Below are 60,948 nucleotides of genomic sequence, written 5' to 3' on the forward strand. Positions count from 1 at the left end.
TTTTCCTGCTTCTAGCCCCATTATTCCCTGAAACTGGCAGGATAGAGGAGAACACCATTTTCGCTCCAGATCCTTCAATCTGGCTGTGAGGTCACTCTTGATTGACCTCAGAATTCTTGCTGGGACTTCATCACTGCTCACCAGAAAAGACAGTAGTGGATAATATCCAGAGGGCTGTAACAGGCTGGAGAGTTTCTTGGTACTACTTGGTATGTCAGCTCATGGGCACTCAGGCCCAGTGACAAAACATGCAAAGCTAAAATGAGCTCCCATTAATGTGATCAGCCTCATGCAGAGCTCATGCGCATCCTCCGTGAACACACACACACCCCACACACCCCAAATTGTGAGAAGCTGCTGGAAAATCTGTAACAAAACTCCCAGATGCACCATCACTGACAGCCTCGGGTTTAAACAATATAGCTCTCAAGCTGAGAAACGTGAGATTAAAATATAAACATGAATGAGAAATGGTGCCAAACTTGGGGGGATTAAGGGAGTCAGTGAAAGACGAAACTTCAGAAAGTGTTTGAACCTGTTTCAAAATCCTTGAAACTCAAAGACACAGAAAAGTAACCTCTTAGCTGCTACACAAACCTGAGTATGCCTTTGCCACTGCCTGCAAAGGCAGCTTATATGCTTTATGGTGGGTGTCTACATAAGTAGGCCTCTTTCCATTGGAAGACTTTCTTCTTCCTAAAGTAGTACACCATTAACACTGCACACTACCTCCTTGGGAGAAAGTGTAGCCCTTCCAAACTATGTTCAGGAAGTTCAGAGGGATGTGTGTTTTGTTCAGAACACAGAGAAGGACAACTCCAAGTACAGCCCAGGGACCCTGAGAGCAGCCAGCAACCAGGACAGTGGTGCCTGCCTTCCTGTCTTGCCACGCATTTCTTTGTAGAAATGCACACGTTTGACCTTTTCCTTCGGTTTAATCTGAAAATTGGGGTAGCAGTAATTTGTTCTGTAAAGAAGCATAGTGGGAGTCCATGACTATTTGGAAATGTCACTTAAGGCTGTTCTTCTGTTTAATTTTGTTGAATTTCTCCATGAAATGACCTTGAAAGCTACTAGTGCAGCAGTCAGTTGAAACTAACCCTTCACTAGACAGCTTCCAGAAAGAAATGAACATTTCTGTGTCTGCTGTTCCTCAGGAATGTTGAGCAGTACAGAAATCTTAATGCTGCCGATGCTCCTGGCTCAAACAATGCTTTTGACATTTTAGGAATAGAGTATGAAGGATTAACAGATAAATGCACATTGTTATGCAGGAGCAACAACTCTTAACCCTTCACACATCCCAAAGAACATTTTCATGGTCTGGGCAGTGAAGAGGCACTGGGGAAGGGGCATTCGGCTTTCGTTTTGCATTCACAAGGGATTCACATCTGAACTTCCTCATTTGCCTCACATTCTGAAAGGATCAGAAAGCAAGAGTATGTGACTAGAGCTCTGCAAAAACTTGACAGAAGATAGAATGACAGCTAGGGTAGGATAAATTATGCTTGTTAAAAGAAAGCTAAATGTCATCATTTTACTCTTGAGGATTGGGCTATAGTGATTTAAGGCTATGTGAGAGCACTGAATTGGAGGTTTAACTTCCTTTAAGATATACATAACAACTTCACACACTTAACTAATTCATGTCCACCTTCCCGAATAGACAGATGACAGACAGTGGTCAGCCAGAAAGCCAGGGAGTGGAACTGGGAGCTAGCAATACAATGTTAGTTTCTGCAACAGTTGCTATGTTTTTCTTTTTTTTATGAACTCACCGAGGATTATACATGCTATACTACTCCTATTACCATGCATTGTCAGAGACATTTCTTTTATGAAAAATCCTCTCTTAGGATTTTCCTGCTGGAGCTGAGAAGTTCAGCAGACAATCTATTGTTTACATCTTGTGGCTGAACTTCTCGGCTCCAGCAGGAAAATCCTAAGAGAGGATTTTTCATAAAAGAAATGTCTGTGACAATGCATTAATTTTCTGTGACGCTGGCTTGCAGATCTCTCCCAAACCAGCTTTCAGTGAAGTTTAGGAGGCATGCCCTCACTGCACATTGAATTCCTTTTGCAACACTGAAATACTGTCAGGTCTTAACATGCTTAGGCTGTACCAAGGCCAAGTCAGATAGTAATCAGTTGTCATGCTTGGAGAACATTTGCTCTAATATGTGTCTGTACATTTCTGTAAGGGAAGAGCTGCCAGGGAGGTGCCCTGGAAGGGCAGAGGCAGGGAGCAATGGGGAGCTGCCACTCTACATATGTGCCAAACCCCTAGAAAATGAGGAAAGTCTGTTTTTACATTTTTACTGTTGGGGTCTGCAATGGTATTTTCAAACCTTCAGTTTTCCCTTTGGGATAACCAAGAGTCTGCATTACAACAGCATCAGCTGTCACACATGGGAGTGGGATACAGTTGCTATCAGATAGTGCTTCTGCAATGTTTGACAGTGTAAACTTTACAGCCACAAGGACCACTCGTCCTTCTTGCTTCAGTTTTTAGCCCCCAGTTAATATTATTATTTGCATTTTTTTTGCCCTGTGAAACTGTGAACATTACCTTTTGGAAGGAATCTCTAGCATTTAATGGGCTTTTAACAGGCATTTCAGTTTTCAAATAAGAACAATCCCTTTATTTTTAAATTGTGCCTGGAAAAAGTCTTCAGTACCTAGTGTGGCTGCAGTCCCTCCTCATTTAGACGCATGATGAGGTACATTTTAGAGTGTCATTGCCATTAAGGTAAATCAACTCCTTTAAGAAACATGCATTATTAAGTATTGAAAGGTAGGTTTCATCTAAGTGATTTGCCTGCCATTTCAATATTTTTCTTGAAAGAAATACAGTAACCATCCATAACCCAGAATTTTCAGAGGGGAATATATTTGTAAACCTCAACAGAAAGCAGATTTGGATACCTCAAATTGCTTAAAGTCCTGTTTATGACTGCCTATAGAACAAGGATAAAATATGAAGAATTGTCAATGGCAAAGGCTTCTTTCTGCTCATTCAGGATGCTGCTAAGTGTTCTGGAGCTCCAAGGGTTTGAATACCCTTACATTCAAAATTTGGTCATCTATCTATCTATCATCTATCTATCTATCTGCCAATGCATGTAACTACTTCACAAAATGGAACTCTGACCTGAATCTTCTCATGCATCTTAGTCAATTAAGCTACAAATGGCTTCAACTGACTGTCTGCAGTAGCTTTATATGAAACCTTTAGACTCATTTTGCAACCATCCCTCTTATTAGCTCATTACAGAAAAAAAATCCCAAACAACAAACAGAATAATAAGAGTGTGGTCAAGGAAAGAATTATATATCTTGTGGCAATGAGAAACCTCAAACTCAATTTGGATAGAGAATTTTCAATAAAGAACACAATAAGCAAGCAGTCTGTGTTCATTGAGATCATAACATAATTACATACAAATCTTGAAGCCTGAAGTTTTAAACCAATATGTACATATCTTAAACTTATGAAGCTTTTGTGTTTAACTGCAGAGTGGGAAAAGGTAGCTCCTTGTTTAAATTCCATTTCCATTTAAAAATAAAAATAATAAAAGAAGTGAATGTCTCTCGGAGGACACATACATGTTCTTGAACCCACAATTACCTGCAAAAAAGCAAGATGACTACATTAAACACACCCAGGCAGGCATGGGTCTCAGACAGGGAGCAGGACTGATCAAATACTTTCAGCAAGTGAGTCAAATTCTTACTTCTCTTAGACTGGCTCCAGGTCTGACTTCACTATTACCTCTGTTACCTCTGGAAATTTCTCCTTGGAATATGCAGTTGCTGCTTGGCAGATGCAGTATACGCTACATGGGCAAGTGTAGGAGGCGTGTATCACGCCTTCCCAAGCAGGTCAGTGTGTCATTGAGGAATGCAGCTCATGGGTTAACCACCTTCTTTATGACTCCTTGGTGAGATGAAAGATCCAAGTTCCTATGAAGAGGTTAGGAATTTTTTTTTAGATACTCACTGCATTTTTTTGTAAGTACTTAAATGCAGTGCTGGTGAGGAATCTGCCAGGGCAGCATTTTTTCCACCAGAAAATTACCTTTTGACAAAATTTGCACTATTTTGTGAAAATATATCAACTTCAAAAGAATATTACATTAAATTACATTCTTGGTCAAAACAGACGGTGAATTCTACCTGATTCAAATATGTGAAGCTAAGTGGTAACAGCAGGATGGGCAAACAGCTTCTTAGAGCAGATGATGTCCAAAATGATAATCCAGGTAAGAGAATACTTCATCAATTGAACTGTGATTTTCCAGCTAAGAAACAACCAAAAAAAAGGTCTTGTTTCTCTAGTGAAGGAATACACAAGTGCAAAAAGAAACATCCCCAAACCAAATTAGAGGGTGGATTTTAAAGGAATGCATACGTCTGTTGTTAGAACTGTGAAAACACAGAAGTGCTTATTTCCTTGTGCAATTGTTACTATTGTGTAAGTGGTTCCCAGCACGGTAAACAGCAAAGGTACGACAGTGAGATTTGGTCAGGTTCCATATTGTACATCATGTTCACACATAAATCCACAAAAAGATGAAGGAAGGGGGACAGTGTTCAGAGTTACAGTGTTTGTCTTCCCAAGTAGCTGTTACACAGCCCTGTTTTCTTGGGAAGGGCCAAGCACCTGCCTGTGAATGGGAAGTGGTGAATGAATTCCTTGTTTTATTTTGCTTGCGTGCGCAGCTTTTGCTTTACCTAATAAACTGAGTTTATTGCAGTCAATGAGTTTTCTCACTTTTCCCACCAACAGGGAATAAGCAAGTGGCTGGACAGAGTACAGATAAAGAGAGCTAAATGCAGTTAAAATCAAAGTGAGGAAAAGAAACTGACCCTAATTGAGAGAACAGTTTAAGAAACTTGATACAGCCTGCTTCTAAGGTAATTTGCAAAGCTGCTGATTCTGAAGTTTCTTTCCAGGTGACCCTTGGATCTTTACTACTGTAGAAACTTCAAATGGTGTTTTTTCAATATTAAACTCTGAAACTACTGCTAGATGTTTCCTTTTTACAAATTACAGACTCAGTGGAATTGACTTGACTTCTAACTCATTCCCTTAATTTTAATGAATGTTGCGCTTAGTTCTTCTGAGTTGTATACCAAATATCTGCTTGATATCCTTTTGCTGCTATGTTAAATACTCCTGCAGAAATACTCTGCAATCAATAGACTGAGATCCATTAATTGCAAAAAAGAGGGTGAACTAATGGCTCACATTTGTCTTCTTCTGTTTGGACTCGTTTCCCGAGAAAGGTAGTGTGTGTCTAAGTTCACGTGCATCTTTTCTGTTTGCCTCCTTGGAACTTTTTTAGCTATTGACCAGTTTTAACTTTATTTGACACATGAGTAGGAGTTCCAAGGACACCACAGGTTCAGTGGAAATAGTCAGGTGAGAAAAGAGGAGACTTTTTTTAGAAAAAGAAAACCAAACATGTCATACCTGGATCTGATTCTGCTTAAGAATTCAGATCAAAATAGTCCTAAAACTTGAAGTCTCCCTAGGCTCAGAGACTCGTTTTTATGTCATGTGATGAGCTGCACAGATTACATACATTGAGACAGATCTGATATTCTGTGAAGAGTAAATCAGGGGTTCCCAGAGCTGTACAAAGTGAGTTAGAGGTGATAGTAATTCTGTTGTTCTTTGCCAGGTGATGAAGAAAAGATCAGGAGAATCACTGCTTTTAATTTCGACCTGTTTTCCACCAGATGGTGCTCATTCCCTTGTCCTGAAGTTGCTCTTTCTATGAGTAATACCTGTCCATATCAGACCCTCTGCATCTGTCTCTACCCACCCTGTACACCTGGATGCATTGCTCTGGATGTCTCCCTCTGGCCAACACTGCTTTCCCAGCTCTGACCTGCAGCTGTTCTTCACAGGCTGTTTGGGGTCTGTTTGGTTCTTCAAAGCCTTCTGCATTATGAAACTGTGATATTGCAGCTGAGCCCAATCACGTTGCGTCAGCACAACCCAATGCTTTGTTACCACCATTCACATTCACCTTTGTGGTACTGTCTGAGACAAGCAAAGCAAGAAATGGGTGCAATTCCACACACTGGCATGACTGTTATAGGCCATGATGGATCAATCAAGCGTGGGATTATGACCCGTGATGGAATGGGTTAGCTGTTTGGAAATCACGGATTGGTTTATCCAGACTGGGTCTGTATCAGTGTAAACAAGTGGATGACAATACCAAATTAAAAACAAAGGCTGAGTCAAGCAGTAAACAGCCCTGATTCTACAGTGTCTGCAGCCTGTGTTTTCCAGTGCACTTGCTGCTCTTACCTTGACACTGCTCCCTGCAGAGGGTTTGATCTTGGCCAGAGCCAAGGCACTTCGGCCCACCCAGAGCAGATCACCAAAGTACTCTTGTAACTTCCACTTTTATCTAGGACCAGGAGGACAGCCAGAAAAGGATGTTGTAAAAGCTTCTTTATCTCTACTAAAAGTATGAAAAGTTTAGACCATGTCCCATTACTTTTTCTCTGCCATTTTAGATGTATGGATCGACATTGCACAGAACAGTAAAGGCAGTGACCCACAAGTAATGCTCCTGGGACCTGACAAGCCTCCACTGGATGCTTACTAGGCACAGCAGAGCCAGCTGCAGCCCCATTCTTCAGCTGTCAACCTGTTCACAGCCCTCCCCTCTGCCTTTTTCATGGACCTGCTATTAAGAAAACTCCTGAAATAACTGAACATACACTTTGCTGTAAGGCTTTCCCTTAATTTCTTTCTCCCTCTCAGTATATTTATCCTATCATCAGTCCCCGCCCTACCTCCCACTCCCCCACCATGGCGCGTTATTGGCCTTGTGGAGGAGATACACTTACCAGATGTGTCAGGAAGGGATGGGTGGGGGTTCCAACACCTGACATAAACAGACGCTGAGCAGGAGGAATTAGTTTTCTGCAGGGCTTTTGTCCTTTGCTCTTCCTTTGTTACTTGGCTAGAAAGGAAGCAGGTAAGAGACTGTAGTGACAGAGCTACTCCTTTTCACAGGAAGTTCTTGAAGTGTTTTATGAGACTGAGAACTACTACTGCCCCATTCACCTCTTCCTGAACTGAGACAGACACTTGCCCAGGCTGCACAGTGAGTCACTGTTGAGTGGGTATGCCTTGGCTTTAGCTTGCAATTCCATAATGCATTTTGGGACTCTGAAACAACAGATGATTTAAAAGAGAATTAAAATGAGTAAAGAAAACCTCAGTGAAACTAGATGACTATAACAAACCTAAGCATTGTAACTGCAATGTCCTATTCTCTCTTGCTGGATATCGCTAATTCACTTAAGTCCTTACATCCATAGATCAAGAGCCAGCTTAAAAACAGTTGAGGCTTCTGCTAAAAGCTGAACTAAAATTCCATTCTACTTCTTTCTCTTCTTTTCCCTGCAGTGGTGTCCTAGAAACAGCTTCTTCACTATCTGCCCATGTGCAGGTAGGGTGACTGATTGCACAGACCTTGAAACTCATCCTAAGCTTAATTTTCCTTGATGTCTTGGTGATGCATCAGATCATGTCATCTGTTGTGAGGTTTGTATGTCCCATGTTTTCAAATGCCTGGATGTTCTAACCTTCACAGTCAGATCCACTGTTTTAAGCTAACAGGAGCAAAGATACACTCCCACAGTTCTGATTAGTGACACAGCCATTGCATGTCTTTGTGCCAAATATTTCATGGATTAATGACAGTAAATGTTATGGCTCAAGATCAGTGTGTTAGTACAGACTGGAAAGCCCATTTCACTTTGATCTTTTTCTACCTAGACATTTGCTTCCTTTCAGAAAGAATTCATTGGAGTGTTCTCATCTTCACTCTCGAGCTGCCTTAATAGTATGATGCATTTATAGGAGAAGGAAAATTACTGGAAGAATTTATGCTCTCATCTGGTTCACTACCCAAGAGAAAAAAAAAAAAACCAAGAACCCTTTAGACTATTTGTGGCTAAAGGTATTCCTTCTTTCCTATTCAGAATGGCTTGATTCACATGTCTTTGGGAATGATTTTTGCCAGAGGACAAACTGAGCATTGAATGGTTGGTGTGAAAATTGGTTTGGAAACAGCCAGAATTCTGATGAGGATGGGACAATAGGACTGCAGGAAATACTAGTTTGTGATGCAAGAATGCAAATTGTGCAGTGTGTGTGCAGAAGAGTTAATCCAACAAAAAGGGGTTTTATCTCAAGGTGCAGTTTAAGACTGTAATGCCCTTCCTTGGACATTTTAATTGCAGGCGGAGAGAGATAAACTAGCACTCAAAGTGACAGCAGGCTAATACAATGCTTTGTATTGAGAGCAAAGGAATGAATAGCTTTCTCATTACCAATTTCAGGCATGGGCAGGCAGAAGAAAAGGCAATGTTAAGATCTGGAACAGGTCTAGAAATCTGCTTCCTCCCTGCACCAGCCAAACAGGGACAAGGGAAGCATAACTCCATTGCTGGGCTGGAGCAATTTGGACTCTTGATGCTTCCTGATAATTAATGGGCTAAAAGTTACAGAGAGAAACAGTTTTTGAAGTTTCACAGACTCACATAATATAATGAAGATAGTCCTGCACTGACAAAGGGAGTGGCAGGTTAACCTAACACCTTAGCTCTATCTCAACACTGAAATGAGCAGGCTACAGAAGCTAGTGCTGGAGGGGGGTGAAGCAGGACCTTCTGAGGAAGCAGAGGACTCTGCCTCCAAAAGATTACCAAGGAACAGCTGTGATTCAGAGCTGGTGAGGAAAAAAGGATGTGTTTTCCAGGAAGCCTCCAGCTATGCAGCTCAGATGGGCAGTGTTCCTGGCATGGAGCCATGGTATCGATTGCTGGTGTCCTTGAAGCTGATGGCACACATCTTCTGACTTTGCTCCCTGCATTTAGATTTGGCTGTTAGGTGTTAGGAGGCTCTTTTCTTGCTTGTTTTCTTTTTTTTTTTTTATTTTTTTCCCATAGACACTATAGTCAACATTCGGTTTGTGCAACAAAAAGAGCTCAGTGTCTAGACCAAGTTCTTGTTCATCACTAAAATCCTTACAAAAGACTTGCAAAGGCAGTGTAGAAGGCACTCTGCAGCACTGGCAGTGACAGCACCCACTGGGACATTAAAGTTCCTATGGGTGAAGCATCATTTACAGGCTGTGAGCATTTCCTGGGGAGCTACATCTAGCTGAAGGTCTCTCAACCACATCCCTTTTTCTCTCGAGGACATGAGAAGAGCACACCAAAACTGTACTGTACAGGTTTTACACATTAGTGAAGCAATGATGAGTTTCTCCATGTCTTTCTCAAGGGAACTTTGAAGTCATTCAAAGAGCTTTGGGAATGTATATTTTAATAACAACCCAGGACCGTACTTGCTGGGCTTTGCATTTGGCTTTGCCATTTTGTTTACTACAGAGTTTGTGAAATAGGGACAAGCCATAAACATCCACCTAGCCACACTTCTGCAATGACATGCTCTGACATGCTTGAGTATTTTCGGTGGAAGTGTTCCTGCAGCCTTCTTCTTTGTGGGTTTTCAAGTCATCCAGTTAGGGAGAAAAACAACCATAACATGTTACTGAGGTCACAGATGAATAAGACATTATGAATAGTCCTGCTGGAAACAAAAGCTTTGGTGAATACTTGGTGAGAACTGTGGGGGTTGACAAAAGTTTGATGAGCAATTCAAAATGAAGCACCTGAAAAAATGTTACCTTGTGGATAATTTCCAGGAGAAGTGAGTTTTTGAATAAACTGTTCGATGTTGGGATTCACTCGCCCTTATTCTCATCTGAGTTGTGAATCATCCGATCATCGGCTTGAAGGTAAATCATTAAGTAAAAAATTTAGGGGGCAGAGGGGGAGGAGGGGGTGGCAATCAATGTGTCAGGTTTACCCCATGTCCCAGATCAGTGAATAATTGCTGTTACTGTAGCAACTGATGGCTTAATGCCTAAGCCTAAACTTCTCCCCAGCAGTGTCAGATCTTCTGAGCGGGTCATAAATAAATGTGAATCTATATATATATATCATTTTTGCATCAGAAACTTTGCCAACAGATAAAATACTTTTCTTTCTTATGCCATTTTAAAGGAGAGCATATACTAACATGCCCACATAATAATAACTTGCCCATTTGTGACAAAGTTTTTCTCCATATCACATCTTATTGCCAACAGTAACAGCCAGCAACTTCCTTCATGAACTGCTGTGATTTTATCTGGAAGTTTCAATTAGATGTGGGCATGTAAACTTTTCTCAACTATAGATTGTGAACATTTATACATTTATTCTCCCAGCTGTGTAAAATGATACAGTGCTTTACAGCTCTGGACCTGAAAGATAAATATCATATAACCTGTCTTCAATGTTGCAGAAAGTCTACAGTAGAAAAACATTCCAGATTTCCTAAGATCAACTCCAGAGCCTTACATACATAATTTTCCAAGCTAAACATCAACTCTGTGGTCATGGGTCCAGACATAACTGTCCCTAATATGTTAAATAGCAGAAACATGCTGGAACAAAAAGATAGGGTGAAGTTGAGTGTTAGAACATTTACTTTTTTAAATCTTACATAATCTTAGCATGTTAATCTGTTTTTCCTACCTCTGAGGTAGATTTTATAGATTTTTCTCAAGTGATGCAACATACTTCAAGTTCACTTCGGTCATTCAGTCACTTATTTCCCCTTTCTTCCACAAAATAAAGAGAAGGTTTGCCACCTGTCAGGAAATTTCCAGTGAAAGGACAAAAGTGGTAGCAGCAATCGGCTGAAAGTAAGAATGTGCTTATTACATGAAAGTGCGTGCTTAGCGATTAAAATTTTCTAAAGCAACATTGTAGTTGTTTTTGTGCTTTATGTACAGTATTAAAAATAAAATAGTCTACCACATGTAATTTATGAAAGCAGCCAATAACGAGTTCATTATTGCATAGCAAGACAATGTTGCAGTCGTGGTTACAGGCCTAGCCGAAGTCTTTGATCTTCTGGTTCATTAATGTAAAAATGAAAAGACCTTAGCTAATTATCTCAGTAACTGGTCTCACTCAGGTCTCAGTCAGTTCTTATTCAAGGCTTACTCTTTCATTTTCTGTCCTCTATGCAGGGAGTGAGTCACCTGAGTCATGATTTATTGTCCTTTCGTTCAGGAGATTTGTTATTTTCATACCTATGTCCAAGGGACTCATCTGTCTGTAAAATTTGCAGTTAAAACCATTTGAAAAATGCCAGGTGATGTAGCTATTTGCAGTGACACCACTGGGTATTAGTAAAGAGGAGCTGATTTTAAATAGCCAAATGCAGCACCCAAGAGTTGAGCCAGCCCCAGGGCTGAAATGAGTATCATCAGAGCATCGCTGCGCTCTTTGGGCTCCTTCCTCTGCTCCCAGGCCACCAGGCTGTGAAACCCATGACTGAGAATGAGAGTCCATGTTAACAGGGCATTTAAAAAATCCAGTGAAGGTGAATTTTTGAATATGCTAGCCTGGCTACTAACAGTGCAGCCGTCAGAAGTGAACAGCAAATAATTCTTTCTATCAGCTCTCACCTGTCTATACAAAAAACATGGTATAGTTCAAAGCTTTTGTTCACTTTCAAATATTACAAATGGTCACTTCTATTCAGACAAATTTCAGTCAAAATTATATGTATATATATAATATGTATATTTATAAAATAGAAATTCATTCTGAATTTTAAATTATTGAAATCTGATCTTGATGGTGATTCTAAAACATGGTCTTCATTTTACACATAGGTTTTCAAATTGCATCTCAAAGAGTAGTAATAGTTACCAAATTGTGCTTCATAGATCATTGCCAGTCTCTCTCCCCTTCTTTCCCCATCTTTTTCATTATTTTAATAATGACAGTTCAGTGACAGCAAATAGAAACATTATGTTCCTGCCTTAGAAGTTGCATACCAAATTATTTTACGCCAGGATTTCATGACACATTCTATATTTCTTATTATTATAAACAAATCACATTCCATGAAGAATTATGTCATTAGAAACTCACATCAAATTCATATGCTACAGTATTTATATGATGAATGTTTGGGAATAGTAAAATGACAGATATGCCTTCAAGTTCTAGTATAATTTCTTTTTGTTGTATCTTTCAATGAAACAATGTATGAACACATAATGGCTTACCTGCCTCCACTGCCATTGATTTTCCAGGGATGAGACCTGGTGCTGGGAATGGAATCTGTTTTATGCAACTATGCTATGTGGAGAAAAATGCTGAAGGTAGTATTTAACAGTGGTTGGACTCACATATAATTCGCCACTATTTTCAGGGGAATTTGCTTCTGTTATGTTTTTACTGCACACAATTGCACACGAACAGATGGCTCCTTTCTTTCAACTTGTACCCTTATGGACAATGGATTTTATGGTGCCTTGGTGCCTCTACCTACCAGTAATATTGGAGATGTGAAAAGAGATATGGGGTAGAGTTTAGGAGATGAAATGACATGGTGAGAGGAGTATGACAGTGGATTATAACTGGAATATATTTTTCAACATGATCAGGGCAAAACTGAGGTGGATAAACTTCTGGCCAGAATGTGATAAATCTCTGAAGAGTCTGTAAAGGAAGGGGTAGGAGCACCATTCTGAGGAATGTTTAAAACTAGTCTAGATGATAGACTGGTTACAATGATAATTATAACTGTAGTTTCAATTCATGAAATACATTTGATTGACCAAGAAACTGCTTTAAGGGGACAAAAAAACCCTAAAGCCTATAGCAACCTGCTTTGATCACTTACCTGGCTTGGTTTGAACAGGAGGCTAAACTAGACACATTCTGAGGTCCCTGAGAGCCTCAAGTGTCCTACGAAATCACAGAGTGGTTAAGGTCAGAAAGGACCACTGCAGGCCATCTATAAATATAAAAAGCAAATAAAACATACAATCAAATGTATGGTGGAGAAAAAAGGTATGGAAAGTGACCATACCATTTCCTATGAAGTTGAAACTTCTCTTTGTATTTTCTCCCTTTTTTCAGCCTGTTCCCTTTTCTTCTCCACTCCATTTCTTATTTTGCAAATTTTGGGAATACTAAATTATTTTCCTGTGTTTCCTGTGTTGTGATCTGAGAACATGCTTCTTGTGCTCTTTCTGTCCATATGCAAGAATGCTCAGATCTACAGATCTAGTGCCCATCCCCCATTTAGATTAGACCATCAAGACCTTTAACTAAATTATGTACTTGGCAGAAAGAACAGAATATCCAACTCATTTTAGTAGCAGTGGTGCAATCTCCTAGCACAGAAATTGACCGAAAGTCTGTGTCTCTTCTTTCCTCCAGATCTGGCAGCCTCAGTAGGTGTTTCCCTCAGGTGTGCTCTGGAGAGGCATTTCTGTAGTGTGTGTATGTGTGGGGGGTGCATGATAAAGCCACCTGTCTCCTTAATCAGTGGGGGACTGATTCCCACCAGTGGGGTGATTGCAAGAGGCATTGCTGCCTCTTAATATGTCTGCATGTAAGTAGAAGCATCTCCTGCAGGGCATGAGACCAGTGATGAAGTTTCCTGGAGATCACAACTCCAGCTCCAAGGCTTTCACTGTCTTAGGGAGCAGCTCAAGGAGAGACTCACTCCTTTGAAATTCAGGGCTGTTTTGCTGTGGGTCACTGAGCCCAGTTTGCAAGCCACAGAATAAATCCTATTAAAGTCGCTACAATTCTTCTCATTCTTTCCTCCCACAGATGCAGAATGCCAACTGCTAAAAGCCATTTCAGAAAGGGCATGGGAGAAACCCAGGAGAAGGTTTTTCTTTCTAAATAAATCAAGTCATTAATTCTGACTAATGCAATGTTGTGTAGTAACTCTATACAGGTATGATGAGGTGCCAGCTTCATGTCAGTGTGCCTGTGATACTGTTCACATGGTCACCTCCCAGATTGAATAGTCTGGTTTGTAAGAGACAGATGAAGCTCCTCAGTGCAAACACCCACAGGACCAAATTACATTGGCCCCTTGTCCTGTAAAAAGTGATGTACATGTGCTATAATCTGGGAACAATGTGCCAGATGTAAGGATAAGAAACATGAAATCTTTGCTGAATAAAAGGCATCTGGAAAATATTAGGAGTATCAGACATGAACAGCTCACCTCAAATACTAATGCAACAGAACTCCAAGGATAAACCTCAACACTAATGCAACAGAACTCCAAGGATAAAGGCTGAACTTCTGTCCCCCTCAAGTTTAATTAGCATAAGTGCTTGTGCAATAGCCTGGTACACAGTCTGGTATACCCAAGATCCTCCTTTATGGCATCTCTAATAAACTCTGCAGAGTCTTCATCTCTAGACATAACCACTGGAACTTGGAATGCCTCATGAACAGGAATGTGCTCATCTTTGTATTGTTACGTCTCTATAGGGTTTCAAGAAGTGTAGCCTCCTTAGCATTGTGACTGAAAAACCCTGAGAGGCAAATTGCTGAAAGATTCTGACAGAACCTAGAGGAATAACCCAGGCCTCTGAAGTCCTCTCTCTCCTGCTTAGAAAGTCTCTCTCCACAGTGCAAGTTTTGTAGCGGGAACCAGCTGACTTCCAATGGGGTCAGTGTTAAATATTTGCTTCTTCTATCCCCCATCTTCCTTAGAATGATATTTCTGGTCACACATGCATCAGACATGCATACTCCCTGGCAGATAGTGTGCTAACTAATTCCCCTTCCAACTAAAGGATGCGAAGAAAACTCTGCGGAAATAAAAGGATATAGCACATGCATCCAGTGAAAGATTTTCTCTTAAATGTTATTCAAGTGAAAGCCTAGTAAGGAAAGGGTGCATTGTCTCAATTTCTTTATACAAACAAATAAAAGTCCTTGCAGTTCCATGGAATTTAACACAGTTAATCATAAACTTGATATTTGCATCTCACAGGCACTGAACATTGTGCAGTTACTGGAACTGGGATAAACTAGTTTCGAAAGATTTGCCTGCTATAGCTATGTTCAAGGGTTAACCCTCACTCCCCTGCTCAGATGTTGGCAAAGGAAATCCTCTCATAATCACAAAGATTGGAAGTTAGCCTATGAATTGTTCACATCTCTGTCTTGCAGGTAGGTGCTTGCTTTGAGATGCCCTCAAAAGATCTGTTCTGGTATGACTCCTAAGGCTAACTTGAACCATGAAGGGTTGGGTTTTTATTGTCCTTTGTACCTATATAGTTCTTAGACCCCCCTCCATTCATTTCTGTGAAGCTATTCCAACTTAACCTAATGGCAGATATATCCATTGCCTGACTCTAAATGCTGAAATCTTGGAGTCTTCTTTAATATCCTTTCCCAAATGCACGAATGCACTCTTTTAAATTCATTCAGCTCACATTTATACACCAAGGCAGAAATGTGCATAAGAAGTTTCTCAGTTTATCCCCTCTGCAGTCATTCAGTCATGCAATGCTCACTCACATGCATACAGACATGCATGAAAATGCACTCATCCAGAATCCTGCTCTTCAGTATCATGAAGAGTGAGAAGCTCACACTGAAGATCACATTCATGCTGTCCTGGGTCTCTGCTGGGCATATTCCTATTTGAGCAATCCAGGGGAGTAGCAGGGCTACCATAGATCCCTCCTAACTAATCAAATCTGTCATTTCTCAGTCAGTTGCTCTGCATCTCAATTTGTCTGTCTCTGTATTCTTTGTTAGGACATGTGTTGTGCCATCCTGTCCTTACACTGCTTTTGATCTAAATCTGGACATGGGTAATTTTGTCCAGGGTAGTCCTTGACTCCTCATCTCTGTTTCATTATCCCATGCTGTATGGATTACAAGGGCGACTGCCTTGCAAGTAGCTGATTACAGTGTGAACAATTCCCATTTTTTCATGTAACTGGTCCTGCCATTCCTTTTCAATCTGATTTTATTGGCTCCTAATGTGTTCTCGTAGCATCTTGTTGTCCTTATTTTTTAATTTTCTGCTTTCCCAGCACATAACAGAAATTATGCATGCTCCTTGTAGGTCTCTTCTAGAGATTAGAGATCTACTACCCAAATAAACTAATCTAGAAATTAGCTCAACCTAAATTCTCTTCCCTGAACAGTTTTTAAGTTTGAGAAAGTTCCAACTATTTAGATTTTAAATTACCCCATAGGGCTCTTAGGGAATCCAACACTCTTAAACCGGGAAAAGTTTAATCTGGTAAAACACACTGCATCATAAGAATCAGCACTCTGTGTCTGGGAGCCACTTACGCACTTGCAGGTTTCCTAAACTGTTTGATATATTCTGTATATAGTGAAATACAGTCACTACTTTCAGTGCTTACTCCTTCTTTCCTTACAATTGTACTACAATTTCAAAGTATCTACATGACACAAGACCTCTTCTAAGTTCTATAGCTGTGCTCCAGTTCCTATCTCTGTGGTCCTAGTACAAACTTATAATTTCTATATTCACCAAATTTTGGGAGTGAGAGGTACAACACCCATGAATGGTTATGCTTCTCCTGATTCCTTGTGGTTTTAGCATGTCCTGGTTTATTAATGGAACAGCAGAAGTATTTGAGGCCTACTAAAAGTTTATCTCATCATATCTGTGCTCCTTTATTTTTTAATCTTTGTGCATTACTTTGTGTTTGCCTTCTTTATGTTCTCATGATTTTGCTTTGGTTCTGTCAGCTTCAAAGTGTTTGCTACGAGATTCAAACCACAACAGATAGAAAAGACCCATTAGGTCATTTTGCCCTGCTTGTTGTCGAACACCTCCTGTTGCATAGTTATGAAGTTTTCCTCTGAGACAGCACTGCACAGTCAGTATTGTCTCATAATAAATTAAATCCTTTGGAGTCCTGAAAAGGCAATATACACAGCTATATAAAGATACTGTTAGATATACATTGTCAAAATCTCACAGAAATCCAGGGGATTGTGTCAGTTTATACGGGCAAAAGATAGTCTTATATATAGTTTCTTACCAATTGATAGTGTGGACTCCTTACAAATTTTTAATATTTTTCCTTCAAATCAGAAGCAAAGCATAACTGATGCTGTCCTACATTTAATGGCCTCCTCATTGCTAAACATATTTTTGTCACAGATATAATTTATTAATATTAATCTTTGTCTCCCTATTTCTCATGCAAGTTTATTCCCAATGGTTTGTCCAACAATGGTGCATTGAATTGGTTTGACCAGTACAAAGAAGAGACTAAAACAAATAAATAATTAATTATAAGCCTATATTATCTCTAGGATTTGCATTTCTTTCTTTCAGTGTTTGCACAAGCAATTTGTGTATGCCCTGACAGTTCATTCTGGCCATTTATTACCCTTATCTTTTCCATGGAAAACTTAATATGCTATTTATATTGTTTTTTTCTTTCTACTCTATCCCCATTCTATTTCTCAGTGCAGATGTCTATGGCTTTTTTTTCTCTCTCTCTCAGAGCACAGTTTTGCAGTGATCCTTGCAAAGTTTCTCACATAACTTTTTAATGCAAGTTCTCCAATTCACAGATACACACTTGATTTTGCCTTTTCTGTACCTTTAGACTGACATGATGAGAGAAACCACTGCAATGTTTTCAAGAAATGATCTGTGTGGCAAGGAGACCAAAGGGTGGTGGGGGTCCTCACCAAGAATAGAAGTGGTGCTTAAATGGTATTTTCCAGTTGGCAGATGTATTTGTGGGAAAGGAATTTGAGGGTGTTTTTTTATCCTTTTGTTTATCAGGTTATCCAGTACCACTTTTGAGGCATATCTAGATTTTCAGGATACATCCTTCTCCTGGAAAGAACATACAGACCCAAGGAACTTTGTTACACAAAGATTTTCAATTTATCAGATCAACTAACAGAAAGTTGGGGTCTTCTTGATGACTATTATTTGTGTGAAGAATCTGTAGAAATACTATGTACCTGTACTGGTTTAAAATTTGAATCTTTACAAAATTGTCTGCAAAGCTCATATTCTGCTGTGACCATTGCCAACCTTCTCATCATTACTTTCTTTACTTATAATTTGTCTAGTCAGTGACTGGCAGAACTGTAATGGATTTTTCTTGAGATTGATTACGTTTGGAAAAATGCAGACAAAATGCTTAGGCTGTTTTCTAGACTCGGGCCAATATTTGGTAATATTAAAAAAACCCAAATTTTTTCCTTCTTTTCTATGTCAAAAGGAGTCTTGATTTACAGAACTGCTAAGTACTAAAATCTGAAATGAGAATGAATAGTAGATGTGCTTTCTGTACTTTACATAACTACAGAATACTAAGTGTTTTAAATACATGGTGCTCAGGCAGCTCAAAATGGATACCTTGAATTAATAAACACCTTTGTCTTGATCTTTTTAGGATTCTCCATTAAAATAGGGACAATAAAGTATTACTTTCTCACCCCACTAGGGATTCATAAAGATCAATAAATGTTTTTGTGCTAATACTGTAATGTTAGTGCTAACGCATTAGTACAATGTAATGCACTAATCTACATATATTAAATGTTTATTTACATTATAAGTACATGTGTAACTATAATACCTAAAATACCATGAGGATGAACAGCATAAGAAAACTCATGAGGAAATGAACAGAAGTTTTCAGCACAAGTTTGATTCATGTGCAGCAAATACAGCTCAGGGCCACTCCCTGTATGCATAGTATTAGGTAGCTTCCCTTTGCATGAGTACCCCGTGGTCTGTGCCCTAAGTACTGTGCCTCCCAACCTGTCCCAAGGTTAATAATGTTCTCTTAGTTCTGTTCCCTGTACAGTTCCTAGGTTTTGAATAAGCGGCGTGCAGAGATGGCTGTTTCGGCATTGAGTAGCCTCTGGGTTGATCCCATGAACGAGGCCTTTAGCTCCCCCCTGCAGACCTCTGCCAGATGTACTGAGAGTAGCTGCTGGAGCAAATGGACGACTCATTGGAAAATTTGCTTTTTCAAGTTGGTGGATGTACAGGAATAGCCTTTTTTATCTGCTAGGAAAGCCTTGTGAAGCCAGGAAGTGGAGAACACTTGCTGCAAAAGAAAGCTGAGGGAATGAGGCTCTGCCTCATGAATCCATGACGTGGATTACGACTTGAGGGGAGAGCAGGGGATACTGTCTGCCTGGACTTCAGCAAGGCTTTCAACACTGTCTCCCACAACATCCTCATGGACAAACTCAGGAAGTGTGGACTGGCTGAGTGAACAATGAGGTGCATTCAGAACTGTCTGAGTGGCAGATCCCTGAAGGTCATGATCAGCTCACAGGGTCTGGTTGGGGCCCTGTAACTGGTGGTGTCCCCCAGGGTTCAATACTGGGCCCAGTCTGGTTTACCTAATTCATCAGTGACTTGGAGGAAGGGGCAGAGGCCTCCTCAGCAAATTCCTGCAGACACAAAGCCAGGAGGAGTGGCCCATACACCAGAGAGCTGTGCAACCCTTCAGAAGGGCCTGGATGGGCTGGAGAGATGGGCAGAGAGGGACCTTCTGAAATTGAACAAAGGCAGGTGCAGGTCCTGCTCCTGGGGAGGAACAACCAGCTGCAGCAGCACAGGCTGGGGCTGAGCTCTTGGAAAGCAGCTCTGTGGAGAAGGTCCTGGTGGAACACAAGCTGTCCATGGCCAGCAGAGGCCAAGAAGGCCAATGGGATCCTGAGGTGCATTTGGAGCAGCATTGCCAGCAGGCTGAGGGAAATGATCCTGCCCCTCTGCTCAGCCCTGGTGAGGCACATCTGGAGTGCTGTGTCCAGTTCTGGGCTCCTCAGGACAAGAGAGATTTGGAGCTCCTGGAGCAGGTCCGGCAGGGCTACAGAGATTATTAAGGAGCTGGAGCATCTCACTTATGAGGAAAGGCTGAGGCAGTCTGGCCTGTTCAGCCTCGAGAAGAGATGAATGAGACCTTATCAATGTCTGTAGGTGTGTGACAGGAGGGTGCCAGAGGATGGAGCCAGGCCTTTCTCAGTGGTGCCAAGCAATAGGAAAAGAGGCAGTGGGCAGAAACTGATGCACAGGAGTTCCACCTGAACATGAGAAAGAACATCTTTGCTGTACAGGTGACCAAGCACTGGAAGAGATTGCCCAGAGAGAGTGTGGAGTCACCCTCACTGGCGATATTCAGGATCTATCTGGACACAATCCTGTGCCATATGCTCTGGGATGCCCCTGAAGGTTGAACCAGAAGACCCACTGTGACCCCTTCCAAGTTTGCCCATTTCATGATTCTGTGATTTGTCACTAAGCTTTAAACTGGCTAACTTTGGTTGGATTTTATTTGGAATGGTAAATAGTACGCTAGTAATTTGACAGCCTGTTGTAATCAATCTGTGCTTCAAATGTAAATGTTCCTGAGCTGTCCAAAGAAAAGGCAGTAATATAAATATAAACTATAAATAGAAAGTACAGCACTTTCCTTACCCTTTTTTGAATTTGTCAGAAAAACATATACTAGTATATTCATACTAGTAATTTTGGCAATTACTCAAAATTTTGTTGCAAAGCAAATGCCCATGATGGAAAATTTCAATTTAGCCAAAGAGTTAAAGGCTAAAATTTAGCAAACTGCGAAGAAAAAATTACAAGGTCTTGCAAGCCTAAATAATGGGCAATCTTAGTAATAGGCAGCATTTGCCTATAACATAGAATACAGCTTGGAAATAGTATCTCCTATTTCTTCTGGCTTCTCTAGTGATGTTTTTACAGACAGTGTATTATTTTCCAAAGTTTATGAATCCATTCTGATTTTGTTGCAGCAGAATGAAGTCAGGAATCTCATATTATTTGAGAATACTGTGTATTCTCAAACTGTTTGGCATGTCTAACCTACATATCAGCTTTATACCCACCTTTTGATATTCCACTGGAATTTAACAAATGAAGCAGAGATTAATATTAATGAAAAAACAGATATTTCCATACATTTGTTGTCTGTTTTCATCAGGTGTCAGACATTACAGTGAGAGACGCCAATTTAACAATCTAGACAGATTTAGGTAATTTCCTTGATGCTTGATGGCTATAATTAAATTAATTCTGGGAATCTGCACTGACACTTCTGCCATACTGTGATTGTGGCCTCCAAGTTCCTAGTTATAAAGTTTTTAATGTTTTCTCTGCCACCTAGAACTGTGTGGGGACCAAATTCATGTTAATTTTGTGGCTGCAGTGCTAAAGAGGGATATGCAGAGGGAAAGGCCTGGCTGTCTCTGAAAGCCACCCGTAATCCTCTCTGTGCTGAACCACATGTAAGTGTCAATAAGCATTCTTGAAAGCATGGGGGCAGCATAGTTGGCCAGGTAGGGCAGTAAATTTAGGGAGCCACCACCCTGTGTGGCACCCTGCCTTTGAAAATAGCACAGTAATAAATAATGCATGCTGGTGCGCCGACCAAGCTAGCTTCACCCTGTCCAGACCTGTTGGTACAATGTGCTTTTTTGTCTGTCTGGAAGTATTCTGCGTCTTAGCCACCAAAGCTGTCTCTGCCCTTAGGAGCTGAAACAGAAAAGGCCAACAGTCACACAAACAGAAAGTGACATTCCAGTCTCAGTACCACACTGGAACCATTTATCTTCTGCTTTTGCTGATGCCCTTTCTAGCAACAGGAAAATTCTGCTTTCCCTGTCTATGTTGAGATCCAGTGATCACACCCTCCTGTGGTGCTTCTGCAGCATATAGATGAATTTCAGTGTGATTCTTTAATCTCCCATGTTTTACTCAGTAGCACAGTGTAAGACTTGGGTTTCCTCCCAAAGGTACCCTTCCTGGGAAGGAAAGTGCTCTTTACTGCTTGCTAGTTCTTTGCTTCTTAGCTTTTCCTGCTCTGGACTAATTGTTCATGCTGATATCATGCTAAGGCATTATTTTGATGATGAAAGCTATAAATACTCATGAAGACATGACTTGGTATGCAAATACTTGGACTCAGTGACATGAACACTGAGAGAAATCTTCTAAGTGCTAGGCCTATCAAAATAGTTGCCTAGCTGTGTGCAGGGACAACTTCAGTCCTTGGTGTTGTAAATGCAAGACAATGAAGCTCTCCAAGATGGGCATTTACAGTCTTCCTTCTTCCTCAGGGACAACTTTCTTTGATAGGTGAAACTCAATGGAAGCCATGGAACTTGACCTAACCTGGGTGAGAAATAACTGAATCTTCCCAAGCAACACTTGTACACAGGTGCACCTTATCTATGTGAACAAAAGGAACTTAGTTTTTAATTGGTGTTAGTGTGGATGATAGCAACAAAGGTGACATTCCTTGAGTCTGAGACCCATTATTTATCTTGAAATCAGGTTTAGCATAAATAGTATTTGTGAAATATTTCCCCTACATTGACAATGAGCCTTGATTAATAATTAATAGTATCTCTGGATGTTGAAGGACAATTCATTTCCTGTGCTTGGTAAATCTAGCACTGAGAACTCCTGTCAGCATCTGTCAGGGGAAGATTTATGATGAGACTTGGGACCAAAAATGAGCAAAGACTAGAAAATTCACTTCACACAGACCACTGAACAGTCACTGAATAATAATTTTTAGCATTTCTTGGTTTATACATACAAATTAATGAAACCTCAGAACCTACCCACATTTTAGTGCATTTTTAACTGTTTCCATGTTGGTGCCTTGTTTGACTAGTGAAATAATGAGAAACAGATGAGGTTTCCTATTTTCATTTGAGCACCTGGTTTCCTGCTCAGGTTCATGGTTGCAGGCTGGAGGAGTAACTCACACGTGGTCAAGGAAAACTTTGGACTAAGCACATCTACTGGTTCTCTGTCCTGCTGACCTGCATATAGCTGAACTTTCATACTCAACCCCATATACCCACACACTGATTATTTTTTCCCTCATTTTGTTTCTTACCTACTCTCAAATACCTAGAGAAGCTGAAAGACCAATAGACCGCCCTTTCATGCATTTTTCAGGATTCTCAATGTATAAAAGAAAGGACTGAGCTCATCACATCGGCTCAGCCAGTCTACCTCCCTGTCAGTACAGGGTTATTCCACACCATCCATCTCCTAATGTTATTTCCAGAATAATTTTAATTTAGGACATTCCTGCTTTTCACTTCTCCCCATTCTAATTATGATCTCCCTATCTACCTGAAATAACCTCCATTTAAAAAAATAAAATAAAAATGAAGGGATGGTCTTAAAAAAAACAACTACAAAGAAATCAATCCCTCATCCATTACCAGGTTTTTCTTTTGTTCTGGAGCCACGCGTGTAACCTGGTTAGACCTGTTCTCTTTGAATGCCGAGGACTGAGCTGGCCTTATGCAAACGCTCTCAACCTCATCTTGGTTGTTGTCGTTGCAGATCCAATCAAATGAACAGGAAGTGACCTAAGGAATTCCCCTATTGGCTGCTTGAGTGTTCAGCAAAATGTTTTAAAATTAGTATCACATCCATTTATCTTCACTCCTGGGAGTCTTTAGTTGACATAACCTAGTACCTGTGCTTACCCAACCTACTGTTCTGTAGACAGTTTTCCCATAGCCTCAGTTCAGGATTTCCACTCCAGAATCTTCAGCTAAATGAGGTAAGGTGTTTGGGGTATTTTTTTTTTTCTTAAATGCACTTCCTTTAAAATAACACCAGTGACAATAATTAAAAAAAGAAAAAAAAATTGTCTGCTGGACTCCTGGCCACTATACCAAGCCTCTCTCTTCGCATTTTGGAACAGCAGCTAAAGTCATTTATTCAAAAGGCTTTTTAATGTTGCAATAAAGATTTCTGCTTTCCTGGTTTGAACTTGTATCTTCTATTTAAGTATTTCTGTTGTGTTTATGTTTGAATGGGGCCAGATCCTGAGAATCTTTTCTCTTATGATGAATCTAATAATATTCCCGGTCCTAAATATGCTACTTTTGTCAACAGAGTTGTCATCTGTTCAGTAAGACAAGGGGTGAAAAAGTGGACTTTCTCAATGCTATGGAGAGTCCTTGTGTCACAGAACTGGGATACACTCCAAAATGACCGTGGTTCAGTTCATTTTAGTGATGAAGATGTTGATGGACATGGGGTTTGTAACAAAAAACCCTAAAGTACATTTATAATTTGGCTTGGTTTCAGCTTCAAGGCAGTTTCTTGGCAGTTGTGTGGTGAAGGAGGTTCTGCTGATCTTAGTTCTGTCTAAGCAAAAACTGCACAGAACCCTGCTCAGGCACTGGGTAGGTAAATATAGTGTGAGGCCCGCAGTGTTTTTGCTTGTTTAATTTGTTTCTGTTCCAATGGTAATTTTATTTTAATAGAACCAGAACTGGCCCCTTAAGGTATAGACACAATTGTTAAAGTAGTTGTAGAAGAGAATGTGAAGAAAAAGTTGCTACAAATCTGTGTTGATTTTGTGAAATATGTGTAATGGACTTAGTGACAAATGTTTGCATTTCACCCCGCAAGACATTTTAGGTACCAACTTGTGTGTATATTGTTATAGAGTTATTCAATTATATCAGTAACGTGCTTTTTGATTACTATCTAAAGGCATATGTTGTGTTTGCTTCTAAAGTACATTCACCTATCCTTTCTTTCCTACCTTTGCCATTTTTAGAACCAAACAACTGTTAGAATTAAATAAGCTCATAATGACAGAAATGTACCTTGAGGTAAAAGTTTCATTTAGTCATTTTATTTATACTTGTCTCACTTGATACCGTGTTAAACAGATCTAAAATACAGCAGTATTTTCTGCAATTTGTGAAAACTTCAGTAATACTAAATAATGTGCTCCTTTAAGTTTTGCTTTGATGGGAAATTTGCAGGGTGTAGTTTAAGCCAGTTGTGTGACATCTATTTTGCACTGTAGAAAACATCAGAGCTGGAAAATATAGCAGTTTTATATTTAATGCAAATGCAGAAATCAAAGAAAAAGGCTGCAATTAAAACTAGAAAAACAACAGGATTAAGGTGTTCCACTTACAAATATCACAATAACAGTTTAATTCCTGCCCCATACAATTTTCAAAACCAAGTGATTGCTGCAATAGCAACATAAGACTTGCCAGAATTTTTCAGAGATAATTGCGTGAGTTCAAGTATAGCATATATTTTAGAAAACTTCTGATCTTGAAAAAAAGTCCAGAAGTCCAGTAATGGGAAATTCCCCAGAATGTTTTCAAGTGCCCCAGCAATTAAATACCATTCTTCTAAAAATATTTTATCTCATTTTCAGTCTGACATTTGTCTCATTTATCTCATTTTCAGTCTTGCTTTAACATTCAGCCCCCTGATTTTGTTGTCTTTTGATGGTTATTGGGAAGTTCCCCTGGGTAGGAAATTTCTGTTCCTTATGTAGTTAGCTGGGGACAAGTCTTTTCTTAGTCTAGTCTCTGATAATTGTGGTAGTCTGAGCTCCAAAGCCTGTTCCTTTTCTTGGATAAACTTGCAGTACAGTGAAGGATCTTAACCTGTTTCACTGTAAGCTTTTCCATCCTTTAATCACTTCAATCCTCTCCTCTAATTTTTCAACATTAGCTGTGAAATTTGGATGTCAGGATGGATCAGAGTCTGTAGAGTGCCAAACAGAGATATTATGAGTCAATATACTGGGAATTCCAGTTCAGGGGTTTATGAAGTGTGCCCAAGGCTTTCTTAGAGCAGCCATCCTCCAGACACCCTTCTCCCCCTTGAGCACTGGTCCTGTATGCAGACACTAGGTTATCATTAGCAGAGTCACTGTTCCTTTGCATTTAGCATTTCTATTTTTTTTCTACTCCAAGTGTCACTTGTAAAGCCTAAAACAATGGTAAAAATACACATTTTCCCCAAGTCCTGATAATAAAGGCTCTCAGATCAGAATATCTCTTTGCTTGCCCCAGCACAAGTTAGGTCGCGCTTCACAGCTACCTAGAGAATGAGAACCATATATTTACCCTAGTTGTGGTGAGATCAGGTAGTAGAATGTGGTCTGCTTTACACGGGATATTATTACCTTCTTGTCACCTGAAAGAATATGCTGTGGTATTGACACAGTAATTTCTTATTACTGTCAATGTTCTCGGGGTGTTGTGGGTTATCAGCAGTGGTGGAAACACTGCTGTGGAATGGGATGGGATGGGACAGCTGGACAGGTGAAAAATCAAATCATTTGGCCCCACTCAACTTCCTTAATTTTTTTTTCATTCTCAATGAATTTTCTTGTTAACATCTGTACTTGTTCTGTCTGGGAAGTGCAAGGTAGCAAGCTGCAGTGGAAAGAGATCAAACTAAAAAAAATAATAATCCAGAAACACAAATGGAAAGAGATTAGAGGGAAAAAGAAGGATTTCTGTATGTGCGTCTGTGTTCGGGTAGCAGGGATATGTTAGTCTGTTGCGTGTCCCACAGCAATTTGCGCCAAACTCCCCAGTGAGGATGCAATTCTACACCTGCTGAAGAAGTGTATATTTATGTACAATTCTCACAGAAAAGGATTAATGATTTTATTGACTCAGCAAACTCAGAGAGCTGCCCACGAGCCATGACACCTTTCCAGAATCAGCGCTTAGCTTTCCTTCCTTGTTCACCCCTTCCATGCTTTTTATAAACATGTTTCACTTAGTGACAAGACCAAGTCAGGAAAGCTTCTCGCTAACCGTAATGTAGCCTGGATCTGTTCTGTGGAGTCTACAGCCACATGCTTTCTGTTCCTATTAACTTGTTCAGATTCAATCCTCACAAAATTGTCTGACCTCTTTCTGCAATACTATGAATACCATCTCTGTGAACTGGGGCAATGACCTACTGGTTGGAAAGTGGGTGCTCCAGGACAGACCTGTCTGGCTTAAAAATTCGTCAGTGTGCTGAGATCAAGATACAGATAGAGATGAATGACCCTTTCTTAATCTGAGGGCAAGATGCCTACCCTTTGTAAGATTTTCTGGTCTTACAGAACTCTCTTTCTCATCAGCCTTCCTACAGCTGTAAAGTAGGTATTCTTGCTGAGGTATAGGCATTCCTGCAACAAGCAGCACATAAAAAGAAAACAGCCACAAACTTAGTTGTCATTTGTCATTACTAATGACACACAATATTAGGATGTGGTAGAACGAAATGTAAAGGGTTTGGTTTTTTTTCTTTATGTCCACAAGGAAATGAGCAGAAAAACTATTTTTGTAGCTAGCGTAGTTTGTGATGTTTAATAAAGTAAAGTGTCTGCCCCATCTCATAGCTTCACTACTACTGAATTTCAGCCATAAGCTCATGGAATTTTCTTCCTAATAATAAGCGCCTTGTGAGCTTTGGTGAAGTTCAGCACAATCTTCAGCAAAGCACTCTGGCTTCAGCCGCTCAGCTGGTGTCCAAGGGCACTTCAAGATCTCTAACCACAAATGGCTGCGTCTCTGCCGCACTGTCCCTGCCTCAGCACACTCTGCAGCCTACATGTGTTATGGTCTCTGATGATCCCAAGAAATATTTCAGTAAATGTTCAAGAAAAAGGTACATTTTAGACTTGGTAACAGTGAAACTCACGAGTAACAATGCTGATCGGAAGGCTAAGCAAAGAAGGATTTGTTCTCACAGGTGGTATACAAAAAAAGTAAGAATTTATTTTTGTTTTTGAGGAAATCATCAGGAGTCTTAGTATGAGAGCTCCTTTGAACTCTACTGGGGATGCAGTCTGCACCAAATCCCTCATGAATGCCTAGAATACTTGGGGCGTTTGTTGGTCATTGGTCTACAGACGGGTGAGAATGAGTAAACATGGAGTCATGTAGCCAGTAGAGCAATCAACTGGCATTTGGCATTTTGCATGTCTCCCTTTGAGGAAGAGCTCTCAAAGGCTGCCTTTCCAAAAGCTGACATTGCACATGGTTATCATTACCTATTCCTCTGCTGATCTTGTGAAATGTGCTTCACAGGAAAGAGTATGAGACCTAGTAGACAGAACGGCCAACTGGAACTGGGTAATCACTGGTTATAGACCAAATAGATGGGGTAATAAAAGAGAATTGGTTTGTGGTGGTGGAAAAGAAGTAATTTTACCTACAGGAGTTACAAAAACATGGAATAAAAGTTTCTGCCTATTATGGAGGAAGGATACAGACATAAATATTTGAGATATTTTCTCAACTCACAATTGGATGTGGCCAGAATAGTCTCCTGAGCCCCTGTAAGTCTGTAAGGCTTAAGAAACTATGTGTAAAAATATATTGTATTGCCTAAATTAGTAGTGCCATCACAAGAAGAATTGGTTTTGTTTTTTAAAACCATTCCAGGTTTTCTTTCATTCAGCAGTGAGCAGTTAACTAATTTATGTTGCTATATAGTTAAAGAACCCTTGTAAAACTGCCCAAGATGCTGTGGCCAGGAATCAGACTAAGTTCATGATATAGTGATTACCCCCAAACTTTCTTAATGATTTTTACTGCAACATGTAATTATTATTACACAATAGTTTAAAAGCTTGCATCTTGATGATGCACTTTCAAAGTATGCTTGGTTAAGCAATTGTCTCATAGATTGGAGGGGCTTTATCAGGGAGTCAAATTCTGACACACTCGAGGGTGCTGTTCTCATCTCTTTTACAGTGAGATCTAACATAGTACTCACATAAAAGACTTAATATTCGCAGGCACCTGCCCTGACAGAGGAAGATGAAAAAGTTTTAGAAGATTGAATTAATGGGTGATTAGATGAGTAAGATATCCTTATAGACTTATAAAAATTGGAATGTACAAAATGAAATAGATGCAGTTTTTTCTACATTTAGTGACTTGCAGATATCCTTACCCACTCTAAGACTTTTAATGATGGAGCTGTAATACTTTATAAGAACAAGTAGAAACTTCCTTTCCTTCTTTAAAATCTTAAATATATTTGGACAACAGTCAATCCCGTAAATTTCTTTGTTTGCCTGTTGCTAATTCCAACAGTCATAACAAACACCTTGCTCTAAATACATGGAATTATAGATTAATTTAGGCTGGAAAAAATCTCTAAGATCATTGCGTCCAACCATTAACTCAGCACTGCTGAGTCTACCACAAAACCAAGTCCCAAAACCAAGTCCCTAAGTGCCATATCTATGTGTATTTTAAATATCTCCAGGTGTGGAGACCCTACCACTTCCCTAGGCAGCCTGTTCTAATGCCTGCTAACTTTTTTGGTGGAGAAATGTTTCCTACTATTCAGTTAAAACTCCCCTGGTGTAACTGGAGACCATGCTCTCTCATGCTGTCACTTGTCACCTGAGAAAAGAGACTAACACCCAGACTCCTTTCAGGTAGTTGTGGAGAGTGATAAAGTCTCCTCGGAGCCTTTTTTTCTCCAGTCTAAAAAAACCCAATTCCCTCAAATGCTCCTTGTAAGACTTGCAAATCCCTTATCTCCTTCACAGGCTTTCTTCCTGTAACTTTAAAAAGAGGAATTCAAGTATTTTTTCTCAAATTCCAACAATTCTGTTTTCCAATCTGCATAGCGCCTTGATTTAAAAATCCTTTAAAATGCACGGCTCTTGGTATTTGGCATGTCTGTTGTCTCAGTAGGTATAAGTGAGTAGCTGGCATTGTCTTGTAGGAAGAGGGGCTGTTCATGCCACGAGTCCTAGACAGAGCTGCTTTCCACTTGCATGCCTGCAGGTTTTGTCCTGTGCTGCAGTAGAGTTTTTTTTTTTTGCAGGAATACGTGTATGGCCTGAGAACTAGGGTGCCCAGGGCTGCCCTTCCCCAAACTGTGTACTATAAGCAGCAGATCAAAGCATCAGCCTTCCTTATGCTATAAAACATCTTAAATCTTTAAAAATCTAATGAAGATTTAATCATTAAAGATAAAAAGAAAAGAAAAAAAACTCTCCAGCATCTGCAAATAGCTGTTATAAGGATCTCTGATAATACTCCTTTCTCCGAACATTGTTAAAATAGGTATGATTCTGTGGTAAAAAACCCACTTTTGAGGAAAATAGTTGTTTGAAATAGTCTGGAAATATTTTCATTGGCTTTGTTGGGGAATCTCTTCCAGTTACATTGATGACTGAGACACACAGCAGTACAGGAGAGCAAAAAGAACTGGAGGAAGGAGAGTTCTTTTTTTGATTTCTGACTCCTCCAGCCTCCCTCCCAGAGTCCAGCTCTGCAGTTGCTGTAAGACCTGGCATTCTTGTGCCACAGATAGATACTTGAAGATGATATTTTACTCTCTTTTACTGGTTACAGGATTATGGTGTATTGAAGAAAAATCACTTGTCCTGGTCAGTCAGTCTGACTAATTAAAAGGCAAAAAATTAAAGAAAGAGGGGAAAAAAGGAAAGAAAAATTTAAAGAAGAAAAGTAAAAGAGGAAGATGAAGAATAGAGGTGTTCCGTGAAAAAGAATGAAGGGGATCACAAACTTCACATCCTAGCTTGGTTTTAAGGCTGCCTGCATTTCAAGATTAGTGTGGTTGGGCTCTGCAGAGGGTTCCCTGGTCACCATGTGCCCAGCAGCCGTGTTATGTGAGTTTATTGCTCCCAGCACAGCTGCTCTGGGGTGATTTTACTGCCTGTATACCTCAGTTTTATGCTTCACATTTCTGTCTTTCACAAACAATTCCACATAACAGAGTTGCACATTTGATGCTTGAACGACTTGAATATACGTTTTTACATGTCAGTTGATTCCCTGTTGCCAGGGAACTTTCTTTCAAAAATTCCTTTCTTTTGTTGTGATTAAAAGAGAAAATAAAAATAACCCAAAATCCTACCAACAAAAAAACCTCTAAACAACACAAGCTAACCAAACCCAACCAACCAACCAAAAAGCTCAAACAAACAAACAAACAAACAAAAAAAAGGAAGGAAGGAAGGAAAAACCCCTGTAGAAATAGCCACAGTTCCACAGAACAGAAATTTTGAATTTCAGCCAGCTCTGCTTAGGAATTCCTAGCTCATTTTCAGGATCACACATAGGTCAAGGGTAGCTTTTTTGATTTAATACTTCAAGTGTAGGTTTAATTGTTTGGCTAACTTATCATTAAAATCTCTACTATTCATATAATAGCCATGATGCATAGAAGAATCTTGTTTTAAGTCTGAACAGGTCTCTTTTTTTTTCCTTGAAAATTCTTTCTCTTGTTGAATACCTTCTCCCTGCCCTCAAAAAAACCACATTCAACCTAACTGATCTGCATGTTGAAAGATTTCCCAGAGACATGATGCAATGGATAGCAATGGAGCTTGAGCTGGAAGATATGAGTTGGACTGACTTCCCCATTGACTTGTTACGTGTCTTAAGTGAATAATTTCAGCGCAGTGTCTCAGTTTTCCTATTTGTAATGTGGATGCACTGCTGGTTCCTTCCTTCATTTCTATGTTTTGTGCTATTTACTGCCTTTGCTGTGTGTGCGGACTCTTCTGCTCTGTGGTTGTCAGTGTTTCAGTTCTTCCATCACCATAGATGCTATTAGAGTAGATGAGCCCTGCAGGCTTAATTTTCAGAAGAACTTAGTTCCCAGCTGAACTAAGTACTCAGTTCCCAGCTGAGTACCTACTTCACATGGACTCAATGCTGTTTTTTTTTTCCTGTGAAATAGTAAATTTGGAGATGGAGAGTGTGTGGGTTCATATGGGAAAGCAAACCCTCCCAGTCTTTCAGGTTTTATCTCTCAAGAAAGTTACTTTACTGTTTACACTTATTTGATGCTTTTTCTAGTAATTTTTGAACCACCATGTCTTAGCTGCTTTTTCTTTGTGCATTTTGCATGATACTTCTGAGCTTAGTCCTAGAACAGAGCATTGCTTTGACTGGTTCCATTGATGGAAAAGAATAGTATTGTGCTCTTTTCTGACACCAGGTTATTCTGTAGCAAAGGACAGTTTGTGAAACAGGAGAGAGTTCACGTAAGAATTGAAAGAGCACATTTGTACAAAACCCAGTGGGAAAAGCTCTACCGTCAAACCAGCCCCGGCTGTTGAGGCAGATGCCTGGCTTTGCTTTTTTTGTTTATATTCCAACAAATCAAAGCTGACCTGTGTTGTTATCGGAGTAGAGCAGCAGGTGCAAAAAAATAACTCTGCTGCCAACTCAAACGAAAGGGTAAGACTAATACCCTCTGGGAGGTATTGAGGAGATAACAGAGAGCCATGCCAGCAACTGAATTAACGGCTCTATTTACGGTGGGTTTTACTTAATAACCTGCTCCTAACACTGACACATAAATACTCCATTGTATTGTTTAATGCAACCACTGGAGAAATCAATGGAAACAGGATGGGCAGCTCTTGCTGTGCCAGGTGAGAAGGAGCGACGCCACGGAAGCGTTGCTCTTCTAACCACAGGCAGGAGGGAGACAAGGAAGGTGGGAAGGTGTTCCTGGCTTTTACAGAGGTGGGGAGACATCGTTTCCCACAACTTCTTGACTTACCTGTAGAAAGTGGCTACAGAGCAAGGAAACCTCATTCCCCTGTTTTCTGTTTGCTTTAATAAAGGCAGTGAGCATAAACAGGTGGTGGCACATATGTAAAGTACTGTCCCAGTGACATGTGGTTCTGGGAGGCTCACAATGCTGGGAGCAAGGGGGAAGCGAGCCTGCTGCTTCACCAGCAGTACAGCAGACAGCCCTTGTGCAGCCACTGGAGTGGGACACCAGGGAAGTGGTCTTGCAATCTCCTACTCTTTTCTCAACAAATACTGTATGAAGAAACTGCATGGATACAGCTGGGCTCCAAGTAAATGTTTACTGAAAACACAAATGTGAAAGACTGTGTCGTAGCAAAAGTAATGGTCTGACAGCAGCTTTCTGAAACGGTGTCGGTGGGTCCCCCTGGGCTGTTTCAGTGATAGCTACCCACGTGGGGACAATTTCCTTTGCAGACAGAGATTCACCTTGGGTTACTTGGTACTCTGGGGAGGAATGCAGGGCAAGCAGGCGTCCTGGATGGAGCTATCCCATAGGTGGGATCAGCAAGTCCCAGCTTGATGCAAGGGTATGTGGTAGAGGAGTTAAAAACCCTCTCTGGCAGCTCTGCAGAATGACTCTTCCCACCATGAGCCCTGCATTAGCTCTGCTACATCTCCTCTTTGAAATATGCTCTTCCTATCCCATCAGCAAAAAAGTGTGATCATATTGTGGTTAGTCAGGCAGTGGGTTGTAACATGGTATAAATACTTCTGTCAACTGGGCTGGATCCCCAGAAAGCTGCATAGTTTAGCATAAAATTCTTTGTGCTTAATTTCCAGCTTCTCTGTTAATTTGTGCTGCAGCCCTCACATATTTAATGAAGAAGTACAATCAGTTTGTTGATTGAATGAACCAATTAATGTAAAAAGTAGTAGTCCAATGGGAAAATTTGCACATTCCCCAAGGCATCTTTCTGTTTTGGGCCTCCATCCCAAGTTCCTTATTCTGTTTGCTTCTCTTTTGAAAACCAGCCCTAAAGAGGAACCTTGCAGTTTCCAGGTAGATGCCCTTTATTAAAACAAAACATATGAAACAGAGTTTACAAAAAGGAAAAGAGAAAAAACACAATTTTTTTTTTTAAAGTAGGCAAATTAGTGGTTGTTACTGTTGAAAACCAGACAAAAGTCCCATAACAAAAGAGAGGTGTTGGTGGTGATAGTGGTTAAAGTGAACTTCCACATGAAATACTGGCTGCTGCTGCAGCATATATCTGAGTGGCTGTTATGTCAGCACCGAGTCAGCATCTAATGAGAGCCAAACATGAATACAAACACAATTATTACTGTTATTGTTGTCATTATTCACTAACAACTGAACAGTCACACAGGCTATATTAGCAGTATGGAAAACATTTCCCTCAATATGCTGTTAGTCTTTAAAGCAATGCAAAGAGAAGCTGTCGTGGAAGGTAGAGGGAAGTGGTTGGGGAACCAGAGCCAAGGGAGAAGAAGAAGGTGTTAGAACACGATGGTAATATTTTGTTAGCTGATGAGGTTCATGCGTAATTATAGACGTGTGGCTTGTCAAGTTACAGGGCCATCTAGAGTGCTTTTTGGCCATTTGTATATTTAGTGTATTGTAAGCAAAAGAAAGGTGTTTAGCAAAAGGAGATTAGGGAGATGAGCTGGCTCCTGGTTAGAGGAAGGATATACCAGAGAGATAGGAAGGACATGAAAGGAGGTGTGGAGTTGTTCCATGAGGTGTGGTATTAAGTGCTGAAAGAAGAATAAAGAGCAAAGGCAGTTTTTCCCATTATTGTGTTTCCAAGACTCTGTATCCCTGAGGCTAGCCTGATGAATCTATGGCAAATGACTTCTAAATATTCAGGAAAAAATGGTTGACCCAAATTATCATGAACTTGCTGAGGTGGTGCAGACTGACAGTAATGAAAGCATTGCTATATACCAGTCAAAGCCAACTCTGAAAAATAAAAAAGAAAATAGCCCACTTACTTTTGGCCAGTTTTTAGTGAATCTATCTACTTGTTCCAAACATTCTGAGAATACATTACTGCAAATATAATCCAAATATCTATCACAAGAAATAAATTTTTTTCTTTACTCACTTTTGTATCAGCTCTATGATAGCTAATTCACTAATATTATTATGTGGATCTGTTCACAGAACTTTGTCAAAAAGGAGGATGAGGATTTTGACAGTAAAATAAATGATGATATTATTCTTTTCATATTAAAAAAGTAGTGGCATGGAAAGAAGGTGCACATCTAGGCTGTGATGTGACAGGAAAGTATGGATCTGAAACACCAGATCCTTGTTAAGTGGCAGGTTGCATTTCCCTGTTTTCTCTGCTAAAGTAACATGACAATTGGGAAAATTTGAAGTACAAGCCCTTGGTAGTTAACACTGTCAGACACATCTCTGCCTTGAGGATTCTCTGTTCAAAATTTGCCTTCTGTTTACTTCTGATTTAGAAAAACAAACAAACCAAAAACCTCCTCTTTAAAAATTCTTCCTTTTATTTTCATTTTACTAATGAGCACCTCGAAAATTGAAGTCAGTTCATATGAAGATTATTGGGGAAAAAAAGGGGTCAGAGAAAAACAACCTATGAAACTTTGCATATCATCAAGTAATTTTTTTCCTTGCATTCATAAAGTGAACTTTGTTCTCTCTCAAAAAGGAAACTGAACTATGGTTTTGTCTTTAAATTACATCGTTAAAAGAGAGATAAGAACCAAACCCAAACCCTGGAGCAGAGGGATAGCTCAGATACAGATCTAGATCCTAACTTTTCTACCCAAGGTTCTCTTTAGTTAAAATATATATGCAAGATTTTGAAGCATCCATATGAACATGTCTAAACAACCACCACATATCTCTTACAAACGTTGCCTTGTAGTGCATCATGAAAATAAGATCTTTAGTAATAAAATATTCCAATCAAGCTTTATTTGATTTTGTTTATCGTGATCCTATCTGTAATGTAGGTATATGTTAAACATTCCTTTTCCATTCATCTTCCTTTTTCTGGTCTTTCAGTTTACCTTCATGTATACATTTAATGTACAAGGTTCAAAGAAAACAAAAGAATTAACCAAAGTCTTCCTTTCCAAAAGCCCACAACAGTAAATAATCAAGGTCTCAATATAGTCTCTGAAAGCTCGCTGAGAGCTCACCAGTTTTGCACATGTAAAGGTGGGTTTATGCATATGAACCACAGCTCTATACTCCAAAAATACGCAAGCACAGAATCGTACACTTCAAAGAGTTGTAGTAGGAAATAAGATTAGCCCAAATAATCCAAACCAGAATTCTGAGTACTAAAAATTTTGGAGATTATTTAGTAAAGTTTCTTATAAAAATGATTCCTTGAACTTTATAGTCATAATGTGATTCAGTAACTAGATTTTGTTACTGTGGCCCAAAGGCATGTGAAATGGACTAAAAATGAAATGCATCAAATGCTCAGTATGTTTTACGACAAATACTGAGTGTGATCAGAGTGTTTCTATATGAACTTTCTTCAAAGCTTTCTAAGACTTTTTCAGTTCTCTTAGTGGTGAGTCTTCAGGTTGTCATCAAACAGGTCAAGCTGCATAGACTGTCACCTGAATGGTACCTTGCAGGACACAGCAGAGTGGTCTAAAGTTGAGCTTTTTGCTGTGAAACAGATGCCTGTGCATAATCAGCCTGCAGATGAGTTGTTTCTTTTGAGGCTTCTCTGTGCTCTGTAGGCACTACAGGTATGGAAACAAGGAAGTGTGTGCTAGCTACAACTGAATCTACATGGCCAGAAGAGATGTTAACACACTGCAGAAAAGGTCACATCTGAAAGTGAGCAAGGATGATACCTTATGTAGGAGTCTGGCACAGGCACCAGGCATGAACCTGAGACCTTTGCAAATTAGACAGATAAAGATCACAGGGCAATCTTTGGGTCAGCCATGGCTGTATGTATAGACACACTGGCTCAGACTAGGACCCTGGAGCCCTGGTAGTAATGCACATTAAATGAAAGGGAATAAAAAGAAAAAAACCATAACAGAAGACCCAAAGCTCACAGTAACATGCAAACAGGCTTTCAACATTCATATATTCAGTTTGTGCCTGCCCTTACCACCACTGGAGATGTAAAATAGCTGGTTGGAATGCAAAGCAGCTAATTGATCATATACATTACAAGTACAAGGCATTTATGTTTCCGAAGCAGCTATATGTGTAAAACAGGTCCACGTGCTATGTCCTACATGTCCTTTGTGATGTCTTGAAAACTTTGCCCATTTAGTAGTCTTTTGATTTTTCAAGAAAAGGATTAAAAATCCAGATTTTGTTACTCTTCAGTTGCAATTACCACTTGGTATTATTTATTTTAGATCACTGTGTAAGTCTTTGACTGTAATCCAAGATGCAGTAATGATCTAAAATATTTAACATACTCTGTAGATACTTGTTCCATAAACTCCAAGCCCTGAAAAGCAGGGATTGTGTCTTCACTGTGTACATAACACACTTCAAAGAAAATAGGCCCAGGTGAAATCTACATTTGAAGTTCAGCCATGATGGTAAAAGGGGAAAAATGGGGAAGAATCCCATAGGTAAATATGCCAAAAGAGATCCACCCTTTTGGACACGCCAGGAGGAGCTGCAATGAGCTTGTCTCAGCTAGAAGTCACTCTTAGACTTTGCATAGCTTACAGGTGGAGTCATGGTTTAGTAGTTTCAGTCTGTTTTGCCCTAGATGTTGTTGTTGTGTTTTGAGCAGAGTGCATGGCTTTGCCAGCGGGACGGCTGGGGGCCCCTTCTCTTGTGGACCCCTTTCTTTATGGGCTCCCCTTCCACGTCCCCTTAGTTCACTTCAGAGTTGTGTCCATGAGCAGCTATTCAAATCTATATCAGAACAGTCACTCTGGCTGTACTACTTCAGGATTCAGTCTCTTTCTCTGTACCGCTTATTCGCCTTTCCTGTGTTTGGAATTTTCATGTCATTTAATATAAGCTGTTCTTGAAAGATTCTGGTTCAAAGGAAGGAGAAACTCTTTACATGGTTGTTAAGATTCATTGTGTTGAATGTGGAAATGGGGATCAGAGTAATTTATTTTCAGAGCACACCTGTAGTGCAATAAAATAATTCGCATAGGGTGCACTATGCAGTGTTCAAGGTTCAAGGATTTGTAAATATGTTTTTCTGTAATACTGGATTTGCTCCACAGGCAGGCCATGGCTCCTTGCTCTTTCCATTACCACTGTTTACTCAGAGTGGTCAGGTGGTCGCAGAAGAGAAGAAGAGCAGAGCAAATGACCTGCTTCTACTGTCAGCTTGCTGGGTTGTGGCTTAGCCAAAGCTCCTTCAGACTCCAGTGAGAGCTTTTACTAAGAGAGACGTTCAGGGTTTGGTCTTAAAATACCACCTGGTATAATGAATATTGGGGAAAGATTTTTTTAAAATGCATTAATCCCTTCTAATAGGACTCTCTCTAGAAGGAATTTTGCTGAACATCAGTGCACAGCTATATCTAACTGTGCTGGCTGAGTAAAGTGTTATTTGTGTAGTGTTATAACTCCAGAGACAGCACCTCTTCAGGGGAACAGAATGAGATTGTGTGTACAGACACCTGCCACGCAGACATAAATGTGTATGTGTGTATGTCTATAAAACTACATGTGGTTATATACTCAAATGATATATGATCTGTGCTTTCATTTAAAATGTACCATGTCATAGTAGAGGGAAAGATCTCAAGGGTTTTTTATTTTATTTTACAAAATATCAGCTCAGCTAGAGACCCTTTTAATACAGTTTCCAGAGGAAATGAGGCTTTTGTGGTAATTCTGTGTTTTGGCTTTTACATATGGCCTGTAACAATCTTTGAGTTTCATCACCAATTTTAATTAAATTTGATATGGGGGTAGAAGTCCCAGAGATATGAAGTTTTTACAAGATTAATGAAAACTGGCTGCCAACTTCAGAAGGAAAATCCATTAATACTTGATCTGAAAGAAAGAGTGACGCTTGAGCTCACTGCTTTGAGACAATGAGATATTATGAATGCCCCAACCGTGGGAAAAACTTCAATCAGCACTCACATCTTACTAGACACTAGAGAATCCAACCACAAGGTACGCATTCATAGGAAACAAGGCTTCATTAGTTCCACAATTCACTTTGATATATGGAATATAATTAAAATAAAACTGAACACTTATGTGTCCTTCTCCTTGAGGTTTCACACCCTTTAACCAGGCTTATCCGTATGTATGCCGGGGAGATTTGAGCATTTGGCCCTGGACTAATGAGGAACACACTGGTTCCAATATCCTGACTCAAAATCTTTTCAAGTATGGGATGAGCCACTGCTGTAAGCATAAATCTTCCATGAATTTTTAGCAAAGAAAGGCATATACAGGATGACATGAAGAAAATCCCAGTAGAGTTTTCATACAGAAAATATTGTTGAGCATAATGCTGTATGCTTCCAAGCAGAGGTGTGGAAGGTGTTAGTAGGACTTTATAATCCTCCTAAACAAAGTGCTAGAATGATTTCCAAAGAAGGAACACCCTTGCAATAAGATAAAGGAGGTGACCTGAAAATTTTCAAGACACCAAAAAACCTGTTCCTTGAGTAGTACGAAGAACTTCGGCAAAGTTTAGGTTAAAGCTAAATCCAGTTCTTGTTCTGTGATTAATGCCATATTGTAGATTCTCCTTAGGCACAGTTGTTCCTACAGGTGATACTAGAAATTAATTAAGTTATTGAGGTTGAGATAATTTATTTAGCTTCCAAAACTGGAATGATTGATTAATTAAATTGAAAAGCAAGTTCCATGGACATTATTTGAAAATAATATTAATGATCAGGGATACGGTGAAGACCAATTGTCTGCTAGACTGCGACAGGGAGAGGACATTTTAAAGGAAAATAACTAAAATCCAGATCTCATGAAGAGGCTGTCAAAAGTTCTTCTTTTCAGAACTCTAATGTGCATTGGTTTTAGTTACTGCTAGGGTGGAAAAACTGTGCAAGACACATTATTTGGTTTATTTAACTATCCATAGCTTCAGTTGCTGAATAAAAGTGTCATAGGATCTTTTGGTTTGGAAGTTCACCTGATTAGTTATGAAGAAGAAAAAATTAACTGAATTTTCAGGACTAAATTACACAGACATAATTTCAGTTCATATGCACGCTTTCCCAGACGTACTTGTAAGCCTTTTGTACAAGTCATGAAATCTGTGTAGAATTCCAGAAACTACAGAAGTTGCGGAATACAAAACCACATAACACAATACTTTTAATTCTGAAATAGCTTCTGAAATTGTGAATTCAGATCAATGAATTTAAGTTATGAATTGCATATTATAATGTTTTAAAAAGAAATGAATTCAACAAACTATGTTTCTAAGTGTATTTTCCTAATCCTCAATTTTTATTGTTTTCCTAGAATAGATGGTATTTTACCTCACGTCTATTTGATACTGTAATAAGGTCTTTTTCATTAATATTTCATTCATTCATACCTAATTGTCTTTAATGATTTAAACCAAATTTAAGAAATAACTTGATACATCATCAACCTTTATAGCGTCAGAAGTGTATGTATTGACTGTCAAGCATATGTTATTGCTTAAGAGTTCTTGCACATCAAGTATATAATTTATATGCGTTGTAGGCTGAACATGTTTATAATCATGAGATTGAATTCAAATTTTTCCTCACGCCTTCTCACTCACAGTACTAAGTCACTTGTCCTTTACACAGGGCTGAAAAAAGTCTTCTAACTTGTATAAATGTACTGACTGAGGTGATAATCATCTTTCATTTGGCCAGAACAAGAAGAATCTCTCTCAATTGTTAATGTTTTATAACCCAATATATCTACTATGAGAAATTAAATCCTCCTTGCTAGTGGTCACTGAATCAGAGATTGGCTAGAATTAAAAGTGGAAAGTGACTGACAAATCATCCATGGTTTGATTTTGCCATTCTGTGTAGCTGCCAAAAAAAAAAAAAGCCCTAAACTGCTTTATACCGTAAAGCACCATTCTCTATGATAAACTTCCTTAAACTTTCTAAAGCTTTGGCTTCTTAGGCAATTGTCAGTAACCTCAGTAACCTCTCTCCCTCTCTAAATACATATCGGGGGTAGGGGAGTGCAGGGAGGAGGGGAAGGAATAGATACTTGTAAGTTTTAAGTTACATGGTTTATTTTAAATGACAGAGGAAAATACCATGCCAACTAATTTTCAGACGGCTTCTTTAAAACCAAGGCTGTAAGTGTTTCTATTGACTCCTTGTCTTATACCAAAAAGGTTGCTGGCATCAGCTTGTAGGGGGTACAGATGTGCTCTCTGTGGATGTTTTTCACTGGCCTCAGTGCATAAACAGGCAAGACCAGTGACTTTACCCTTCACAAGTCTATTTTGTATTTCATAACCTTTTTAATTCTAGGGTGAAGTCTAGTTGCACGCACATGCCATCCTGATGTCTAATGTTTTGTTTTTACAGACTTTGCGGCTTTCAATATTTTTGAACAGGGGTTTGGTTTTCTTTTTTTTCCCCTGTGCATATAAGAATTACAATCCAAAGCCTTTGTAATGTTTAACAAACTACTTTACCAATGTCCTCACAAATATCTTTGGTTATTATATACATTTTTAAGCTTTACGACTTCATACAACTGAAAGATAATGTAAAGCATCAAGAGTACCCATCACTGGGGAATTTTGTATACTTTCATTGGAATGGTTAAACATGGGATAAATGTAACATTTTTCTAGAATGTCATGCAAGTAGGTTTTTTGTTTTTGAAGTATAAAAAAGTACAGGACAATTTTACTCATGCTGCTAATGCTAAGATACATGGAAAGGAAATTTTGCTTAAAAGAGGGAATGCAGTCTTGGGGGAGCTGTCACTTCACTATATTGATTCTATACAGACAGCAACAAGACTGGCTGTCTCATTTACAAGATCTTTGACCATCTGATTTTTTTGGTGGGTTGAAATGTATGATCTGTGATATTTGTTACCAAGAAGTGTTATAGACACTGCTGACACAGATCAGATAAGAAACTGGGTCAGCTGACAAGATATTCCCTGTAAGGCTACTTCCCTGTAACACTTTGGGTATCCTTCTGTGCGAAGGATTTTCTGAGCATGGCTTGTAGTCTACTGTATAGTTTCATTTGCAATTATTGGGAAGTTCTTTCTCTCTCCTAAAAAAAAAAAAAAAAAAAAAAAAGAAGAACTTGTTTAAATCACATTTCTCTTTAAAGCAGAAAAAAAAAGTAAAACTATTTAGTATTTCATTTCTCAAAGCTTGGAAGTTTTCATGTATTGCTCTGTCAGGAGCCTTGTCTTTTCATTCGGCTTCTTTTCTGATTAGAGATTATTCATTTATGGATGGGCAGCTGTAGAAACTTGCTTCTTGCATATGCAAATTAATCATGGTAATGTTTATCATAAGGAGATTTTGTGGCAGTGGAAAAGGGGTTGTGTCAACATGTTCTTGATTTCAGTTGTATCTTCTACAAATGGAATTGGCCTCCTTGCTTCACCTTCAGTGGATTTTTTTTTTTTTTTGCCATTTACCTCTTGGACTAGACACCGCTCACTAAGCAAGCTGTTTGATTCACTTACAGATCATGATTTTGGAAGGAGCTGGCAGGATGAGTATCAATTCCAGCAGCAATCTACTCCACCAGCAGCCTTCCTGGACAGACGGATATTCCACATGCAATGGTAGGAGGAATTGAACTGCTCTGAGCCGTATTTTTGGGAATAAAGCCAGGGGAAAGGGGCTGCTACACCTTTAAGCATGTACAAGTATTATATTTCAGTAGTACTAATTTACCGGAGTTTCACTTCTGGTAAGAAAAATTTTCATTTGTTACTTCATTTGTAAAAAGCTGAACTTACAATAGGGACCAGTTTATTGTTCATTTCCTTACTGGCTCTCTTTCTTAAAATTTAATGGTGTTGAAAATGCCAGAAGTTCTCTCTTAGTCCAGAATTCTTTCTCTCGTACCTTTACCCCTTGTGCTTCCTCTCAACCAATATTACTGTTTAATGCTAATCACCCCTCTGGCTTTCCAGGGGAGTAATATTTTTACTCCTTTGCTGTATTTGCTTTTTTGATTCAAATTTCTAGATAGCTTTCTAATTAGGCATTAGAGCACTAGGTTGCTTGTGGCTTGTGATTTTTTCTCTTTATTTCTCCTTACTATTTTCTGATTATATATCTGGGTATATAAAAATGTATTCATATATATTCTCTCAGTATAAAAATATATATAAACCTGTATCTCTGTAGGTGCTTGACATAATTTTAGAATTCTTTTCATTATTCAATGGACAGATAAAACTTAAAATCTAAGCAGACGATCATATGCTACTCTTGTCCTTCTGATCCAAATAATACTACAACAAACCTTTTAATTAAAGTTCCCACTTAATGAAATGCTTATCCTTTTTGCTGTGTAATTTCTAAATACACAGGAATACATCAACATGTGCTTAATACATGTGCTTGTTTTTCTCTAACAGTGTCATACACAAAAAAAAGTAATGTCTGAGTTTCACTCTTCCATAGGATTTTGTGGAGGCAAATGGTGGGGGTCTATATCCGCGTTCCACGGTGAAACTCCTCAGGGTTCACTTATGTTTTAGAGGGACAGGAATCTCAAAGCTCAGACCAACCTGCCCAGTAACTCACCACTAAACTTACTTTTACCTAAGCTACTTTCTTCTCTCACGAAAGTATCTTTGCTAACATTAGGATTCTCATGGCCTTTGAAATCGCTTTACTTTTCTGAAGTGATAAGAATACAAATCAATCTCATTTTCAGGGGATATATGACAGCTCCAGCAAACCTTTTTTCTCTGACATACCACACTTTAAATAATTTCCACACTCATTCCCCATGTCCTTCAATAGTAGGATGAGGAACAGTCCTGCAAACTCCCTAAGTTATTTACACAAGCCTGGTTGGCTAATATTGATAAAGAAAGCTAAATAACTGTGGGTATTGTTTCTGTGTTACTTGGAAACTGTGTCCTGTATCTCAGCTGAAGAAACCCGAGGTCTAGTGTACCTGAGTTAAGGTGATCTCCTAAAATGTGCCAATTCTGGTGCTTGTGGTCCCCTAGCAATATCCGCTGCTGTCAGTGTTTCTCACTGTGTGGCTAATTTTCTTCTAGAGGAGACTGGGAACAGACTGGTGCCATATCATGCAGAGCGAAGTCTCTGCAGAGCTAGGCCATGGCAGTCTCTCCTCCCTCTGTAACCTCTCATTCCCTCAGCCTTAAACCCTTTTTGCACTTGTGAACATTTTATCTCACTGTCACCTCTGTCTGGCATAGTCCATTTTCCTCCTTTCCCAGGGAATAAATTGCACTGAACTCTGTGAGGACAGACAAAGCAATCCTGCTTTTGCTCTTATCTTACATAATGATCCTGTCCCATGTAGAATTTCTTCCATTTGCACATGCAAATTACTGTCGTGCAATGACATACAACTGAGAGCAGTTAAGGAGATTGCCAAGAAAAGACTCAGACATTCTAACAAGAAAATCAGGCAGCTTCCATAGCTAAAAATGAGTTTTATAACTACATTCAGAAACCACCTTACATGACTACAGCAATAATCTGCACCATCAGATCTGTAGACTTCCAAGACGTGCAATTTGGCTGTAGATCTTATTGTTGATGACTATTAAGCTATCAGAGACAGTAAATATTTTTTTTCTTTTCCAGTATCCAGTAGCTTCTATGGAACCCAGTGGCACGAAATACACCCACAGTACTGGACTAAGTTTCAAGTCTGGGAGTGGCTGCAGCACCTCCTTGATACCAACCAACTGGATGCCAACTGCATACCTTTCCAGGAGTTTGATATCAATGGGGAACATCTGTGTAGTATGAGCCTGCAGGAATTCACTCAGGCAGCTGGGACAGCAGGACAGCTGCTTTACAGCAACCTCCAGCACCTAAAATGGAATGGTAAATAAATACTAGAGAGACACACGTGTACATTACTCTGAATTCTGAGATCCTCAGAAGTCATTTACGTTCCCCAGAAGTCTGCCTGGCGGATTATACTTGCTATGTTTGCTATTCTGCTTATAGCACATTTATGGTATTGCTAAATTTCTTGGATATGACTTAAGGCAGAAATCTGAAGGATGAAGAAGAGAGGGAATGTTTTCTCCTCCAAAATCAGCCCTCTGGCTCAGGTGTAGAAGTTGCTGCTTGGAGCTAACACATTTGATTTCTCTGTGCTCATTCTCATACTTCCCATCTGCCAATTTGCTTTCTTGCAGGTCAGTGTGGAAGTGACATGTACCAATCTCATAATGTCATTGTGAAGACAGAGCAAACAGGTGAGTTAACAGTTGGATAAATTGTCCTTTGAAAAGAGGGGACCCCTCTTCCAAGGGAGACAAATCAAAGTGGCATTAAATAAAATGGAAAGTGTATCATGCAGAATTAAAGAAGCAATACAGATGTCAGTCAGTGCCTACTTCTGAAGTTGCAGGTAATACCACATGCATGTGGCCACTTTTCCTGGGAGACCTCTGCAGTATCAGCAGTCTACGCTGATGTTCAAAGTTGGAATAGTTTGAGGTGCTCCATGGAAACAGCTTTGTAGAGAACTTCATTCTACACTTCATTCAAAAGATTTCAAAACAACTATTTTAACAATATGTTCCATTAAAATAAAAAGGAAAAAAGAAAGGAAGAACAAATATTTTGTTGTGAAGTGCTGTAATGTTTGAAACATGAGGAGATTTCCAAAAACCAGCTTGGAGAGAAAACAAAATGTTACATTTTAAATGTTTCATTTTCTTCACAGGTTTCAGTGAAACTGAAATTCAGGCAGTAGTTGGTTTGATCAAATCTGCAGTTTTGGTGTTGCAGTTGTTTTTCTGAATGTGTTTACAGCTAGATCCCTTTCCTCCCAGGGCTTTGTTTAACTGAGAAAAGAACTTGAGCTTGGTTCAACCGTCCTCTTCAGGCACAATTATTTCCCTTGTTCCTTTGCCAGATCACGTCTATCCATATCCACACTCTCTATCCCACTAGTCCCAGCCTCTTTTTGTATGTAGGTGTGCCCATGAGCCACATTTTGATATCTGCTGGCAGAACAAATACTGATCTGTTGCATGTGGCGTCTCCAACAAATACTGTCAGCCTGTTTATCCACTTAACCTGTTGGAGCCCAGCCTCTCCAGCCAGGAACATTGCCCATATTCTCCTTGCAGCAGGCAAGGATTGCAATCTGCAATCCGCTCCTGGTACGGGAGATGTGCATGAGGCAGCCTTGCTGCTTTCCATAGAGGTAACTCCAGTAATCCTTTAAGTCCTGATTTATGAGATCCTGGTATAATATTATTTCCTCCTCCTACTAGAGATGAGGCAAAGCACCTCAGCTGCACATCTTGGAAAGGACTAACTGACAGGTGGTTCACCTGGATGTGCTGAATCAGGAATGGCCTGGCGGGCCTCTGGTGATGCCAACCGTGGCCAGTTGGAGTGGGTTAAGTTTCTGCATGTGGGGGAGCAGGAACTGTGGATTAGAGTTGGGAAAGTTACTTCATGTGAGGCAGCGGGGACAGGGCTGGTGGTTTTGAGGGGAAGCCCGGCTCACTCCAGTGAACCATCACAGCTGCAAAGACATGGGTACTGAAAAAGGGCAAAATGAACAAAGTTGAACACTTTCCCCATGTTCTGGCTGGGTAAGGCCTGTTTTCAGAGGCAACATTAGGCAGATCAGGTGTCCAAGCAAGCAAAGGGTGTGTGCTATTGTAGGAACGCAAGCTCTGGGTGCCCAAACATGCAGCTATTAGTTAGCATGCCTGCTAAATTCCTATGTCATAAGTGGTAACTTGGCCAAACGTGATTATTTAGCTGTAACTCATTTTGGGGTTTTTAATTTCATTTATATGAACATGAAAAAAATTCGGTTTAACCTAGATTTGAACTTTCTATCTCATCCTTTCTGACCTGGTTTCAAAAGAAAAAGATTTTTAGGGCTTCTGACCTTAAACATGCGCTGTGAAGGAAGTAATTTCCAGACCAGTGTACAGGTCATAAAGACAATACTTCTGTTCTGCTTATATTGATCCATATGACCAGAAGGTCACTAAAAATTATTCCTCTTTAATCATGAAAGTGGTTTTTAGGTTAAGGATGGGGACACAGTGTGCCTGGAATAAAATGGCCCTTCATCTAGGATTAGGCTTTGATGTTTCTCACTATGTGCTTAAACAATAAGCTGTGTTTCAGAGAGGACTTTCGAGTTCTACCATTGTAGAAATAAATACTCATCATAAGCATCCTTCTTTTTTACTAGATATTTGAAAACACTTTCATCTCTGTGGCTCCAATGCACTGTCATAATCATCAGGGGCTGAGAATTCAGGACTGGATTGGGGAGAATTAGAGTTGATCTGGCATAGGAAACCTCCTCCAAGGCCAGGCATAAATGATATACTAGTCAGGAAAAGGAAGAGCATAATACATTATTTCTAAAAGTCAGTGCTTTGTGTAAATACATTTGCCTGAATATGCAAAACTCCATGCATAATTTGAGTGAAGGGAAATTATTTTGTACATAGCCCCTTCACTTCTTGGTTCTCTTGACAGCTTTTTTTTTTTTTTTTTCACATTTTAAATTCTTTCAGTGCTCAGTATTTACCTCTGTGCTGAAAAACGTTCTTTTAGTGATCTAATTTTCTTTTTGGTCCTTTACCTTCAGATCCATCACTAATGGTGTCCTGGAAAGAAGAGAATTATCTTTATGACAGTGGCTATGGTAGCACAGTAGGTAACTAACATCACAATACTTCATGCATTCTGAGATGGCTTTATTGTTGTCTGAGGCTATTAGTTTAAACGTCTTCTTTTTAATTCCCAGAGTTATTGGACAGTAAAACATTCTGTCGTGCTCAGATTTCCATGATGACACCTAGTCACCAATCTTCTGGTAAGAAACTTGTAATTATATTTTCAATTGTTTGTCACTTGTCCCAGAGCTACCGACATGTAATAGTCTCTGTGGTCTTCTGTTGTAGGATTGCATCTGAGCCTCCAGTAATTTTAAACCAAGCAGTGATGATTCTGACAGATTTATTAGCTGTCATTTTTACAATAGCTTTCTTTAAAGAAATGCTTCTGTCTTCTCTCTGTCAAGAGGAAGATGATCAAATAATCTGTAATCTCCACATATCTTTTAAAGTGACTGAGTCAAAGGGGTAAACATTAGTGTCAGAGAGACAAGACATTCCAGCTACACCACGCTTTTCTGTGGTGCAGCACACGGGGCAAACAAGTGCCCCGTTCCTCCCCAAAGCAGCCGTGTTCCCCAGTGAGCCCGTGATTCATGCTGAGCAGGCTTGAATGGGGCCGGGCTGGGCTTGGCCTGGGGCAGCTGCAGGGCAGGCACCAAGCCCTGTGCCCAAACGCGCCGGCACAAGGGCTTCTGCTGCAGCCTCTCTGAGCTGAGATGGGGTACTCACTGAACGCCCTGCCTTCCGTGAGGGAGAGCTCAAATCTGCCTGCTGAAGGGCAGGAGACGCAGCAAAGCTGTGCCTGGCCAAAGTGCAGTCTGATCACACATGGCAAAGGCCCTGTGGGCCCCGTCCTGCCACCAGGATGGAGGCGGGAGAGCGAGGCAGTGGGGAAAGAGTAGAGCAGAGGTGGCAGGGGAGCGAGAAAGCAGGGAGGGAAGGCAGGTTCTTCTTAGGAGGCTGTTAAGCAGACATCTGAGGGAGAAGGCGCTGGAAGTCCTGTGAGGAGAAAGGAGAGTGTGTTGCTGTAGTCCAGCCTTGCTCTGGAGAGAGCCCTGTGCTTCTGCATGTGCCCATGGCCCCAGCCCCTGTGCCTGCCATCCCCTGCTCCTCCAGTCTCCTGAGCTGGATTGGCCAAGTGACATACAGTTTAAACCAATGCACTCAGCTACGTTAATTAAATTAACAAAAAAAAATTTAACAAATTAACAGAATTAACAAAAAAAACCCAAACAAACAAAAAAACCCAAACCAAACCAAACCAAAACAAAAAACAAACCAAAAACCAAACCAAAACAAAAAAAAACCAACCCCCAAAAAAAAAAAAAAAGGACAGAGGGAGAAAACTTGACCAGAATAAGAAAACCACCAAACCTTAAAAAACCCCAACCAAACACCCTGTCTTTCTCCACCACCTCCACCCACTTTCACAAGATGGCTACCAGGATTTCAGGGCTCTCTGACAGGGCTGGGGACCTGTCCAGATCCTGGCACGGTGTGTTTATCTGCTCACTGCTTAAGCCTAGAGCTAGGGTGGCACGCCAAGGGCACAGCCTCCTGTAAAAACTAAATTTGTATATCCCGTAAAAAAATGGCTCATTCCTGAATCATATGCAAATAATGTGTAACCTTTTGTCAAAAGTTTTGCAAGACGGCTTTGTTGAAACTGCATCATAACTCTTCATTTGTCAGGCCCCAGCCTCCTAACATGGCATGTTTGAAACCAGTCTCCACGTAGGAGCTGTGGCAGAGCAGGAGGCTATTTACACAGCTGAAATCCAGAATAAATCACTGGCTAGGCAGAAGGCAGCTGAACTTCCAAGAATAAATTTCCAGCTAAGTGGAGCATAACAAACATTTGCAAGCGAATTGTGGGATTTTAAAATGAGAAGGATTTATATGAGGGCAAATAAAGAACTGGGTCCTGCAGTCGTTACCTGGAGTTCACACAGGCTTTTAATAACATATGGGGAATCATAATCTGAGGAAAGGCAGTGAAATAAGCCTCATTTTACTTCCCCCACACCACACCCCCCTCCAAGCTGAGTGAGGTTCAGACTAGTTCCTGCTCTTTGAGAGTGGGAAGGCAAAATGACTCAGAGCACGTTTGCTGCTTGGGGGTCAATGACAGTAATTTATCAGACTTAGAATAGCAGAGGTTAGGCCTATCCCCACGGTCTTGTTCAGTTTATGTTTCCAGTTATGTATGAATAAAGCAAGTGTGTGAATAACTTTGCATGTACCTTTTCACATGCAGTTATTGCAGTAGCTTGTGCAAATCTGACAAGTTTCTATGCAAATAAATATTTCCTGTGAGTCATTTTCCCATGCAAATGCCTGGTTTCCATGAAAAGTATGATAATTGTGCATTCATAGAAGCTGGGAAAACATGCGTGGGACCTTAAGCTTTGCTTTATGGGATTCAGGGACAAAGTATGCTGAAAAGCAAACACAGAAGGGGCTCCCTCTCAGGTCTATCCCGCAGATTTTGTGAGACTTAGAGCAATCAGATGAAAGCTATTCATTAAGTACAAGAGCAGAGCTGGGCTGCCATGGTTTGCGGGTGGGAGGGTTGAACGTGCAGACTGCGAGGTAGGTTACAGTAGTGAACAGGCGGAACTTCTTTCTTTTCATTTCTGAAGAAATGCTTGTGCCAGAAATCCTATTTCTCCTCTGGCTGGCTGCAGGTGATAAAGTACCATTGATGAGAAATGGCTTGTTCCTATGGCTCTGAGCCACATTGAAATATATGCTTGTCCTACTGCCAAAAACTCCTACCAGCGCAGCCCCTTCTCCCCACCCGGCCCCCCTAAACAACAGCGCTTTGCCAGTTCATTATGTTTGAGTCAGGTAGGTGTTCTGTGCATTGGTACCAGCACATACATTTCCCATTAGATCATCTCTTCAGAAACAAATAAGCCCCCAAAGATACGTGCTTCAGCAAAGACTAAGATAATGGGACAATTCAGGATTCCTTTTACAGATGTGATCATCCTATTTTTCTCTCTCTCACACACAATATGAGGTGAGGTATTTGTTAATCAAATTGAGCTTTCAAAAGCCAAATGTTTACCTCTGCATTCATTCTTTATTCATCAGTGGTCTCTTTGAGAAGTGTGCTGATTAACATATAGTACAGAAAACAAAACTCTCCCTCCTCACTTAGATTACCTTCCGAAAAGTGATTATCTTTAGAAGAGATATTTGTTCTTTTTTTGTGGTTTTATTTCTTTCAACCTGCTAGTCAATGGAAAGCCTTTAATCAAATTTACAAATAGGCTTCATTTTCCTTCTCTGCAGACTCTTCAGATGCAAAAAAATCGCAAGATCATACCCCAAAGTCCCACACCAAGAAGCACAGTAAGTCAACATCCATGCTTATAAAGGTTGGTTAGTTGATTGAAGGAAAAAGAAACAAATGAAAATTAGATCCTATTTGGGAGGGAAGAGGAAGCATTTTGAACGCAAAACTCGTTAAATCATTATTGTAAATGAATTCTGAAAGGATCTGACTATCTAGTACTGCTTGTTTACGTCATTTTTGGACTCAATATTGTTAAACTCTTCAAATTGTTTTTATCAATGAGGTCCTATGGGGAAGCAACCAAAAACCAGCTTCCTCTGCCCTGTGTTGAGCTGGGCTGGTGGAGTGGAGTAAAGGAATGATGAGGAAGACCCAGGATTTAATCAGAAGAGCCTGTGCGTGGGCACAGTCATGCTGGTGCCTGTGCCTGCCAGGTGCAGCACACACCACAGACCCTGCTCAGCATCTCCTTGCAGAACTTCTCACACACGACATCACAAGCAAGCACCTGTGCCTCAGTCTTGCCACCTTCTTATCTCCTGATATGACAGTCTCTCCACTCCCCTCACCTACATTTTCTGCACGTTTTTATTCAACCTGACTCTGAAGACAAGATACCATAATTTTGATTTCTGTACATAGTTCCATTTATGTACTTTACCGAGATTTTTGATGCTGAAAATGTCCTATGTATGTCTTTTCCATCCTTTTTATTTCCCTGATTATAATAGGAAAGCTTAGTATTGGTCTTTCACTGCATTTTGTGGTATTTGTGTTCATCCTTTTTCAATATGACCTTCAGACTATGTCTCTTCCTGACTCTTACTCTTGTTCTGTCGCTTTGCCCCAACAGAACTCCTGAACTTTATATCTGTACACAGATATCTGGGCGGTGGGGCTTTTTTTGTGTGTGTGTGTGTGTGTATAAAAAGGTTGCTTATGAAAGGATTAGACAGGACTGATCTGAAGAAAGTCCTGTGAAGAACTGAGGTCTGTCAGCCTGTTCAGCTTGGAGAAGGAAAGGCTGAAGGTTGACACATCCCAGTCTCCAGCTTCCTCAGGAAGGGCAGTGGAGGGGGAGGTGCTGATCTCCTCTGTCTAGTGACCAGTAATAGGACATGAGGAAATGGAGTAAAGGTGTGCCAGGGAAAGTTTAGACTGCACAACAGAGAAGGTTCTTCACCCGGAAGGTGGTCAGGCACTGGAACAGGCTCCTCAGGAAAGCGATCACAGTACCAAGCCTGACAGAGTTCAAGGAGCGTCTGGACAATGCTCTTAGTCATATGGCTTAGTTCTGGGATGTCCTGCAAGGAGCAGGGAGTAAGACTTGGTGATTTTTATAGGTCCTTTTCAACTTGAGATGTTCTGTGATTCTAGCATCTCATCAGTCACAGCCTGGGCGTATAAAACAGGTGATATTGGCAGTCTGGGCTAATCCTCTTCATTTCCAGTTCCTTCAGTACTGCTCCATATCATGACCATAAGTTACTGTCCAGATAGTCTACCACATTTTAATGGGTCCAGGAAAAAATTATAATAATAAAGAAAAATATTGGATTCGTTGACTTAAATCTAGTTCTACTTATACTGCACTGCATACCATTTTCAAGTTACCTTCACATCTTTGACTAGCTTGTTTCCTTCTTAATTTGGTCTAATTGCATGCTTTTGAAGTCAGACCAAAGGACTGCTGTCTTTCTGGCTCACCTTGTCACTGTTTGTTATTCTTCATTTGTAAACTACTTCATCTGACTTGATGGATTTAATTTTTTTTTTTTGACCTGGACTTTCTGGTGCTATCTGTATAGTAACTGTGAGACGTATTTGTGATTAAACTGAGAGGTCTACCTGTTGAACTTGGAGATCTGTTTTCGTCTTTTCTACACCATCGTCAAACTTTTTGGTTCCCTTTTTACACGCAGTTTTGGCTGGCCAGTTTTGCCACTGTCCTTCTATCCACTCTACACCTTCTTACTTACTTATTCATGCAGAATGGCAGTTCACCTCCCGTGCCTTCTGTCTGTCTTTTAAATGCAAGGAGGTTTGGTGCCTCCTTCACAGTAATCTCAGCCGTTTCATGTGCCACACAATAATATCAGGTTACGTGCTGTGCTGTAGACAGAGATCAGGAGAAATGGGCAAATGAGATGAGGGGAAGGCTTAAACATGTTCTCTTTAGGGCAGAAGCAGTGCCAAAGGCAGAAGGAAGCAGTGGAAGGTTTGGACTCTGCTTCCCCTGGTTGCTGGGGCTCCTACCTGCCTGCCTGAGGCCAATGCTTACCTGCAGTCAAAAGGCTGCCAGTGTTTTTCACCTGTATATCTCTGAGGTGGGGTCCTGTGCTCCAGAAACTATGGCTTGAGTGTTCACCCTCTGTAGATGACATAAAAATTGCAAGCATAGCCCAGAGAGCTCTTGAGACACTCCTTCCTGCCCTTCTTTCCTTTTTCAGACCCTCGAGGAACTCATCTTTGGGAATTTATTCGAGATATTCTTCTCAATCCTGAGAAAAACCCAGGATTAATTAAGTGGGAAGACCGGTCAGAAGGTGTGTTCAGATTTTTAAAATCTGAAGCTGTGGCTCAGCTGTGGGGAAAGAAGAAAAACAACAGCAGCATGACTTATGAGAAACTCAGCCGGGCTATGAGGTGAGCTGCATGTTGCTGAGGAAGACTATGGCACACAGACCAACTGGATGGAGAATTTGTCTGAATTTTAAAAATGATTTCTCAACAGCAGAAGTTACTTTCTTTGACAGTATTTCACACCAGTTTTGAGATTGTAGCATTATGTTCTTTTCTTCTCCTGTTTCTGTAGAATATATGATATATAAAACACAAATAATTGTTTATATATGTATAAATTCTGTTTGGCTCCATCCAAACAACCAATGTAGGAAGGGAATATGGTTGCAGAAACCTGAGAATGTTTAAATGGCCCGTTAATGGCTGGAGACCTTGTTATTTCCAGCAACATTCAGAAACTAGGGATACCCCACATCCATTGTTTTAAAATCAATGTTAGGATTTTCTTTCCTCTTTAATTTAACATTTTGAGAATTTTTACATAATCTCAGAAACTTCAAAATATATTTTTAAAAGGGTGATGAGGTTCTTTCCCAGTCTCGTTTTCAGATCCTGGCTTATCTAGAGAAAAAACCCTGTGAAATCTCGTAAGAGTGTGTGATAAATCCAGCAATATGCTTTGACCTGAACATAGTGAAATTCAAACTCAGAAGCTAACTAATATAAAGGAAAAAGAAAACATCAATTTTTCCTTCTCTGTCATTCAGTTATAATGATCTTAGATATTATATATATATCTCAATAGAAAATCAAGACTTTTTAAGCTAGCTAAGGGATTGTCTAGTTGGCAGTGGCCTTTTAGGACCATAGGTGAATTTACTCTTATATCTTTTTCTGTTTTTATTTTAACAGATACTATTACAAAAGAGAAATCCTTGAGCGCGTGGATGGTCGGAGATTAGTATATAAATTTGGAAAGAATGCCCGTGGTTGGAGAGAAAATGAAAATTAAATATATCAAGAAATTACATTTAAAACACATGGATGTAAATATTCAAAGACTATTTTCTTATATTTATGTATCAAACTGGGGTGAGAAAACAATTCTACTTCTGTCGGGAAGAAAGAACATTATCATTATTGGTGTTAAAATTATTTTATTTGAAGTATGTCCTGTATGGGGAAAAAATGTACACAGTTTTCTGTGATATAAGTTAACATTATAGAATTATGATTATTTTTCCCTTCTTGTGAAGTTTTCCTCTTTTTTTTTTTAAATCATACAGGCATAATGTGATTTACGAGTCATGTAAAGAAAGAGAAGGAGCTAACTATTAGGGCATTTAGGGAGTATGATAATCCACTTTGGAAGGCAACAATAAGTGGAGGAAACAGTAAAGCATCTCTGAGCCAAGTAGCCTTCTTCCATAGTCAGATGGTTTATAGCTTTCCTTGGCCAATACCACTTGTTCCTTCCCGCCTCTGATTTCTGAGTGTTTTAATACTTTGCTGGCTTTCAGCTGCTTTTCTTGAATTAGACAGTGGGTTCCTCTTCAGCTGGCTTATCCCAGCCACAAGAACAGTGGCTCTGCAAGCTGGCTGTCAGCATTTATTTGGGGACCCCATACTACCTCCACCACTGAGACCTTCTTTTGTGGGCAGACATTTAGGACCAGACCTTACCTGATACTCAGTGTCCTCCCTAACCTGCTGAACTGCTGGAAGAGTGTCGATCTTGGGGACCAAAAGCTGTTGAAGGAAGATTGTTTTCTGACTGGGAAAGCTTATTAAAAGGCACTGGTTTTCCAGTAGGAATGTTAATAATCCTCTCACCCTCTTGCACTTCTAATTAAAGCTTTCAAATCTGTGCCATATGGAGCAGTGAGGAGGTGGGCAAGCAGAACCTTTATTAATCCCTTTGCATGAGGAAGCAGTCTCCCCAGTTACTTCAAGCTGTGGTCCTCCTGGAAGGTCAAGGCTCACTTGGACAGATACTTTCGAAAAACCTTTGAGAAATGCAAAACTAAACTGTGTGTGAAATATTAGTTCCCTTTGCTTTCCTCAAGTCTAACTCTATACTGTACTTATATTTGTCATTTGTGCTTGGGATTCTTGGAGGAAAAAACCCATTAACATAAAGACACTGAGATTTTAGGGACATTCAGATCTGGGTCAGTATTTTGGGTTCACCTGTAGCAGCACTATGCAGACACTGAGTGTTCATCAGCAGCTTTTCCTTTCTCCAGCTCACAAATGCTTTCTGCCAGCACTGAGCATATGCAGAATGTAGGGAAATAAAATCTAGAGGAGGCAGGACTTCACCAGGTCACTGAGTATGTGAGATGTGGGAGTCAAGAAACAGGATTGTCTTGGTGATGTTAACAGAGGTGAAACCAAGATCAATTTCAAATTACTTTTTCAGGGATTGGAATTTGGAAAACAATAACAGGGACTGAGAAGCCCAATTTAAAAAAAGGAAAAAAAAGAAAATCAAGCATATTAAATCCATCCAGTATCTATTTCCTGAGGCATCCCCTGGGTTTGAATCCATATTAGCTTGAAATACAGCAAGATACAGCTGGAGATTGCAGGATTTTTGTTTTGTCTATTTTTGTTTGTCTTAAAAGGAAATAGAGACGAAACCAAGAGACAACGTACGTATCAATATGAAGAGTATAAAAAGTGCTTAGCAACAATTTGTAGGCAAACATGAGAGCCTAACTTGTTATCTACACATGTAGGGCATGTTAAACAATAGCACCACCTCCTACACTGTGTATGCGAGAGCTGTCACCATCAATTACCCATACATGACAATTTTTACTTTTCATAACCTGGGTGGAGAGAGCTTCATCTTATTTACAAATCAAATAATAAGCCTGTGTACTTCAAAGCATTTTTTTCTCTCAGTCTATCTCTCTTTGTTTTTTTTTTACTGTCTGTGCTAGCCTTGCTTGCTTTTGCAAACTCAATAATTTCATTTTTTTAGCTTGATTTGCTACATTTCACTTCCTTTACCATCATTTTGTAGTTCATATAACAAGGATCAGGCCACCAGATAAGAAGAGCACTTTCACTTTGCTCCTAAGACCATTTCTTCCCCTTACCTGATGGTTGTTTGTAGCACTTTGCTCTATGCTCTTCACACCACCTCCACATCCTGGGTGAAAATCTGAGATCAGTGGTACCATCACAAATCTGCAATGCAATTGTACCTTATCTTAGGTTAACATTTATCTTATAGCAATTGATTGTAATACTTCATGAATTTGCTTTCTACCTGATCTCTCACAAAATTTCTTGAGAGATAAAATGAACCTGCCATATATGCGTGTCACCACTTGGTTGCTGAGCAGCAGCTAAACCTGCTTTTAAAAGGTTTTGAAAGATAAAACTGTACTTAGAAGCATTCTGTATAAATTGAGAGAGTGGTTTACATTGGGGTGCAGTATAAATGGTCTTCCACTGTCACATCTTTCAGCACATGGAAATCATGCAAGTTTCTGTTTACAGCCTGCAGAACTTTGCAGTGTTGTAGGTACTTGTCATTCAGCATTACAATAGCACAAAGTTGGAATAGAAGCCAGCCAACATTTACTCTGTTTTACAGACCTTTGCCTAAGACCAACACAAAGGACTGTTTAAAATTACAGTTCTTGCCAAGTACAGATGCAACCAACCAAAGAGAGTCTTTTTACCAGACCTAAGCAAACGGAGAAAATGAAGAGATGAATTTTTATGTAAATTGCTATTTAAACAAAAAGCATTTCTGATTGCTCTTTTATTTTGTGTTTCAGAGGCTGAGCAATCATATTTTTAGATGTATCCTTTAAGTTAGCAGCTGCTGAACTGGTAGCACCATGTGTATAAATTTTTATTGTACCATAATTTTTCGTATGTATAAAGCTTTAGATAGGAACGTATATTGTATTTATACAGTCAGATGCAAATCACAACGTCAAAGGGTTGGCATGAGCACTCTCAATATTTTCTGCACAAAATTAGAGCAACTTGCTCTAAAAACATCCTGAGAAACTGTATGTAGGCTGTTGAACTACATAGACATTAAAATGTTTAGTTACATTTTCATATTTCTTTCTGCAGCACATTGCATAATTCCTGCTTGCTTCTCACAGCATCGTCTTCAATGTCTACATGTGGAAACAAATCCAAGTTAGATATTTCACTATTGCCATTGTGAAGCTCAGCTTGGAGACAATGTATTTACAAAATGGTTCTAAAGACTGTTTCTATTTTTGTGAATATGATATAAATTCAAATAAAACACTCATGAAAGAATATATTTGATTAATGTTTATCTTCTCTTCTTTATGTCTTGTGATTGGAAGCGACTAATGTGACTGCTTTCAGTACTGAATAATATTTTAATATTTATGAAAGGACTACAACAAAATCCAATAGCTTAAATTTACTGATATGTTGAATACCCGATCTATTGTGAAGATACTCAGTTTCCAAACCTGTTTTATGTCTCACAAGCCTCACCGAAATAATGGATTATGTCAACACAGCTAGATTGCCTTTCTTGTTTGGCTGCTAAACTTAACAAAGGCCTGACTTCAGCACTGATTTAACTTCAAGGTATTTTGAAGTGTGTGCAAGGGCTAGGCTGATTAAGGATGCCATTACTCAAACCAAGCGTTTCCTTTACTGAGTCAAAGCAGCTGAGACGAAGAAATCCTGTCCTTCATGTTGTTTGCCATCTAAGTGGTGGCTATGAAAAGGGGACATCTCTCCTGATTTATTCTGCAGCTTGAGGTAAAAAGAGTGAAAATGTCTAGAGTTAAGAGCATGTCAAGGCAGACTCCTGTGGCATTTGCAGAGTGGGGACTGTGGCTGTGCCAGCTGGGTGTGAGGGTGCCGTGTGTGGCCACCCTGCAGCCCCTGTGGTGCCCTGCTGGGTGTCCCGGGCTGGCAGCACGAGGTGGTGCAGAGCAGCCAGTCTGACAGAGAGCTGAGCCTGCTGCTGTGCCAGCACATCTGGAGTTGGGCTGGAATCTCGATCAGGAACTCCACTGCAATAGGACAAGCCACACCATCATGCTCTAATCTGCAAATGTGCATAATTTTAAGCAAGTGAGTGGTTCCCCTGCCATTGAAATGATGCATGGGTGTTTGAGGATGGTGGCTCTGGAAGTGTTCAGTCTATATTGAATCAGCCTATATTTGAACCTGGAATTTCAAAGGGGCTCCAATATTATGTCCACATAAACATGAGAATGGGTTTGAATTTTGAACCCAAGTACAAACCCCATGTTTAGCATGCAAAATCAGTGTCCCAAGAGTGGTCATAGTTTGAGAACTTGGGAGTCCCAAACTAGGTTTCAAAAGGAATTGGAACTAGATTTCAGGCAAGTTCAGACTTAGATTTAAATAAGTACAGCTGGTTTTCCAGTAAATGGTTGGGGCTTTTGTTTCAAGCAAGCTGAGGCCAATATTTGAGACAATCACAGATGAAAATATTTTTTGGAAACATGCAAATAAGTGCACACCTAATAAACTCCCCCCACCCCACCCCCCTCCCCCCCAAAAAAAAATTAAAGAAAACCAAAACTCTTCTTTGGTTGTCACTTAAAATTGAGGAAAACTGCAGCTTTCAGCTGCAGTCTAAGGCCACATGAAATAAAAATTCAAGGCAAAATTCAGTTTACAAATCTTATGTAAATTGAGAATAAATAAGAGGAGTGCTGTAAACAGAGTCTACCTACATCTTAATGTGACATAAACTTGAGTGCTTGTCTGCATCAATGACAAGTGAGAATTGCTTCAGGTAAGTGAAATCTGGTACTCGCAAAAAAAAAAAAGGTTAGTTACCAGTACTAATAGGAAGAGTTACCAATACTAATAGCTTCCAAAAAATGGGTTAGTTACAATAATTTGAAAGATAGGCTATCTGGATTTTTAGTATTGGCTCCCTTGCTGATGAAGATTTGCACAATGCAGTCTAAGTCCTAAACTTTGTGCAAGCCAAGAATTTTCTCCAACAACCACCCTTTCCCCAGATATTTAGCTCCTTCAGTCACCTCAGTGTTAAAAAAAATAATTGGGAAAGAAACAAATGAAGCAGGAAGAAGTGACTGGGTCAATGACCAGGTCTTAATGCGCCAAAAGTTCTGTGTGGAAATACAAAGGCTGTATGTGCAAAAAAATTTAATAACATCCAAGTCAGTCTATTTATAGTCTTTCCATCACAGGTTGGTTGCAAAAATTAAACATAAATTAGTGTTTACAAGTTTAATTATAACTTTTAGAAGAACAAGAAATTATAGCAATATTCCTGTGTGCACTGCATCATCTTGTGTACCTAAAAAAATTTAATTATGAAAAATGACTGAAGCATTATTTCTGCTGAAGAATTTCTCCCCTCTGTACTCAGTATGGTGTGACACCATCTTTGCTTTCATCTTGGTTTGAAATTCAACAATAAGATTCAGTCTCAACACGGGGAATGAAGAAGGAGATGGATGATCTGTATTGTTGTAGCAGGTATTTCAAAGCAAATAGGCAAATTGTAGCTTGTTCTTTCTAAATTCTTGGTTCCTTGTTTAGCATTTAAATATCCCTGTGAACAAGATGTGAAGTTGGGGATAAATACCAGTATGAGAGACACATCTTGTGAATTTTGCAGAGGAGCCTCCCCGTCCCTCTGTAGGAGTGTTCAGAGCATGAGGATTGTGAAAGCCCCCTTCTTATACCTGAGTATGTTGAGAGGCTGAATTCAGCACCTTAAAACCTGTTTCCTAAAGCTCCTGCCTGTGTTTTGAAAATTTTGGACAATAATGAAGCCTTCAGCATTGTGTGGCAAGGAGATTATTGTACTTCACAGCTCACTAGGGAATGGCACAGGATGGCCTCATAGCAAAAGAGGCGAGGAGAAGCGCTGTGTTTGGGTCCATGCTGCAGCTTCTGGAGACTGCAGGGCTCAGGAGAAATGCTATGTTTGGGTCCATGCTGCAGCCTCTGGAGACTGCAGGGCTCTCCCTGTACTGAGGTCTAATGACACTGTACACCTTCATCTGCATTTCTCAGATGTGCCAAGGCAAAGAGGGGCTGGAGACTTTTAAGAATGCATTGCAAATGCTTTTGTGAGTGCTGCAGAAAGGTCAGAGGATTACTGTCACTGCTGAAGTTCCTGGAGGTGATGCTGACATGAGGATGCTAAGACACAGCTGCTGGCTGGAGAAGTGGTCTGGGAAAAGGGAACTCCCTTCTTCAAGTCTTGCTAGCTTTGCTCTCTATTTGTCAGCTTCTGTCTCCATTTTTTTCCCACATCCCTTTCCCAAGTGGTGTGGTTTTAACATCCCTGGCTGTGCCCATGGAAACTACTCTTTCCCTGGAAGGGGATATAAAGCGTTTGTCTTCTGAGTTGGCTTTCATGGGCTAAGACTAAACCCTCTGGCTCTAGTTCACATCTTTATAGGATGTTAATTTGCCAAAGTCGGGAAATTCAAAAGTGCAACCCACATCTGTAACCAGGGGCTCTCTTAGGGAGTCACTGAGTTTCAGAGAGGATGGAGGCTCACACTGCAGGTCTGATCTTGCCCAGCCTCCTGTAGACTGTGGTACTTCCCAACACAGTCATCCCGTGAAGCCTGTGCCCAAACACTGACAGAAGGAGAAGCAACATTCACCACCAAATACTCATAGAATGGAATCTTATGCTGTCTAAGATCCCTGAATTTTCAAAGAAAACTTAAACAGACATACAATTAATTAAAAAAAAAAAAAAAGAGGACACATCACCTTGAATTTCATCCTGCAGATAGAATCATAATATCTCAGGTAATTAGCTTTGCCTGAGATGATGATCACTCATTTTAGGAGTATATAAAATCTATGAGTTGTGATGTGAGGCAACCTGCAACTCTCCATGCATCCTTCTAGAATTCCCTCTGTACTCCTGTATCTCTCTCTAAATCGTACCTCCTCTCCTGGGGAAAGGCTCCCCAGAGCTTATCAGATTCAATTATTGCTGTTTCATATCAATGTTCTCATGTGAAATCAGAATACAAATAAGCCAAGACTA

At 39.9% G+C, this 60,948-nt stretch overlaps 1 protein-coding gene across 1 annotated transcript; it reads left to right on the forward strand.

The window, feature by feature from the left end:
* Positions 1 to 23,399: 23,399 nt before the first annotated feature.
* On the forward strand, positions 23,400 to 54,144 carry EHF (ETS homologous factor). Its single transcript, XM_030949779.1, has 9 exons — positions 23,400 to 23,513; positions 41,926 to 42,025; positions 44,040 to 44,285; positions 44,606 to 44,665; positions 47,044 to 47,112; positions 47,203 to 47,271; positions 50,375 to 50,434; positions 52,829 to 53,024; positions 53,814 to 54,144. The coding sequence occupies exons 2-9, from the start codon at positions 41,929 to 41,931 to the stop codon at positions 53,911 to 53,913; spliced, it is 897 nt and encodes a 298-aa protein (XP_030805639.1). The 5' UTR covers positions 23,400 to 23,513; positions 41,926 to 41,928; the 3' UTR covers positions 53,914 to 54,144.
* Positions 54,145 to 60,948: the final 6,804 nt, after the last annotated feature.

This window comes from Camarhynchus parvulus, chromosome 5 (assembly GCF_901933205.1).
Source record: "Camarhynchus parvulus chromosome 5, STF_HiC, whole genome shotgun sequence".
NCBI lineage: Eukaryota > Metazoa > Chordata > Aves > Passeriformes > Thraupidae > Camarhynchus > Camarhynchus parvulus.

Excerpts from the sequence above, each read along its gene's own strand:
- EHF (XM_030949779.1), top strand. The coding sequence starts at position 41,929 with ATGATTTTGGAAGGAGCTGGCAGGATGAGTATCAATTCCAGCAGCAAT. Across the intron at positions 44,286-44,605 it reads CCAGCACCTAAAATGGAATG|GTCAGTGTGGAAGTGACATG; the intron begins GTAAATAAATAC and ends GCTTTCTTGCAG. Across the intron at positions 47,272-50,374 it reads ACCTAGTCACCAATCTTCTG|ACTCTTCAGATGCAAAAAAA; the intron begins GTAAGAAACTTG and ends CCTTCTCTGCAG.